We start from the raw sequence: 72,089 nt of genomic DNA on the forward strand, positions 1-72,089 counted from the left end.
TAACGATCGAAAGGAATGTAGAGTGTGTTAAAAGTTCGCCAGCATTCCGTTGGTGCTTATATATTGCTAATATGCCTGTCCTAGCTCACTATATGAAAATGCCCCCGTCGTGCATCTTTACGAGTTGTTAAAAAAACGTTCGAAACGTAAAGAATAAAGTACGTGGGCTACGAAAGGTGTATTTTCTTATTATTTCCTATGTTGGGCAGTTTTTATCGCGCACCTGTTCTCTGACTTCCCCCTATTTGCAAAGATTTGGAGCGTGCGGGTGATGATTTGAACACAGAACAAGCATCTTCGCATGTATTCATGAGCAGAAAGAATAAAGCAGTACTTATTTATTGCAAATCGGACTATATTATGTGACTTTCAATTTATTTTGATCGTCTGCAAGCACATGGAGTTACTTATCCAGTGTTACGGCGTAATTCTTGTCGTCTCTCTTGGTTTTCCACATGTCCTTCGCTCGTTTGGCGCCGGCGCTTTCCATGCTGGAAAGCGCCGGCGCCGTGTTCGCGCTAACAGTGTCCGACAGTGCACATAAATACATGTACGAAGCGGTTTTAGCACCGTTTTTCATGCCACGATTTTCAAATAAAAACGCCGTAGCTGACCAATTCTTTCATCCGCGTGTATGGGAAATGTTCCAATGTGTATAGTAGATACGAATTATTTGTGATATTTGCTCTTATAATCGAGCGCAGGAAGAAAATGCACTCGCTTTTTTCCGTAGAAATGCATTACCGGAAGTCAATTTCGGACTGCTTGCTGTCTGCTTCAATTTGCAACAGCACACTAGCGCCAGCTGAGCGTCTAGCGTTTATTGTAATAACTCTATGCCCCCAAGTCTACATAGCCCGCCACCTATGAATGGATCTTTAAAACAGAAATTCATGCAGACCGGCAAATCGTCGGCTGTGGCAATATGGCCCCTGACAGCACACCTGGCGATTCGCCGCCTTTGGTAGCGAATGGGTTAAGTGAAGTGGCTAGCAAATATTGTGTTTCTCACACTGTGTCGGCCGGAAGCCGGGGCAACGGTGGCAAGGGCCTCTTGCGCCGGGGCCTTGGCAGGGGAGGCAGGGGCACAGCTGGCGGACAAGGGTCCGGCATTTTCCGTCCCAGGTTGTGGAGTGCCGCACACGCCATGATGATGGCGGCAGATCGTGTCGGCTTGTGTTGGAGCTTCATGTCAAGGCACGGAAAGCGGCGCTTCCAGACCCCAAAGGCCCTCTTTATGCTGTTGCGAGTCTTGATATGGGCCTTGTTGTACCTGAATAGCAAAATCCTTGTTATACACAAGAAAGTTCTTCAACTTGAGGTCAAGCTAATATTTATTCCGAGGTCACATTTATAGGGTGCTCGAAGAAACATTTTTGCCAACTGAAGGAGTTTACTTGAAGGTGCATGCACATGACGATGTTACCTCTATACATTTAAAACTTGTCAATGATATATATCTGAGACGGGACAAAAGGAGGCAGATACCTTGGGCGTCATATGTCTATCTTCTTTTGTCCTTTGTCTCTGGTGCGAGTGTGTGTAGCACTCACTTGCCTTATTATTCTTACTTGTCGATATGTAGCCGCTGATTGTAATCTCTGTACTCCCACTCTTATTTTAACTCTATTTGGCTCGTAGAAACCATAATTGTGACCGTCTTTTAAGGCATTGTGTCAAGGTGGGATAAACCATTCTTCAATATTTACACTGTGTCCCACAGTGCTTCTAAAAAGCTTCCAACATTTACAGTACTTTGTATTGAACATTGTTTCTAGGGGTTTTAGCCTGCCTGTATGTGGTTGAGGGAAACATATCAGAATGACACCTGATCCTGATCTGCACACTGAACAGTGCATCAAGTCAACGTCACCATCGGTTTGCTATGCAACGCATCAACATTTGACATGATTGGTTTATAACCATTTTATTTTCACAAATAGGCTGCACTATCCTGATGCCAAGTTTGCAGCTGGGGAGAATGCCAGAAAAAAAATCTTACTTGGCACCAGGCCCGTCGGTTGTTCCCGGATCTGCCAGCGGAGTCATCAAAAAAGGCGTGCAGGCGTAACCCATGTCGCCCAAGAGCACTCCAGGCATAACCGCTCTCTCGTACAGCACACGAGCACGGCAGTTGTCGAATATTCTGCTGTCGTGGACAGAGCCAGGCCAGCTTGCCACAACGTCAAAGAATTGTAGCTGGGGCCCTGTGATGGCCTGAAAATGCACATCCACAATGGTTATGGATGTTAACGCAATAAGGAAATGCAAGGAATACTAAGCTGAGTTTACAGTATTTCCTCTTTCTATGGATACACAGGATAACCCACTCATTGGCTGTACAGAAGCTACCTGTTGGATTGGGGCTCCAAATTGTACCAATACAGGGGCTCAGGATTTTGGGAGTGGTGGGGCTTTGAGTCTCAAGCCTTGGGTAGCAACCTATCCCCCTCTGTAATGATGCTGGAGCAGCAGTGCATCGAACGTTTTTGCTCTAATAACACACCCTCGTTAAACCGAATTCGAAAGAGCGATACATGAGATGAAATTGGAGTGCCGCGGTTGTAACGAGCACATTGAATTTTATGATGAACGGACGTGAGCGCACATAACGTGTTCTCTTAAGTCGCTCTTACCTGCACGTTGAGAGAAAAGTAGCCCTTCCGGTTGCGGAACACTTCTGCTTCGTCCCCGCCGGGGCTCTTTATCCGGACGTGGGTGCAGTCGATGCACCCGGTTACTCCTGGGAACTTCGCGATCTTATAAAAGTCGTGCATGGCGGCGTTACAACCGGCCGACCCCGCCTCACCCGGAAACTTCACAAGTTTAGGAAAAAGTTCCCGCTCGACGAGATCAGTCACTCTGCCGACGACGCGACACACCGTCGGCTGGGAGACGTTCACCAGATCGCCGGTGACTGTCTGGAACGCTCCTGCCCCGTAAAAGCGGAGTGCCACTAGCAACGGCAGCAGAGGTGTCAGCGGTTTCCCACGATCGTCCCAGCTCGGCTGAAGCGACAGTGTGCACAGCAACTCGCGCACCGTTGTCTTGGCGAATCGAAAACGCGCCGAGAACTCCCGGTCGTTATACATTTCCATGGGGTTTCGCCGATCCCTCGGTGGAGGCCGCAGAATTTCTGGGGTAGGGTAGGCGTCCCCATTATACAGTTCAGCGGCCCTACACCAGTACTCCACAACACTCCCAAAATCGTCAAAATCGTGGAAATCGTCCAGCTCTCGTAAAAACGTCGCCATGCCGGTCGAAGAGGCAAGGAAAGGAAAGGAAGGATCTAAGGTAGCTACGTGGCTTCCTCCGATCTTTAAGGAAAGGAGTAAGGAAAACTTACCTCAAGGAGCCAGTCTAAGCTTAGGCTTGTTTATGATTCGCAAGTGCGCCCACTTACGAGAGGAAAGGTGCCCCGGTAAGGAAAGGAACGTTCCTGAATTCGGGCGTTAGTCTTTTTGTGGTGGTAACTTAATCAACGCGTTGAAAACCCAAGCGGAAATGCGTTTTTTTTAACTCGTACTACTATTAGGATCAAATCAAATCAAATCAGTTTATTTTCACCTTGTATAAAAAAGATGGAGCTGTGAAAAAAAAGCTACAGCACTGCAGCTTGACGAGTTCACAGACCTTAAGAATGAATCTGAATGTTAGGGAAGGTTTCCGTGAAGGCAACAGGCAACAGGCTGGATAAGTGCGCGTGCAAAGCCGCGAACGTATGAGTGCTCGGCTCGCACGCCTAGCACTGCCTTCGCTCGCACGTAAGATCAAACGAAGTATACCTTTGACTTCGTTCAACCCTGACGTGAAACGAAGTATACGGCCCATGAATCGCCGAACACACCAAGCACGAGATACCGACCTTTCCGGGCAGTTCGTCGCACAACAACCTCCGACGCAAACGAAAGCGACGACCGAGACCGTTGCGGAAATGCGGACGCAGGCACGCAGGGGCGGCGAAGGGAAAGGGTTGACGTTGAGTTTCTCTTCTCCGCGATTCCGAAAAGAGGGAAAAAAAAGTATGTTTCTGCGTTTGGCCGCTCGCTCTTGCGTGGCGCTAGCAGACAAGCTTCCCTCCGCTCCCCGATTCCCCCCCCCCCCCCCCCCCCCGCCCCTCCTCTACTACTTTCGGCGGCCACTTTTTTTCCCGACGTGCCAGGCTTTCTCCGTATAGAGGAGGCTATGACAAAGCGGAAGCTGGCTTACCTTTAACCACAGGAAAAAACCCTGCGCTGAAGCTTTGAACAAACCGTGACGCCCTCATTTCAGATAAGACAAACTCACGTCTCACTGGGCCTCGCACTACTTATTGCACCTTCACTAAGATTTTATCTTTCTGTGTACTTTTAAAGAAAAATTGCCGCAAGACAATCGAAAGTGCCGGCTTCATGACACCTCCGTTAGGGTACGCGATTCTTATCTCTGAGTTTTGACACCAAAATATACAGCGGCCCGACGCTTTCTTTTTTTCGGTTTTTCTTTGAAACGCATGAAACCGCGTCTCTTGTTTCGTGCTCTCAGCGTCTCAAGCACCGTTCACACTCTTGCGACCGAGTAAGACTGAGAGAGACCAGACCGGTTTGTAAGCCTTTTGCGACTTCTTAGGACCGGATGCGCTGCAGCGGAGCTGGTCCTAAGAGATCGCAAGGGGCTTAAAAATCAGTCTGGTTTCTTTCGGTCTTACTCGGTCGCAAGTGTGTGAACGGGCCTTTAGCTTTCACCCGCGCTTAGACGGCGTTATAATTTGTTTTTGCATTTATTTTGTCATCTCACGGTTCGCACAAGAGCAGGCACGCTGCTCTAGGAACCCTCACTGGGCAGTGCAGGTGGTCATACAAAGCAGCAGAGGGAGATTAGCTGCTTTGCCCAACACCCTTTGACCTCGTCTTCTGATAAGCCTTCAAACCTTCTTTTGGGTCTTCGTGTAGCTTTGAGCGAGTACGAAAACCACTTCTAGCGAATCAGAGGGGTGAAGCGAAACACGTGACCGCTCTATGTAAACAAAAACGCTCGGAAGAAAACATGTCACGCGACCTGCTCTGACGCGCGGGTGGGCTCACTGGGGTCATAGCCTTCGTCGTTTGCCAAGTTATGGTGAGTTGTAGGAATCACGTAGGTCCGGTTTCCAAAAAGCGCGTCAGCGTTCTCCTGTTCTTCGTGCAAGCAGGTCCTGACGAGTCCCATTTCGCGACCGTGGTTTTTCGTGCAGGCGGCCGTGGTTTTTCATCGTGAACGGCCGGAATGCAGCCATGCCAACTTTTTGATAATTACCGTTTATTTCGACGGAGTCTATGGAATTATTGTGCTGTGCTTCTAAGATGCGTTTCGACAAAGAGCTGCTCATCGGCGGCCGCGAAATTTCCATTGAATGTGATCGACCGCCATCATCTCCGGTATTGTGTTTGTGTTGTTTTGTGCTGCCCGAATCGGATTATGCATCTATCGCGGATTACATGAGATCGCTCTCTAACTTGTAAGTACTCTGCAAGCATGATTCTGATAATAGTCCTGCTTCCGCCTCAATAGACAATTTTACTGTTTACAAACATAAACGGCCGCCTGCGTCCCAAGCAACTCCGGGTCGTTCCGTCTTTGAAAGCCTGCCAAATTTTGCTTATGTCACCAGTGCTACAAACCATAAATGCTGCGCGAAAAGTAAAGTTGGAGATTTAACTAAGGTCTTCGGTTGTACGATTTAAAGGGGTCATGAAACAATATCAAGTTGGAATGTTCATGACCTTACAGAGGCGTACTGGTCCTAGTCTGGCCCAAGTATACTCGCACGAACCGCCACTGACTCAGAAGCGTCTTGGTCGTGGTGAAATTGCGAGGACAAAAGGGAAATATTTCTTTCAGTCTTGCATTCGCCAAGCTTGATGACGTGCGCGTGAACGCAGTTTTGCCTTTTGTCAAGTCTGTAAATGCACATGCTTGCCCGCACAAGCAGAGACATGGCAGCGGCCAGATAACTGCTTGCAATCGTCTTTAAAGAATTTAGTAGAACCTAGTAGTATCTTGATCGAAAAATAAAAAGTGAACCAGGCTTGTTTCGACTCATTTGCAGTCTTTTGGGTTATTACACTCTGTCTTATGGGTGTTCGTCATTGCGCCTTCTTTACTTCCCTTTCTGGTGGTGGTACACCCAATTTAGAGGGCTTACTGCGTAAACATAACAACCTAATAAGAAGGTTTACTGTGGTATCACACCTTAATTAAAGGGTGTTCGGAATAACGCCTTCCGTTATCGGTGTTAGGAATAACGCCCTTCTCTTAGGGCGTTTTGCTACACCAGAGAGGGTGTTAGTTATAGGAAAAGCCATTTACACAATAAAGGGTGTAATGATTTTTAATATGTATTTCAGCAATATGAGGTATTTTCTTCGCTCTATATTTTTCTATAAGTTGAGCTGGTTCCACTGAACAAAATTTAAAAAAAGCGAGATGCTTCGGTAGCTCTCTCTTATGCTTTGCGTTCGTGCAGTCCGTACCAGGATTTGATTCGCCCTGATTGACAGGATTTGCCTCGCCGTGAACCGGGTATTGTGCAGATGTTTTAAGTATACAAGAAGTTTATGCATGGTTTGGCCAATCGGGAACTTCAACGACAGCGACGCTTTTGGTCGCGCAGATCGTTAATATTATCCTCGAAACGCGACCCTTTAATTGACTTGAATTGAATATACTATATTCACACAAACTTCTCGGAGGATAAGGAAAAATGCGACTAGAGTCACCTGACAAGTGCCCGTCTTCTGTACAGTCCAGCAGCAAAATGTGCATTCAAAAAACGAATAAAAGACAATTAGACCATTACACAAATATACAGTGACATGTACAAAATATGATATAATAAAACAGAAACGCATCAAAATACAACGTACATTATGTTAGACCTAGAAGAAACCTTTTTAATGTGGTTTTAGATGTTTGTATTTTATATGAGCTACTAATCAAGGACAGTACTTCTTAATGGTTATTTAATAAATAAGACCCATAAGCCTCACACGCCTCTTCGGGCCATTGTCACGGAAATAAGACCCCATAAGCCTGACACGCCACTTCGGGCCGTTGTCACGGAGAGAGGAGCTTGGCAAAAAATGGTCAGCTGTTACCTGCAAAAGCATCTGAGTGCTCTGGAGCTTCATGATCTTTTCCTTGTCAAAAACTCGCAGTTCCTCATTGAGTCCTTTAGTAAGGACGTTCCCGACAACTCAATGGCGTTTTCAGTCGATGTCGAAGAACTCTTTTACTCTGTGCCCCACAAAGACTTGTTCCTGGCGGTGCGTGAGTGCATTGAAGAAAATGGTGTTGTTTCCTTCCAGAATGCCAGTGGAGTGGGGATTGACGGTTTTTTGGAACTCATAATGTTACACTTGCAGTCAACCTTTGTCCTTTTTGACGGAAGCTACTATGTACAGAGAAAGGCATTTGCATCGGCTCGAGCGTTGCTCCGGTGCTATGCGACATTTACCTAGCGAAGTTCGATAGGTCTATGGAAACGGCATTGTGTCAACAGGTGTGCAAGATATACAGATTTATTGACGATTATCTGGTGTTCCTAAGGTGTGTCAGATTGTCTTTGCAAAAGGTTGTAGATGGTGTAAGGACCGTTTTCAAGCGCTGCTCTACAGGCCTAAAGTTCACTTACGAACTGAGAGACGGTCAGTACTTGCAGTTTTTAGATTTACGGCTGCAATTCACTGGGCAACATATGTGTTGGCGCTACAACCCGCGAACCAAGAAGGAAATCCTGCCATACGATTCGGCCACTCTAAACTTGTGAAACGAAACATTGCCACGTCATGCCTCCAAGCTTCATGGTACAGGTCCTGTCACCATGCCATGCTTGACAGCTATGAAGCTCAGGTCAAGCGACTTTTAGGAGCAGGATTTCCTCTGTCCGTTTTGCTTGGTGTCTCTCAGACACTCTTGAAAAAAGTCAAGAGCGGTTCTCAGGAACCAAAATTAAAGCCTAAACAAAGGCCTCAGGTTGTCCCATATATACATAAGGTTTCACATAATTTAAAAAAAAGTGGCTAACCGGTTCAATGTACCAATGATTTTTTCGGCGCCTCAAAAATTAGCACAACTCTGCCCGCGCGTAAACCAGGCAAGCAGTAACAAGATGTCATGTACGGATAAGCATGTCAACAAGTTCGTGGATTGCGTTGTGGGTGTCATCTACAAAATTCCATTGTCATGCGGACGGGTTTATATAGGACAATCGGGACGCTGCGTCAACGAGAGAATGCGTGAGCATGCAAATTCCCTGCGGTCAATGACAGGAGGTCACTTATACGTACACATTGCAGAGACTGCCAGTGTCACCCCGTCTTCCAAGATACCTTAATCATTGGCAGGGGGCGCACAAAAGCGCAAAGAGAGGTGCTGGAGGCGCACGCTATTGAAAAAGCTGGCGCGGGGCACTGCGTCAGCCAGCCTTCGGTTTATCTGCACAAAAAAAAAATCGATTTTATAGATGCATGGTAAGCGACACGCCATTGGTTGTTTCGGTGTTGGTTGGCTGTGTGGTGTTTTCTTGTTTGAGCCGTTTTTAATAAAACTTCAGTTGATAGTCAGTGCTTGTCCTGTGCTCTTCTCTCGTTGTCTTAGTCTTTCTGCACGCTGTTTCCAGTTTCCTAACCCATAATGTATATTTCCAGTTTCCGATTTTTCGCCACCAAGAGTAGTTTATTGAACACGTTCTGATAACTACTCTGAAAGAGTTTTTTTTTTTTAAGAAATAGTTTATGTACGATCGAATCAAAGGCATTTCCGAAATCTAGGAATCCCCCTAATGTATTGAGCTTGGCATAAAAATTAGGTAAAATTTGATTCTTAATATTTTGTAAATCTTCTTTAGTAGATTCCACTCTCTCAAAACCATATTGCTGTTATGCATGGAGATGTTATGCTAAAATTATCCGACAGTCTGGAATTTATTACCGTTTCTCTTTCTTTTGAGAATATCGGTAATACGGAAATGGGTCTGTAGCTATCTAAAGTATTAATTGATCCACCTTTTAATTTGTCCGTCAATGCTGACAACAAGCGGCATACTGGTGTCCTATCATTTAAAATATACAGGTGAACGTCTGTCTACACGCGCAAACACAGCGTCTAATATAAACAGGAAGTCGATTAACCTTCACTTGTAAGAGTGAAACGCGATAGCCAAACGTATAAACTCCCGCTGGTTCCCAAGCCGCGCAAACCTAACGCGTCGGCTGTTTTTTTTTTTTTTTTTTTAAAGGTTACGGTAAAATATTGTCTGGTGGAGATACCGGATCGGCCACAGGCCGAGTATCTTCCATATCTTCTGACAAGACTTCTGATAAGGTAATCCCTCCGTGGATAACCTTATAAAATCGTCTCTAAGGGTACTCAGAAGACACAGACTCACTGGCATATGCTATGACCGGTTTTAGATCACATGTTAGCACACAATACGCTGTGCTTCGTTTTTTTTTTCTCAAATATATGTACCCACACTCCAGCGCTTACATGCACAAAATGTTCGACACCGTAGCACACCACGTCACACTAAAAACCTCTTGGAGACGACACACGGCTACAGAATCTATAATTACATTAAGGCCTTTCTGACATACCGAACAGTATACTATAAATTCAAGTCAACAACTTCATATCCCTTGATTGACTATACCCTAACCACCGGAGTTACTCAGGCGGATATACTTTCCCCTGAGCTTCAATTCAGCATCAAAGGACCTCCGATGTAAACTTTACGCAATTCCGTATCTTCAACACATCTGCGCCGATGACATCACCAGCTGGTGTTGCACAGGGTGCCCAGAAAGACCAAGAAGCAACAGTGCAGGATGGACTAGACACAATCCACACCCAGATCACCCAACTCTCCCTCACATGCTCCCCCACAAAGACAGAATACATTGTTCGTCCTTAATGATACGGGAGGCAGGGCAGAAGGCTACAGAACTCGCATTCACTAATTTATGGAACACACCCCGAACCTCGCTGCCGTACCTTTCGGGTGCTAGCCTTCCGACTCCAACAGGGTGGCAAAGCGGACGAGTAGATAGCACTTATCACAAAACAAATACACCAAATACACCATAATAATATGGACTAGTTGTCTACGCATAACAAATTTTGAAAATCGCGAAGAATGAAAACAAGACGTAGAACAAGACATGACCAGCGCTTACTATCAACTGGAGGTTTAATGCATTACTAGCTAAAGACAAGGAGAAAGTGGTGGATGAGTTAATAAAAAAAGGTAATACTATTTTACAGGAAAATGTGAAAGAGGAAGCTTTTTGGTAATCTCATAAATTAAATATAACTGGAATGTTTCATGAAACATCTAAAGAAATCTTCACAACACTTTCTTCATGAAACTAAGTTGAGGTGGTTCATTTCATTGTCTGACATCCCTACCGACGGTCCACTAGGGCATGTATCGCCGTTACCTTTGATGGTGTGGGCCACATAAATATCGAGGACTTGTGAAGCTGCATCATGGAGCTTTTTTCCTCGGTCTCCCTCCGTCACATACTTTTGACGGAAAATAAAACATATTATTATTATTATCTCTGTTTTTCCAGTTATGATACCGCTGAGGGCCTTTAGTTTGAATAAACACTGAGAAGAATTTGCAGTCTCTCACGTCTATAGCTAGGTGTCCAGTAGGTGTTGACCAGGATTGTAAAAGTTACTGCAAAAATGTAACTAAGATAGAGTTTCAGTTACTCACACGAAAAGGTACCTGGGTTCGAACCTGGGTATTCTCTTAAAAATGTACCTAGGCAGAGGTGAAGTTACTTGAAAGATACTTTATATATTTTCCCCAATTTCGTCAGAATATATTGGAAGCAAAGCTTTTCATACTAAGGATACAAACAAAAACGAATTCGATAAATGTGCTTTATTTGTGTCATTGCAAGAAATCAAGAAAAAACCGCTTTTATATGAGCATTCAAAAACACGTAATTGTTTTCGGTTTCGGTCTGAGATGAAGGAAGCAGGTCTCTTCTTTTCCTGAACGGAGTTCTGAAGCGATTCGATGAATTGGCATCGCTAGAACGGCATCGCAAATCCACCGTTCGCTGAAATGATCACCGCCATTCTCTAAAGTGTCATTTGATGCAACATCATAGATGGGGCTTCGTTCGCTGAAACGTCGATCGATTAAGTCAGTGCCTCCCAAGTAATACGCAGCTCAACGTTAAGCACGGCACGTAGTAGTGTGTTATTACTACAAGATTTATAGTTTCTACCATTTTGACGAAGTGAATAGAAACGTACCTGTAAAAAATAACTTCACTTATTACAAGATACTGAAAAATGTAGCTAAGATAGAGGTACAGTCACCGAGAAATGAAAGTACCTAGGTTTGTACCTCAGGTACAACAAACGCACCTAGATACCGATTTCCAGTTACTTCTACATAGGTACAGTGCTAATCACACTTGTCTATAACGCGCGAGCGTGCGGCTTTCTCCAGGGAGCGCTAGACTGGTGGCATTCGCGGAAACTAAGCTAGTCACGTGGCGCAACATGGAACGGCCCGCTCGAGGGGTGTCCTGCCCACTCTATCAGCTGGCGGCGAACGCGGAAGGCTGCTCGCACGCTTTTTACAAACATCATTGCTCGAACAATGAACAGACTAAAGCATGAAAACGTATCAACAATGTCGTCATCAAAAAAAAAAAAAAAAAAAAAACATATCATAAAGCACTTTACTTTAATCGCTTATCAAGCTGATAGAATGGGCAGGACACCCCTCGAGCGGGCCGTTCCATGTTGCGCCACGTGACTAGCCTAGTTTCCGCGAATGCCACCAGTCTAGCGCTTCCCAAAGAAAGCCGCACGCTCGCGCGTTATAGACAAATGTGATTAGCACTGTACTTTACCACCCTGGTGTTCACTTAAGTAAAAGGGCATGCTCTCACAGCTTGATTTTAACATACCTACCACTTCGGCCCACGTAGACTTTTCCACAGGTAAATGAGATCTCGTCTATAACACCTAGGCGAATTTGTTTGCATGTTGTGCTGTGTTTTGATCAATCGATTTTTTTTAGCGAATTTCTGGGCAAAATCTTTTAAGCTTGTCTGGCGTAGAGAGTACTACTTGTAGTTCAAACTTCTTTGCTGCGCTTTTCAAATTGTGAGATATTTTGTGGATATATGGTATAAGAGTTATATGTATACTATAATTAGTTATATGGTATAATATGGTACGAAATATATAAAAAGTCATACGTGCGGTATAAACCTTATATTATACACCCACAAAATATCTGGCAACTTAAAAAAATGAAAGCCGCTTAACTACCTGTAACACCGAATTAGAGCGCAGCTCTTGAGGAGGAGGAGGGGAAGGTACGTAGAGGGGGCTATGCCCCTCCTTCTCCCCTGCTTGTCCCCATTTAGAGGAAATTTTCCGCTAAATTTAGCGGAAAAAATTCCCCGCTATATTTAGCGGAAAAAATTCCCCGCTAAACCTAGCGGGGGTATTTTTCCGCTATATTTTGCGGAGAAATTTTTCCGCTAAATTCAGCGGGGAAACTTTTCCGCTAAATTTAGCGGGGAAAGTTTTCTGCTAGATTTAGGGGGAAACTTTTCCGCTAGGTTTAGCGGGGAAAATGTTCCGCTAAATTTAGCGGGGAAATTTATCCATCATGTACTGCGCGGTTACGCCGACGCCGACATCGACGCTGACGCCGACGCCGCTCAAGCCGGAAACGGGCGCCTAAGAGCCGCGCTCTGAGAGTGTAACAAAAAGGTTAGGCATACTAACAGTGCTCTCATCGTCAGACAAGCTTAAAAGGTTTGTACCAAAATGAACTCCAAGAAAGAATCAACTGACCAATGCATGGTACAACATGCAAACGAATATGTCAATTGCAGCGTAAGTGTCATATACGAGATACCATTTACATGTGGGAGAGTCTATGTGGTCCAAGCTGGCAGGTCTGTTGACATCGGACTACTAAATTGTGCGCTTCCACTTAAGTCGACACCGACCTGACACCTAGCTGTACGCGTGAGAGGCTGTAAATACCCCGCAGCGTTTAGCCAAACTAAATTCCTCGAAAAGTATCATAACCGGAATAGCAGATATATGTATGAGTCCCGCACCTTTAGAGGTAAAGGGGATACGTGCATTAGTGCAATGTCTATAGGGCTGTCTGACAAAGAAATAAACTACCTCAGCGTTTTTCATAAATAACTTTTGGGAAAATGTTCTGGGTGTTTCATGAAGATTTCATTGTATATTTAAATGATGCGATTTATACAAAAACTCCGTCTTTCAATCATTTCTTTGAAATTAATATTATCCCTGCCTGCTTTTCTTAATGAACATATCCCCCACTTCTTATTGTCTTTCACTACAAATACAATAAAACGTCATTCGATAGTAAGCACTTGTCCTGTCTTGCTCTACGTCCTTTTCGGGTCCTTTGCGTTTTTCGATATTTATAACAAACACGCCACATGCTCATTAGAGTTTCCAAGGGCCCTTGTGATCTCAAGGAACACGAGATGCGCGAAACGGTCGAAGCCCTGGTGTACTTCCCCTTCATGTGCAAGCACCCTTACATCACCCTCACCACCACTTAAACCAGCAAACTCGAAACTGCGGTACGTACGTGCACCCGACTCACATTTGCTATGTTGAGACTTAAATAAGTAAGAAAAATGTTGTGTCTCTAGTTCGCTCCCGCTTTCGCACCGCAGACTTCAAGCCAATTTAAAGTAAAATGAACTGAATCCTTGGATCAAGTGCAAATTTCTTGGAAATGCCAATTGGAAATTAAGTGAAATAAAGGAAACCATCAATCTGCACATCCAGTGGAACGGCCCAGGAAAAGCCAGCCGGTACTAAAAGCACCACTAATGCTCGACTCACTGTCCGCCTCCGCTACTAAGACACGAGTGCGTCTCACAGCGGGTCCGACGGTCACTGTATGGCAACCATGAACCACACAGCCCCGTCGCAGAGATCACTTTTATATCCCTCGGCTCCGCATCCGACTCACAGTGGGGGTTCCACGGATTGCGCCCAACCAACTACTAGCACAAACCGGCCCCTACAGCACTCTGGACGAACGCATTACCATGCATTGCCTTGCGCAACATCAACGCCTGAGCATATTGAGACAAGGCCGACAGATACTAGACCACCAACACTACGATAACGCGCAACTCCTCTCCCTCCGCCCTCCTCCAATCCCCTATTTCTTCAATATGTCCTTCATGAGAATCACTTCCACGCCTGCACGTTCTCCCCCTGCCGTGATACCTGTTACCGGATCCCCACTCCTCCCGAAGGAGAGATAGCCTACAAGGCCTCACCAAGCTAGGGGAATCCCTGAATACAGCCTTATATTACACTGACGCAAGCCGTTACCCTGACAGATGCCGCGCGGCAGTTATTAGCCACCACCACTTTCATACCAGTCTACGGTACCATCTTCCGCGGCGGCCGATACACTAGCCATCGCAGAAGCCATAACCCTCGCCATAGTCTGATCCTCATCCCCACAGATAGTCAAAGAGCCTGTCGCGCGCGCTCTCGCGAGGGCGCGAGAGCGCACGCGCTCTTGCGTGCTGATTGAAATCCGGTGCCTCCCAACCTCTAACCTGAATCCTATGACACACTTGAACACGGCTAGACACAACACACAGCCCGAAACACTATTCTTAAAGAACTGCGCACGACCGCCTCGACTGTCCCCTTACCTACTCCCAAGTTCACGCGTGAAAAGGGCGCCATCTTACGAAGTGCTGAAACTTACACACTCATGGCTGCCCACTCTGCACACTTCATACAAAGGCTCCACGAACGCCCCTCTTGCCCGCAATCGCGGGGACCTCCCTTCCAACACACACACACGCACGATGTGGTATTGTGCTCCCACGAGACCGCTTATACCTGCCACTTACAACCAACTCCCCGCCCACCTCCACCCTACCTCCTGGGAGAGCAGTTTGAACCCACCAAAAGAACACCAACCCGACCTACTCTCACTCTTGATCCGGCACGCTTACAACGTGAATGGGGAACGGTAGTAGATATACTCCTCGAGCGCCGGACGAGGTGTTTATTTTACAATAAACATTTACTATAACTTTCTCTTTCATCCGCTACAAGCCTGATGGCTATCATTTTGATCCGAGGGGTTGTTTTCATGCGTGAACGCGACGCCGAGGCCAAACGACTTCGCCGTGAGTTGTCATAGCTATCGTTGTGACTGTACTGTGCATTATCATAGCAGTGCGTAGTTAATTTTCTTTGTACTCTATTTGTAATTTCATCTCACAAGTTTAAATCACCGTGGGCGAGCGCGGTGAACTATTACTAAAACGCGACTGACAAATATTCGATATTGCTCGCAATGTTTGGGCTTAAAACTTGACAGCCACAGACGTATATGACACGCTTGTTCGTCTGCGCTTTTAACGGGTCCTTGATCGAGGTGATTAAAAGAAATGTCCAGCTGTCCTGAATAAAATGTATGTAATTTTTTTCTATACTAACTTCCCTAGCAGATTCATGATAATCAGATTATAGAAATGACTGTATAGATAAAATATATCATACCCACAGCAGAACAACCGCAGCATACTAAGAAGCATTAATGTTTTCGCCCGTAAGGAGCGAAGCGAGATCTTTAGACACCAAGCACGGAGCGGTAGCGACGCGATTTTACTCGAAATCACTCATGCACGTATAGTCCCACAGGAGTGCGACCGCAAAACTTTCGGATCCCGAGAGCAACAACAACAGTTTCACTGTCAAAGACTCGGTGTGTACGCGTATTCTTTCGGCGCTCGAGCGCGACGTCTGCTTAACTTCACGGCGCTGTCGTCTGCTCGAACGCACCGCCGCTTCGCTTTCTTGTCAGCTTCTTTCGTTTTTTTTCTGCTCTGTTCGGGTTGCCTGCTTTTCGCCTGTTATTTTTTTTTTCCTGTTATTTCGCTTTCTCCTGCTTATGGCCTTCGTTCCAAAATGCTTCCTCGCTTTTCTTTTTTTTTTTTTTTTGCTTTTGCTTTTTTTTTTTTTTTACGAACGCGCAGTTCGTTAGCAGATAGCGTGACAGCTTTAAAACTGCCCGCTTGTCGTCTGACAGCACAGAGTCCATTTTGGCCGTCGGATTAGAGAGCGGTTCCTCGCAAGAAGATCGGATGCGACTTTCCAGGCTTCTGTGACTATTGCTGCCCAAAGTACTTCCCCGTGAGTTACAGCTTTACTTCGCCATACCCTGCCGAGATTCTTTCATCAGAAAAAGAAAGGTTTTCTGCTACTTCTCTATCTTCAGGGTGCGCCCTATGAGCTCGCCCGCTGGTGTTCTGGTCTTAGAGACACATAAAATCCTGGATACGAGAAGCCGGTCGCACCCAGGTGCCAAACTGCACTGTCACGGTGCCTGTCATCAAAGCTCTTCATAGTTCGTTAAATACACTCAACATTCAAGACTTTATATTTGGGTCAGTAAAGTTTCCTAGACTGGAGCAACTGAAACATTAATTTAAAGTGTGATAATCAAAATGTCTCACGTTGTTCCGACGCACGGAGGGAAACCTATTAAAAAATTCCTCTTCTCTCAAAGCATTTAATTAAATTTTATGCAAGCTGGGCCTCAAACTTTACGCGGCCGCTTCTTGTATTATACGTACTGGATCCATACAGCACTCTTACGCTGGGGTGACTAGAACACGTTTTGGGCTAGTGTGTATCAGGTTCTATGACGCCGATGCATTAAAAATGGTCTCGAAGTGGCTACAAATCGCGTCACAGGATAAGGCATGTCATGCTGTCGGACGTCGCCATCCTGATAGTCGGTCGTAGAAATTCTAGCGAAATAGACGAGCGAACGCCATGGTCACTCATGCCGTCACGTCTCATCTCGTTGCTGCGAAAGCCTCCACTGCTGTGGCGCCGCCAGAATCTCGTCATTCAAGAGCATGATGTCTTCAGTCGAACATTGAGGGACCGCTTTTGAGGGCACGGTAAGCACACTGCAGGTGACGCGCTCCATGTCTCTTCTTACGCAGGGCTCTGTCAGTTTCGTGTGGCGTACGTCAAGTGGTTGTCTAAAATCTAAAGGTTCTTGGGTTTATCTTCTACATTTCTGCTATATTTTTCTACGTTTTTGTTTTTCTGCCATTCAGGTATGTGTAGCGGCTATCATGGAAGCCCTTGGTAAGATTGACGTTACCTTCTGAGAAGATGAGCCCGAACCAAGGTGGTTCAAAAGGAGACTTGTTCCATGTTCCAAATAATAATTGTGAGCGTTCTTTAATTGTAAACAATAAAGAAGGCGCCTTTTGATGTCAGCATGTCTAGAGATATATCCTCCGTGAAAACTCACAAAATGTAAAAAAATAACATTTTGTGAGTTTTTTCGCACGCCTTAGGAAAGCAAACTTTTGGTATAGTCCGAAAACTCTGACAGCAGTGGGAAAGGAATTACGCAAGTGGTTTATATTTTCAGGGTGGAATATTCTTCTTGAAACTTTCGCACGTTATAGTCCGGTCTGTTTTTATGACCATTATCGATTGAAATAAAAGTAATAGAATGGCAATGGCGACCAGAGAGGTGTCAATTATTGATACATCGTACCGAATGCCTCAAAGTCTCATTTTTTTCTACGATTGTCCCGTTGTATAAGCAATTTTACCTGAAAGGAAAAGACTTCAGATCGCTCACATTTTTTTCTATTTAACTAATTTTACAAACAAATTGAATTCTAACTCATGTGTCTATACTATCCTTAAAAACAGAGATCCAGTCCTCAAGAAGAAACATGAGTACAATTTTGAGTGTTTATTAAACACAGAAACAGAAACACAAACTAAACAGAATGCTTACACTTGTTTATGCACGATTTAAATCGTCACAACCATGATTAAATCAAGCAATACCAACAAGTTAAAAGGAACACTGAATACATATTTAAGTAAAATGGTGTGTCTAAATGGAACATGAAAATAAGAAAATGTTGGAAGACAAAGCAATTTTTGCAGCAATATTTACAGGTTAATATTATCACGTCGATTTCCTTTCTTGAACAGAAAGAAAAGAAGAGGAAGGCCGGGCGAAAAGCTACTTAAAGGTAGCTTCACGAGGGTCGGCCTCCTTCCCACACTTTGACAAAAAGCACTGAAAAACTCCTTCAACAGAATGTATCCCTCATAATTTATTTGTCAAGATTAGAGCCCTGTACAAACCGCGAAGTTCCAAATATCACAAGTTACGTAACCAATACTGCGGTACATTGATAATCTCGAGGTTTCTATTTTTAGGTTTATTAAAGAAGTGATGTTCATGTATATAGACATGATGAGTGTCGGCGCACCAACTCTCATAATGTCGAGTTCTATAAGACAAATTTTTTTCGACTAATCCTGACACCACTGAACGAAAAAAAATTGTTATTCTGTTTAATCACTTTACTATATGCAAAAATCAAGCGGTAGCTGTTTAGATGATTTATTAACATAATTTTGTATTTCTTAAAAAAACCCGCCAAAGCTTGCAAAAAAGAATACGTTTGCTAACGCACAAACTACATATTTTGTGCTAGAACAGCTGTGTTAGATTTTGCTATGTCGTTAGTCCCCAAAATGAGTTGCATTTAACATAGTGAGTATAGACAAAACATTAATATAAAAGCAATTTCCCTGAATCAGAAAACACATGGCGAGTTTCGCATAAAATTTTAATAGCTTTACAAAATTTTCCGCGATTATACTTCACGTGGTCATTCCAGGAGAGAGTTTCAGTAAAATAAGACCAATAAGTTTAACAAATTTTGAAATATCTCAGGGAAAAAACCCAAGCATAATATTTAAAGGCAAGAAAATGATAATTTCGAGGCCTAAACAGCACGCAGTGAGTTTTTTCTTTCATATTTATTATTAAGCCATCTGCTTTTGTCCAGGAATACAGGTCAGCAAGAACAGCTGCTGCCTTACTTTCAATCTAAAAAGATATACTTCCTTGAATGAAGATAGTTGTCTCGTCAGAATTATGAAACAAACGAATCATCTGTGTATAATGCTCAATATTATTAATAAAAAATGTAAGAGAATAATAGCCCAAGCACGTTCCCTTGTGGAACTAAAGTCACAAGCATGTCCGTTAAAGAGTAAAAATATTTTATGCTGACGAGTTTTGTCCGATTTTGCGACAATTATTAGAAACGTTTAATGGCGGATCCACGAATATTGTAGTGCTGCACTTTTTGTAATATTTGTTTGCGGTTTATTAGATCGAAAGTGTTTTACGAAATCGACAGACATACCGAAAATCAAATTTTAAAACTTGTAATTTTTGCTTCAGCAATGCTGTTTCAGTCGATGTCTGTTTTCGGAAGCCGTGTTGAAACTCAGAAAGTTCCGAGTGCTTTTAGATAACGAGAAATCCTATAGTGCATTATTTTTGTTTCGAGTTCTTTAGGAAAATGAGATTATAAAGAAGCCGGTCTATAATTTTTAAACAAATTTTCGTCCCCATCCTTGTATGCGAGAAAAACTTTTCCGACTTGCATTAATTTTGGAAAGACACCTGAAGAAATGTATCAAATTCAAAGGTTAATTCGCGGGGAAATATATTGAAAACATGCTAGATTGCTTCAGTACTGAAACCATTAACGCCTAGACTTCGACGACCCCTTATATTGTTCAACACAGCAAATATCTCCAAGATGTCTGTAGGAATTTAAAAAAAAAAATTCGGCGAATTGGAGACGGTTGTAAACGCGGGGAACCTTGATCATTTGAGGACACCTCAGCGTCCTATTCAATGCTAACCAGATATCGATTACAAGCATTCGACAATGCGGAACCAGAAACAAATTTTTCATCGCAAGTTATTCTATATAAATTGCAATGCGCACTAAACGAACGAATGAAGGGAAGAATTATTTCCCGAACCATTTTTACGAGTTCTGTATGAGCGTTTTGTTTCTATGCACCGTCATTTCGGCCTCGCCATTATCTTGAGAGAATTGTGGACTGGACGTAACTTAGCAAAACCCAAAAGTTTCACTAAAGTTTTCGAACTCTGACCACTCGAACTGGGGCCTGCTATCTGACATTACTGTCACCGGTGCACCATGACGGACAAAAATGATTTTCAGACATTCAATTATCATCTATGGTCTTGAAGAAAATTTACTTAAGCATATTTGACAGACAAAGCAGCGCCACAAAGATCGACCACTTTTTTCTGGCAAAGAAAATTCCCAGCTTCGGACACTTAAGTCCTCAGTTGGGCTGCGCAACAACGATTCTTCACTCTCACAAGTGAATCTAGCACACATTTCGCAGTAATTATCAGTGACGCAGATTTACCTGCTGATGCCCACCACCAAAAGAACTCTCGGGCCCGCGCCCGGAAATTGTTAATGCCTGGGTAGCCCTCATGCATGCATGACAACTCCTCTGAACGCAATTTTCGAGGCACGATCTCTCTATTGACTTTTAGTAAAAACCCGAGGGTTTCCGCTATTAGGGCTTTGTCTTGCCAGGACGGCTGAAGAAAGCAAGGCAACGACGACTTTCTCGGCCAACCATTTTAACATAGGCTAGTTAGGGGTTTGCTCACGTCATCCAGTGCCCTTTTTTACTTTTGTCAAGCAGGGCAGCCCCTTTTTGTAAGCCCATTAAGCAGCCTTGCGTATAGCTGAACACTTCCGATACTATAGACCTGATAGTTACATCTGTCTCCTTAAGCGACGCTCGGGACAGGATATCTGCTTTGGCCATCAGCTTGCGCGGACATTACACCGCATTGAAGCGTTAAGGCGCTAAACTTTTGTACACGTGGCGGCAACACATCAATCGGAGTCGGCCCTAACGATGGCACTAGATGTTTATGGCCGGTCTTAAAAACTGCGTCCAGACCTTTTGAGAATTCTGCAAACCGTGATCTCTCCAAGAAATATCTAGTAGATTACAATCGCGACAAAAACAATATAAGCAGACGCAACAACCGAAAGTGCATTATACAATCAGATAAGTGGCTAAGCAGTGCTAGGTGGGCCCTTTAAGAGGAACCGACAGCTAAGTACGCACCTCGGGAGAGCGAAATCTTAGATCAGACGATTTTACGAGACACGCCGTTAATATCCACGAGAATGCTATGCAGGGCCTGATGGACAAGCAAAAATACACCGCCACCGTCATTATCTCTATAACAGAGGTATACATTAAAGTTCGGAGGGAAGACCTGTGTGTTAAGAACAGATGGGCCAAGCCATGACTCAGTTCCAATAACAACGTTCGGAGCGGTGACTCAGGTAAGACTAGCTAGGTTATCATATTTATTCCGCACGCTTCAGCAGTTTACAATTAGGAATGTAATGTCATGGACTTGGGACGCCGATATTGCACGCATGAAGTACCTGTCGGGATGCCATGTTTTCAATCGTCTATACTAGTACAGCGCAGTAGGTCACTGTAATACTAGGGGGTACTAGAACTGGGAGTTCTGCCGTCCGCGTCGGCCTCTCCATGATAGCTGGGTGTCAGGTGGCCCAATTCTGCCAAAAGGGCCTGGGGTGGCGCTGCCAGTCCCAGCGGTACAAGAAAACTGGTCGGGCAGCGTATAGCGAGACTTGCTTAAGGCGTGTTTGTGTGACTATTTCTTCTTGGTTTGCGTTGTGTGTGAAGCGATACAATATTTTGTGACTGCCAGCTGTGCCAAAGAGACAAGGGACTCGCAACAATGCGGAATACGGCGAAAACGCAGAAGTTTTATGAGCGCACTTTTAGACATTTTTGAAAATAAAATATTTAGAAGATAAACGGGACGAAACGCTTGGCAGTACGTACAAGGGGTGCCTCTAATCTTAATTTAAGACCACGGCGAGAAAACTTAATATTGTTGTATTTGCGTATTTGTGTAAATAAACTCGCCCTTTTTCTTTTATCGTCAACTTGTTAAACCAGAGGTGACACTTGTACTAAATGCCTCAAGCCAAAGATTTTTTTTTTCTCTCGAGCTTGAATTCGACCGCCATCGCTGATGGCTTGGAATCAATAGCACCTTTTGCGAAAGCTTGCGCTGTAAAGCCCACTGATCGTGGATTCAATTCCTCGCCCCTGCCCGCTTCAATCTTGGTGAGCATAGTACCGGCGTGCTGTTATGTATCACTAGAGAGTTCTAGAATAGCGTGAAAACCCTTGCGTCAGCACTGCGTACAACGCACGCAAGCTGTCGACGAAACGTTACGGAGCGCGTCGAATGAGCACTTCTATTACAGCGGAAACGCAGATGTAAAGACTTGCAGCGCCATCTAGATGTGCTCCTGCAAACTGCTTCAAACAATTCAAGGCGGGTATTCGGACTAGCCAACACAACGCCGCGAAAGTCCTCGCTTTGCGACGAAGTGCGTGTATCTCTTTCCGGGTGCCTGTTGTCACCGTGTTTTTTTTGTTTTTTTTTGGATTGTGCGACCAACAGTTCGATGTGTGGTTCGCTCCAGTGTGTTCTGGGACCCGTACTACCTTATGTTGGCTTCGTCATTTGCTTGGAAGTATGCAAGCAATAGGTCGCACCATTCGCACACCGGCCACACGATAAAGCCCAATTTTGGGTTCGACGGTGTCGCCAACGTTCATGGTTGTCGACACCCATCTTTGTGGGCGCTCAAAAGGGTTCGTCGCGTTGATTTCTTTGAGGAGGTTGCGGGTCGCCTTTTAATACCACCCGATCAGGCCGAATTCCACTTGCTCCGAGGAGGTTACACGGGGAAGCACTACCATTGGGAAAAGGTTTAATCTGTACTTAAGTTCTGAGTCCGATCAAGAAGAGGGCCAAGGCAGTCTAGTGGGCCAAGATTTTTGTTGGCGGTCCTGCTTGACACAGGCTGTTTCGTCTGTCTCGACCTCCGAAATCCGCAAGTCCTCGCCCGCCACGAGCCTCGCCCTTCTTCTCTTCTTCTTTCTCTTTCTTCCACAAGGTTGAGGTCATCTTCAATGGTGAAGCGAACCCGTACAACGCGCGTAGCACTTCCACTAGTTCGCCTCACCGCCGCCATTTTTCAAACTGGAGTAGTCTCACGCTCTCCCGTGCGCGGCAAGATCAACGAGAATGGCACTCAGGGGACCGTTACGTAGGCTCGCAAACATCGATAGCGAGTGTACGTACACATAGCTCGCTGCATTCCGTCCGCATGGCGCATGCGCAGTGTGTAGGACGCAGTGTTAGCGCTAACGTAGGGGGTTTGCGTTTGCCCGTATACGCAATACTAAAACTCTACTATTGCGTGATGCACGTTAAAGACGGGAGACTAGTAGCTGTATACTGCACTGGCTTTCATCACCAACGAAGACACAAGACGCCATCGGGGCTGACTAACTTCCCGCTGTCCAAACATGCACATAACAGAATTACAATTGATGGCTCCGTTGATCTGCACATCTTGAATTTTGCAAATACAAATAATTAAGGTGCTCGTCAGTTATCTACCCGAGGTTCTGCAACTTTGTCGCGAAGCTTCCACACATCTGCGATCGACTAAGACTCATCCTTCGTGATGTGTCAATGGACATTATCACTTCCGCACATTATATCGTACTGCATTATCATTATCACACCCTAAATGGACCTCACAGGCATTCATTGTACGGGCTGCATGCCTTTCTGTGGCGCCTGTGCAACCGAGCAAATATAAATATATATGTGCCTACAAACGAATATTTTGGTTTTATGTTTTCCATTAGTGAGAGCGGTCGGGTTCCGTGATGACACTGGGAAAAGTTCTATGCTAGCACGTGCGGCAAAAACCAGATATTGACGAGCAGTGAGACTAAGTTCCATGCACATTACGCTGTTTAAATACCCACTCACACAGTTGCGTCTTAGTGCGTTGGACTGCGCTGCACAGATACACGGAAGCGAGTCACCGGCACATCGATGATTTGTATGAAGCGTGCAATTCAATTCAAGGGGAGCTTGGCAAGCGACATACGAAGCAGGGATATCCTGGTTTTTTCGGAGTCGAAACGCAGTTAAACACACCCAAAGGCTCTGAAACGATACTGTGCTTATGAGACTTTAGAAATGCGTTACCGCTGGCTACAGCGGCCACGGTGTGCTGTTCCTGTTGCGCGCTGAAGACCATGCTTTGAAGCCACAGCGCAAGCTCCCGGTTGCACTGCTGCTCTGGGTGGTTGCAGGATCGCTATGCTCATGCCCAATCCAACGAGAGTGGCCAATAGAGACAACCAACACCGACAAGCCTCAAGCAAATTAATCACTCACGCGAATGTATGTTTATCGGGCTTGCAATCGCTCCTGCTTGCTGCAAGAGCACCAAGAGACAACAAGTCTGTCAAAGATACATTTGCGTGCGTGCTTCAATTGAGTTTGTTTGTATGTTTATAAAGCTTGGAGTTAGTCTGCCTCAACTGGCCACATGTCTTTGACCAGGAGATCAGCAATATATAAAGTGCAGTACAACCGCTAGCGTGGGTTTTTTAACGCACGCCGCGCAGTAGTGATACACGACCTCACGCCGGTACGATGCTCAGGCAGATCGAAAAGCGGGGGGGGGGGGGGGGGGGGGGGGCAGTTATTGACTGCTGCAGTTGCTTAAAGCTTACCGGTGTCAGTTTTTTATGTTTGTCACTCTAGGGAACTGGTCACTCTAGGGAATGATAAAGATCACCCAGTTGTGTCCCTTTTCCCTCTTCCAGTGGGAGGTATTTTTGTGCTTCTCCTTACTTGATTATGTTATCTTTTATGGTAGCGGAAATGGACATCCGGATGAAATATTCCTTCAGGGTACAGGAGTGCAAAACATAAAACAGGAGTTGAATACAGTCCACAAGCTACGACCAGTGCTTGTGGCAAGCTAGTTAGAGCCTTTCGAAAGTTTGACCTGTGTTGCAAGCTGTGGAATACCAACACAATTATGGATACAAGCGTGAGAGCTTCGTGTTGGATTGCACTTCAACTCCAAGCATGCTTGAGCAACAGAAGCAGAAGCCAATGGTAGTAACTTGCGCCTGCAGCATTTCTGATTCTCACACAAAATGTCAGATTTCCACGTTCTGCAATGTTGGTTGTTCCGCCATTGTGCAATGGATCAGCGGATATCAACCTCAGTCTAATATCGTGAAAACAAGAACTAACGTTGAGGACGCATGTGACATCTATATAAGTGAAATAAACTTGACGACAAGAAAAATGCGTGTTTCTGACTTGCTGACAGGTTTTTGTTTAACCGAAATAAATTCTAAAGGTGTCCACAACATAAGTTCTTGTTTTTACAATATTAGGCTTAGGTGGACATTGTTCAGAAAGAAATTGTCTGTCTCTTTTTTTTTTTTTAATTTCGATCCAGTTGACATCATGCTCTCAAAATTTTGCGCTCTATTCCAACTGCTGGCACCACATTCTCAATGAGTTTCAGCTTCCCGCGATGCGTAATTTAAAAACACGGGCCAAAAAAACACGATTCTCTCAAAGACATTAAGTGCATTCACTGCACGCGCTCCTCTTACCTGTATAAGTAATCAGAAGTCAATAATGAAAATAAGATAAACTGTTTCAGAGCAAAATAAATTTTTGCTATCTAACATTTTTAAGGCTGTGGACGCCAGCGCGTGTTGCACGTGTAACTAGATGCCAGCAGGCTCCTAGAGAATGGAGTGATAAGACTCCGAAGACGGGAGTTTTGTGGATTCTATGTTTTTTTGTTTTTTTTTATGCCATGTTAGTGCGCGTGGCCAGCGCCAACCTCTGCTGCGTCGCGCAATGCCAGCGCAGCAGAGGTTAGTTGCGCTATTTCTCCACGGGGCGCGGTGCCGTCGGGGCCCAGATGCGCTTTGGTAGGAAACCGAAACTTAAAAACCCGTCGAAATTGTGCGGTTTTTTAGAAAGCCGTAAAATGCTTCGCGTGCTTTCTATCGTTCTGCAATTTGTTGATTTGGTGTTTTTTGATGATGCTCAGCAATTTTATAATTTAAACCGTGCCCCTCAACAGAATATTAAAAAGTTAATTACGCAAAACGAATTAAGAACTTAATTATCCGGGACTTTAATAATTTTCCTAAATAGGCCCCTGGCCCAGGACAAAAACGACACAAGCCTTTTTTTGTTGCGACGCGCAGTTTTCGCAATATCAAATTTGTCAACCTTTCGTGAAACACCCTATATGTACAGTACATGCGCTCTGCTGAGGCCGCTTGATCACAAGAGTCGCGGCCCAGCGGACACGACCAAGCTCCGTTGCATTGCTAGGAGGTCCTACAGCTCCCACTTGTTCCCCGACGAACTACTTCTGTCGCGGGACAGTGTATTCTATAGATATGTAGATATCCGGTAACCGAGCAAACGCAGCGCATCGGTTGCCAGAGAAACTGCAACCATATTTTTGTCATCCGCGTCCGAACACAAATAATTTTACGGTAGCCAGTTACTTTCCATGGGTATTTAAACATTTCGGTAGCGAAGCAAAAATCGTGCGTCGGTGTCCATACAATGACTATCGTTCTTCATTCAACGGTAGTCGAACAGACATCTTTCGTAGGGTGCCACAAAAAGTGCCATTGATATTTAGACATAATGTAGCCGAGCATACACAGGTCATCGGTGGCAGACCACAAATTGTTAAATAGGTGCGAGACAATTCGTATAGGTGCTTAGAGATCTGGAAACCAAGCAAGAATTGTTGCATCGGTGTCCAGACAAGCGCCAGATCTCCTTTGGTCACCGGTGGTCGAACACAAAGAGCTCGTCAAGTGCCCTATACTTGACATCAGTATCTAAAAAACCTGTAGCCAAGCAAAAATAGGGCATCAGTTGCCATATAAGCTCCGACTATATATTGTTCATGGCCGGTCGAACACAAATATTTCAATAGGGGCCAGATACTTGCCATATGTATTTAGACATATGGAACCGAAGGAAAAATGGTGCATCGGTGTCCTGGGAAGTGTCAATCATACTTTGGTCATCAGTGACCGAACACCAATAGTGCGTCGGGTCCATATATACGCCATAGCTATTTCTTCCTCTGGCAGCCGAGTCAAAAGTGCACATTGGAGTCCAGAGAAGTACCGGCCATTATCTGAGCGCTGGCGGCTAAAGAAAAACCAAAATGCTTGCGGACGGATGCTTTCCGGTCATCTTTTGGTCTCTTGTAGCCAATGCCATGACAGTGGCAGAGCTCGCCAGAGAGTAGCCAAAGGTTGGCCGATCGCTGCACACATTTTCGGTGCTGCCTCAAACGTCATCCATACAGCAATGAGTACCCTACAACCTTTTTATTGGCACAATTTCACCTGTGTTTGATATAGTTTATGCACGAAGGAAATAACTTCGAGTCTTTTGGTATTTGTTACGTTTTGGCTAGATAAGCATATTCTGCTGATGTTGGTATATCAAAGATAGAAATTGTCACATTTAGAATCAGATTACTTATATTTATGAATAGGACAAAATAAAATCAAAATAATCCCCAGGACGTTTTTTGTAGCTAATGAAAAGTTTGTTTTCTGGGTTGCTATTTTTTTTTAAATTACGCATTGGATATGGCGATCAGAAATCAAACAGTTCCAATATATTTCATAGTTAACATATCGTAACTTATATCTTAGCTTCTAGGCTTTTGTCCTTTCAACAATGCAAGCGGTCCTCTCCTGGCATTGCACGCGTTCACTAGGAAGTCCTCGCTAATAAACACACTAGTCTTGCGGGTGTTTCGGTAGTGAGAGCACTGGCAAATACATGTTGTAATAAAGAGGTGAATCGTGCGGTACATATTTATTACAAAAACAAATTATTAACGGTATGTCGTCACAAGATGTGACTGCTAAAAGAAAGAGGGAAGAGGACGAGCCACGAGTGGTCTCTCCTCGACCGGCAGTCTAAGTCTGAAAAAAAAATCTTTCAGTCGGAAGAGTTTTCTTAACTGTTGGGCCCGCGTGGGTCATTGTTAATGGAAAAATCTGACATGCATAAATGTATTACAGAGATCCTATGAAAATCACATGCCGAAGGGAAAGTATTTGAATTCCTTTATTCTGTATTCGGGTCTTCGAAGTGGATTAGCATACATGGCGCCGTTATTTGCCCATTCTCACTGGCTATAAATCAAAAGAAGTAAAATTATCACGGCTGGGTTGTTTGAATGTTCTGAGTATGGCGGGCGAAACGCGTCTCCGAAGGGTGTGTTTATTGCTCTATACGGCCACTGCGTCGCGGGGTTCGCGAAATGGCAATAAATCGCGCCACGTTGCCTGTTGTGTTCGTTCCTTCGGTCGACCCTTGAAGCGCCGGCTAAAAAGGCGAGCGCACGCAGGTCTTCAAGGTGCCCCAGCCATTGACTGGTTGACAGCTTGGTCGATTTCTCCGGCTGAACTCCCTGGCTTGTAACCCAATCAAAATAAAAACAGTAAATCTTTTACCCTATATCTTAACAAACCGCTAGAAACAAACTGAAACACTCACCCGCCCTCATACTACACTTCCGCACTAACCGATATACAATTATTTACAAAGTGACGAAATCACTGCACAAGTGTGGCAAGCTGGGCGAGTTTGTGCGATGACATAGCGAGCAGAACAGGGCACAAAACATATACGAAAATCATTGTATAATTTAAAGACATATCAATACAAAAGATTGCATCATTTAAAACGGGCTGCCCAAAAGTGCGATGTGCCTGTTGTGTGTTCAGCTCCCAAAAGAATGCCGCAAATTTGTTGCAAAGTTCGCTCGATAGCACATAACCTTAAAAAAAGACAACTACGAAAAACGCCACACCACCTTTATGTGTCGTGTTCAAGTGGCGTTTTGGTAGAAGATATGTAGACCAAAATGCCCTACCACACAAACATATGGTAGGGCTATATCAGCCTGAATGAAATCTTTCTGGAGCATGAACGTTCACTGAAATCTACCGTTGGCGGGGATCTTCCGGTATATTGCGATACCTACCTTTGTTTTTTTTACCCTCAAAGGCATAACAATAATTGGACATTATCGGGACAAGACGACTCCCAAAATTTTGAAAGCGCATTGCATTTCTAGTTTGGTGGATCGCTGCATTAGCCACCCATCAGTGGCACTGATTCAGACAGAAACCTTGTTTTTGGATCGGACTGCAGGGCAAAGACATGCTAGTTAGATAGCGTTGTTTCGTGTGGGACACGCTCTGGCACTGCAACTCAGCGTCCGTGTGCCGTGCATGTTTTGTTTCTCTGTCCTTGTCTTTTTGTGCGCTGTTCTGTTCACTATAAAGAAATCACTTAAGTCCTCGACTCTCCGGACTCACGCCTCACCGCACTAACGCAATGATCGACCGGGAGTTCGTGAGATTTCCGAGGTTTGAGAACTCTTTCACCATCTCATCAAATCTGAAGGTGAGGGTGATTTACGTGAGCAAGGGAACATATCATTGATTTTAGCCGAGGTATGCTGCCTGAGTTTTCATCACCTTACCGGCTGTATGAAGAGTTATGGAAGTACACGAGGCTGTCACTCTTTGCTTTGCCGTCGTTGAGCAATCAAGATCGCGGTCAACCACAGCATTACAAAGGTGGACGGTCAGCCGGTGGAAATCTTGGAACCAAATTAAAGAACGCTGGTTGTTAATACGTTCCAAGCATCATAGCTTTCTGTATACCTCCACAGAAATCTCATGGGTGTGCTTCCTTTCCTCACTTTTTTCCTTGAATGTGACGTTAAGGTTAATTCAGAGGTCTCGGAAACCCATAAGTTGGAATTTGAATTAATGCCGTGTGGTCCTGGAAGAACATGCTTTCGGCAAGTTCGGTGACTTGATGAGTTTGGCGAGGGAATGCGTTTGTCAGTTTGTAGGAGGGTAAGTTCGGTGAGTTCTTGACTGAGGAATTTAAGGTCACTGCTTTCCTAAAGGTATAGGGGTGAGTGCGTCTTGAAATTTTGTGTACTAGTAAATTTAACTTAAAACGAAAGAAACACACGAGCGAACGAAACAGACGACTAGCGAAAGCTTTGTCGTCTGTTTCGTCCTCTTGTGTGTTTCTTTTGTTTTAAGTCAATGTAGATCACCAACACGCTCATGTCTTTAAATAAGTAAATTTAAAGATTATTTATTTTTATTTTTTTGAACTGATGTTGAGTAAGTTCAAACGAAAATGCCGACCTGTGGTCAGTAAATAATTACAACGGATGAATTCCTATTCCCAGAACCCAGGAGAGTCACACTTTCAAGACCGCAGGGATGAAGGTGATCAACCCAAGGTTGTCCAGATTGCTGCCGTTGCTGCTGCTGGTGCTCCTACTGTTGTCACTGTGCGCGCATCAGAGTCAGGCCGGCAAGCTGATTAAGCTTGCAGCCGCTGCCGCCCTCCTCGGAGGTGGACGAGGGTTGCTTCCCATACCACTGCCCATTCCTTATCACAAGACCCAATACTGCCCCTACCACGTGCCGGTTCCCGTGCATTACCCGTGAGTCGCTTTTTGACTGCATACAAGTGTTGCAGGATGATCGGTGAACAAGACGGTTTTTAAGCTGCGTTTTACTGCTCATATATCTTACGAAAGACAGGAATATTGTTGACAGACACACCGGCAAAATTATATATGGACATACTTAGGGCATGTTCGAAGAATGTTGGCTTTATACTTATGTACGCTCCAATGATGTTCATCAACCAAGTAGCCCAAACATACCTTTCAGTATGCTTTGAACATATCTGCAGACTGTATTAATTTAAGATTAATGGGACGGAGCCATTATATGAAAGAATAAGTGCCTCTCCGAGATTGTCTGAAGTATGTCCTTTGTATGATATATTAGCATTCTGACTGCGGCTCAAGGAATTGGTGACCGAGATTTTCACCAAAACACAGCTCGGAGGCCATGGAGCTAAAGCTCGCGCTGCAGACCCTCCGAATCCTGGCTTAGATCCACATTCCGGCCCGTTTCTTTATTTTTTATTCATTATCAGCCTGCAACGCCATTAAACTATATCTCAGGAGACTATAAAACAGAAAAAAAGGTTTCTCGCATTTCAGGACCTAACAATCTCGCAAGGCATGTTATTGCATTCCATAATTGGAAAAAAAAATCACTCTTGTACGGACCTCAAGAATTATGTGTATGTGCCCTTTCCGTTCTGAAATAAAGTGAAAATGTTAAAAGTATTTATTTACTTATTTTGAAGACACTCAATTTAGTAATTTGAATAGGGATTGAGGCTAAGAAACATCGAAATGGTATTAGTGCACACGTACCAGCTTGCCCAATTATCTACCTTTTTACAGGCAAAGAAACCATTAGAAAATGCGCAAATTAGTAACAATATTTTAAGCTTAACAATATCGGTGACGTTAGTATTGAATAGCGAGGGGCTTGAATCTTTCGACGTTTTAGGTATAGAACGCACTGAAGAAACTGCAATTTTAAATTAACAGCAGACACCTTATGGCTATGATTAATGCCAGAAGAGATGTAGAATGATTTAATAATTTATAACACAGTTCAGTCTTTTGATGAAGATTTTATGAAAAAGACAAACTAAGGGTTTTGTATACTTGCAAATGAGAGTGTGCTGGTAGGTGTAAAATGCCAAATGATGACATGGCTAACCCTACCAGCACAGGTTAACTTGAAATGGGAAACCTAAACGGTGGTTCATGGTAGAAACGCTGGCCGTACAGTAGAATAAGCGTACCAAGGAATTTTTGTACGACTTTTATTGAAGTTCTGAGTCACCGCTCAATAAGAAGACGCAAATACAACGCTAGTCAAAGCGACCAGTATACACTACAAAAGGTCTCATGGGCGAGGCATTTCTATCAAGTCAAGGAAGTTGCCTTCAACTTTGGAATTAGTGTGCTTTGCGCATCAGGCACGCGAGCAAAAGCTGATTAGCTTGTAGCCGCGTGCCTTGAGTGCTCGCTCGCCCACGATCTCGATCTGCATCGTACAGGCCTGCGTCTTTGTACCTCATTGCGTGATGGACGTCAAACACCCTAAGCCAAAAGGGGCATTGACGGGTGTGAAGTCAGGTCATTGGGGCTGACTTGCCGTTGTCTACACGCAAACACGACAGTTTCTTTAAGTGTTTTTAGAAAAGCCGGCTTTCGGCTTCCTACGCCGTACTACAGGCTCTGGACCTGACCCGCGTGTGTGCATGCAAAACCGCAGTGTGTGCATCAAGGTCATATTGATGACTTTTCCTCGTCACGTACCAGAGGCCAGGGGGAGTTTGGAAGGGAGTTCCGCGTTCGACTGGGACTCGCGTTCAATCGCACGAGTTTAATCCGACTTCTGAAAGAGTCCAAACTGTGCACCATGTTGGCCTCCGGATGATGACGTAGCTGACCCAGTACTATGCTACTGTGCCATTGCTTTCTATACTCCACCTGAAGAACTGTAGTAAGAAAAGTACGGCTCCTCGCGGAATGTTAGTGGTTGCCCCCTTAATGTGTTGAATTAAAATACACGTAGTTGCATCTTAAATTAGCTTTAGTATGTTTTATCGAGATGTATAGTACACGTTTCAAACGCCAAAAGCATCGTTTCTTTCTTCGACAACCACATCTTCTAATAACTGAATAACTACTTCGCTAGCGCATGAATAATGCGCACATTTTTTTGTTCTTGATGCGACAACGGGTCTGGGATGTGTGCGCCGATTCACGCCTTTGAAGTCACGATAAGGCGGCGGCTCTGTAAGTCAGACGGAGAGTGTGCAGCAGTTTAAAATATTTAAAGACCGGTTATCTGGTGTCATACATTACGCAATTTACACTCTCAGGGAAAAAGATATTCTTACACCACTTTGTCCCAAATAAGATACCCCAGTTGAACGAAGTTTCGGTTGACCCGACAGTACCAAATTTCACAAGCGGCTTGATAGCCGAATGGTAGAGCTTGTTCAAATAGCTAAAGTACGTGTTACTGAATAAAAGAAAAATAATACGTGTTTTCTTGGCTTTACTGCAAAACCTCAGTGTTTTTTTTATGTAGTCTTTGATACTTACTTTAACTGTGTAATAAGTTTTATCGTACCATTAACAAGCCCCTTGTAAATGCTGTGTCCGCCTGTTCGACATCAGTGCGCTCTACGTTGAACTGAAGTTTTGGGGTGTATTCTATGGGACAAAAGGACGTAAGACTACAACCTTTTTTTTGACAGCGCATAATGCCAAAGGAATCCGGTCAGGAGCAAAGCCTCCAGAATGGCACCTGATGTACCGTCAGTGAAAACGACGTAGATGTGCTCTGCATTTATTGAAAAACTGTTCGTTTTGACAACCACGATTCGCCCATCTGTTGTTCCAACGTCTCTTGCTGAATCCGACACAGGGTTCACTACCACAGCAAGAGTTCCAGCCACCACTCTCGCTCGCTACAAGGTTCCTCGAGAGTCGCTCACGGCCACTATGGAGGCGGTATCGGCTACGGACATCAGGGACACGGGCATGGCTCCGGACATCGTGGATACGGGCATGGTCACGGACATCATGGATACGGCCAAGGCTACGAACATCAGGGCTACGGACATCAGGGCTACGGACATCAGGGATACGGTCATTACGGACACGGCTACGACGGTTACGGGAACTACCGCTGACGACCGCCTTGAAAGAAGAAAGGAAAAACAACTTCCGGTGTTACGTACGCAGTGGCTTCACCACAGGTGATGTAGAGCTTCCGGTGGTGTTCTTGGACGTGCTCGTGAACTGCCTTCGTTCTCCGATGTAGCGGAAGTTCTCGCCTCAAATGAGAACAGTTTTCAAGCTACGGTTTGATCACCTCTGAGCACAACAACCAGCCGGCGTCACAGATGTACGTGGTAGGTAGCGCATCTCGGATAAAAACAGAAGTGTTTCCACGTGTTTTTGCTGGTTTGCCACTTTGGCATCGGAAAGGGCATGGTTCTGTTAACTTCTAGTAGATGGTGCCTCAAACGCACAAGTTGCTCAATCACTGCGATGTAACTTTTGACGACGTAGCGCTGTGGTTCCCATGGCCGCCACACCCGGCTGCAAGTAGGGAAATAATGAGGATTTTGGTTCGCCAGGTCCAATGGAATCGCGGTATTTCAGAAGAAATCGAGGTGTCTTGTGTATCTTATGCTGATATAAACGAAATAAAAGTAATACGCTGCAGATTGTTGCAACGTTTAGTTTGTTGCTCCGGCACTTTGAATAACGCGTTGCGTAAAACTCGGTCAAGCATCTCTTCATTAAAGGGCCCCTGAAAAGAAAAAAAAGTTTCATTTTAGACAGTCTGGTTGGGAGACGCGTGTCAAGAAATTAATTTTACTCGAAAAAAAAGAAAAAAAGAGCAATAGCGACGGAGCGAGACACGATTTTGTTGGCAGTCACCTCCTTTCCACTTGTTTTTTCACTCGGCAATTCGGGCGTGTGGAGGAGAGGTGGTTCGACTTCGCCTTCACGACCGAGATGGTCATTCCGTAATTTCCCGTGACGTTATGGACTTCGTGCGCTAAATTTCAAATAAATCTCTTGTCAATATTGATCAAAAATTATTTTTTTCGCGTAAAAATGTTTTTGAAGCACGCGTGTTCCAACCAAACTGTTTACAAAAAAAAAACAGTATTTTTTTTCCTTGTCAGGTTTTTTTAAGCCATGACTTGAGCTACCATCGAAACTACTAGTATTCCTAGTTGGTCCAAAGGATAACTCTCGGATTACAAACGCGGTATAGACAAAATGTAAGTTTATCACCTGCCCGATTTCACTCAAATCAATAATTTCACCTCTTGCGTTGTGATATGTGCAGTGGTTCTTCAAAAAATATTATGGATAATAAATAAAACACCTTTTTTTCACCTCAGAATCATTTTGTAATGTACAGTAGTTTTGGTGAGGCTTCCAAGTATAAATTGAAACCTTGTGTCCGGTCGCGAAACAATTTTAGAAGTTGAATTTATATGCAGTATATTTCTAGATTTCTCTGAGTTGAACAGAGTCTTGTCTTGCTCAAACACTTGCCAGCTACTGATTTGTATATTCTGCTTTACTGTTTGGGATATCTACATATTAAATAAATTAAGGAATGCGAAGGACAAATGGCATATGTTTCGCATCTTATTGACAATTGCAAAACATGTCGAACAAATGACACTCGCAAGAGTGTTGCATGCGGCATTGTCACTATTCCAGCTGCTGCATTATTTCTTCATTCTTTCGTTATCGGCTATACTTGAAAATAGTTTCATTACATACGGGGCAGTTGCTTGTATTCAATACAAATATCTAGTTTTTCACCCCTAAGCATTTTCTCAGGATGTGACAGAATGGAAGTAAAATAAAACCGCATTAGTCACTGTGCACTTTCATAAAGGTTGTTGAAATCGAAAAATATCTCCAGAAACACTTTGCTGCTCGTAGACCAGACAAAGAAAAAACCTGCAACTGTGTGCGGAGCAATACATAATACATTTGGCTGTAAAGGCCATTCATGTATTTTGTTTTCGGTTAACAGGTTTTCCCATTGCAGTTCACACCATACCTCTTGTTGGTGACATACATCGCTGATGCACTTCTGGGCACTTTACCTCCAGGATATCCCTCTTGATGATGTTATCATGAATATCAGGAAGCAAGGGCTATTCCCTCCAAATTACAGTTCTGCAAAGGTAAACGGTCAATCTCGTTTCCACGATGATGGCCTCCAGCGCTAAGTGTTCATAATTCCGGTCACGTCTGGTTGCAGCCTTCCTATCAAATAAATTGCCTTTCGGGGAAAGGACTTGAAATACACGAAACAATAAAGTAGGTAGGGGCTAAGAAAAACAGTACAGTGCTCTCAAGTAGTGGAAAAAACTGCATTCTCATGAGACGTCACCTTCATTGGGACACATTCCACAGCTGATGCTATGGCGCACAATTTCCGCGAATTGTTTCAAAAAGCATTTGTAGCACCCCTGGTTTCCGTTCGAATTGAGCTGAGGTAGCACAATTGAGCGCAACAATTAGAGATCCCCTACAACAGTATTTTTTCGGTGATTTTTTTTTCCCATGTTGCTGTCTGCTTGTTTTCCCCGGTTGCTGTTGTTTGTTACCGTATGCCAATTGTAAGGCTGCAGAGGCCTTGTCAAGTCAAAACTGTTTTGACTTTTTGCCACTGCAGCCCACATCACTATTTGATGATGATGTAAATAAAATTGATTGATTGATTGATTGATTGATTGACCTCGAAAGCGTCAAAACAGAGCGGCAAGATATGTTCCTGGCAACTACAATTTCTCCGTAAGCTCGAGTACCTTAATGAAATCTTTGAAATGTCATAGGTTAGGCTAAAGTATAAAGTTCTTTCATAACATTTACAATAACAGAACAGCCACGAACAGTTCAATATTCCTTCACGCCTCATGTCTCCACTCACGTACGGTAGATCATAAAAAAGATCCGAGAAAGAAGGAGAGCGAGAGAGAGAAAAATAAGTTTAATTGAAGAAGCAGGCTACTCGTTTTCTTCCAAAGCGAGAGGAGCCCTCAGTGCAGGTATTCTGTAGCATTTTCTGCGTTTCAACTAGGTTACACCAGCTCACGCTTATCATTCGGGTCCGAGCTGGACAGTGCAGCTTCTCACTGCTGGGGTGTTGGGTTTCAGATGAGCGGAGCAGCCCGGATCCTAGGGCGTGCCCAAGTGACGTAGTAGAGTATAGCTTTGCGGTGCACAAACGGCATGTGTTGTAGGGTAGACAGCAGCGCATATGACATGTAAATACCTTAGGTGGGGAGGTATTTGTCTGCAACAAGCGCCACCCTACAGCATCTTTTCTTTAGGGTTTCTTGGGGCGGGTGACGGTGCGGCGAATGAAGCGGAAATTCTGAAGTGTAACATAGTAGGTCATGGTGATTTGGGACGAGTCTTCCTGTGGCGGCGGAGCCTCGATTGTTAAAGATCAGGCTGACGCGTCTGCGAGTTCATTCCCACTGAAGGAATCGTGGTCTGGCGTCAAGATCAGGGGTACAGTGAAGGGTTGATCGTGAAGGCTAAGTGGAGAGCAGTCAAAGTTGGAAAGACGGCCTTTGTCAAAACTAGGGCTGGCCGCCTGTGGCTCGATAATTGTTGTTAGGGATATGATTGTTGAGGTGGACTTGATATCGAGCGCTACCACTGCTTTCTCTGCCAGAAATTGGCTAGGAGTTGGAATGGACGCGAAGTTTATTTCCTGCATGTCCTCTCCGATCATGCTAATAGCCAGGCGACCCGGTACCAAGCGGAGCGAGCGTGTCCGACGTTTTCTGGCGTTTTAAAATTTACTTTGGAGGGCATGGGCGCGAGCCTGACGTCTCCCCTGATGAAACTTCGGGTGCATATGTTTAGGTATTGGGGCGACGTATATTTTGGTGTGATATGTGATATTAAAAGGGAACGTTATAGCGTGACCTGAGGTTTGGGTCGGATAGCCCAGGCGAGTTAGAGCATGCTGCCTGCGGGTGTCAGCTTTAGTCTTTCGCGCTGACTTATTAGGTGTGTCTTAACGTGCTCTGCTGGATAGAAGACCTGAGGTTTGTTGTAGGCCCATTGCATGAGGGCTTCGAGTTCAATTAAATTCAAGCTTTATTTTTTCAGGTATACACTGGAGGAACCTCTAGACAAAAAGCTGCTATAAGTAGCTTGACGGGGTCTCGGGTCAAAAAGGATAGCAGCAGCTTCACGAAATAATCATAATACAGTGCGTAAAGTATGATATTACAAATTAGTACAATTTGCACGCTACACAATTTACCACACCGTCAAACCAACTTGTGAATTTGGAAAAAAAATTATGGCTTTAAGCAAAGTGTGTGCAAAGTTTCATTTTAGGAAGAGTGATAACATTGTTACAATGAAGATGCCTGTTATTTAAGAATCTTGGAATATTGTAGTGAAGTGATTAAAGATCACAGTATACGCGATTTCGACGAACCAACCATTTCTCTGGTTGGTCCGTAGATGGTGGTTTCATGTAAAGTTAGCCCGGTAGTGCGATATAAAAAATTCATTCGCAAGATTTGAGTGTAAAATATCGGACAAAGTAGACCACCCGGCTAATGATCAGTTCCTAAACGGGCGGGAAGCTTCTTCCTCATTCAGGCTGTGTTGTCTTTCTGAAGGCTTTAACATCATACGGAGAATTTGATTAGTTGCATGCGTGAGACGCTGATGCGTTTGTGATTACTTGCCGTCTTGTTGAAGAAAGTTGCCGGGGATCCGAACACACAGCACTCGCGGGATGACGTGATTCTCGAAAGTGAGAATGATCTGTGGAGGGTCATAAGGGATGTTCCGGCATTTCCTCTTCACGACGAGGAGTCCTGACTTTTCAGGTGCGCACTGGAGACCGCCGCCGCGCTCACACCGCTGGACAACGTTGATAGCGCGCTGCAAGGCCTCCTGTATTTTGCCGTTAGAGCCAGAGGTGGTCCATATGGTATTGTCGTCGGCGTAGATGGCGTGATGGACACCCTCTATTGTCGCGAGCTGGACAGGGAGCTTCATCACCGCCACGTTAAAAAATTTATAGGCGAGAGATCCGCTCGCTCTTGCGCCCTCTTGTTGCGAGTGGGGAGTGGGAGCATCCGAAGAACGAGATGCCGATCGTGGTGATTCGATTCTGTAGGAAGGCTTGCCCTATTGGAAAACCCCAATATAAACAGCGTATTATGGATATTGGTAAACAATATCTTTTTATTGTATTGCAATACAATATAGACAGTGTATTGGAAAACATTACATTTATTGTATTGTATTACAATAAGGATTTGTTATGGGATTCCAATATCCATAATACGCTGAAAATATTGGAATCCAATACCGTATAAACCCTTATTGGATCCCCATGTGTCGTATGGGGATCCAATAAGGGTTTACGATTCCAATATACTCAGCGTATTATGGATATTGGAATCCAATATATTATATCGGATACCAATAAAACTATATACGAGTTGGAATATCACGTTCAGCGCAACATTTCTCTGCAACGCAGTCTCTTCTTGTGTGTATTTCTGAGTGATAAATTAAAAAAAATGTTGCTGTTGTGAAATTGTGAATAAAGAAGCAAAACACTGGACTTATCCATACCAAATATATTTAACATATTCCTGAACTGGAGGATCTGGCATTTACTGCAAAAGAAAGTTAATTGTTTAGGACTCTCATTCAAAAACTTCATGTTTGAAAACAGAATGTGAAATCCTCACCTTAATGAAAACAGCACCTGCTAGCTGTAGTTATATAGAAACTGCAAAATAAAAATGTGTGATTAGTTCGCGACAAGTAGCAATCCTTCACCAAGCGGGTAGATTCAAAATTATGTCTGCGTTTGATTGTGGAAAAATAAGCTTCAATGCCACTGCCACAGGTCATTCTGAGCTCAGTCAATTAAATATACGTATCCTCTCTTCTGGCTTCACTATTCCTGCTTCGCACCTAACTAGAGTATCTGGAATGCTCACCTTTGAGGAAAAACGAACTGGTGCTTGCTTGCTTGTAGGCCGTGGAAACTGGAAGAGAGATTTGCGGTTAGTTGCGTCCAAGTAGCAGTTACTTTGAGTAGCCACGTAAAGTACACTAAGTCTGAAAGATTCAAAATTACATGCGCGGGACATAGATATCCTCTTGCGACGTAACTGGGCACGTGTCAATGTCGCCCGCTTGTATTACAGAAAAATAAGCTTCAATGCAGGAGCTCCCAGTCGTTCTGAGCTCCGTCAATTAAAAATGCTGTACCGGTCATATGGCTTCAGTATTCCTCCTTCGGGAATCTGGAATTCTCACCTTTGAAGAAAAGCAAACTGGGACCTGCTGGCTCTTAGGCTGTGGAAACTGTCAGAAAGTTTTGCGATTAGCTGCGTCCAAGTATCAATTTCTTTGACCAGCCACCTACAGCACACTAAGCCCGATAAATTCAAAATTACATGTGCGTGACATAATATGCCTCTTGTGACAAAACTGGGCACACGTTTTGTCGCCTACAGCAACACTGAAGCCAGACAGACAACAGGTACGGCACCTTTAATTGACGGAGCTCAGAACGAGTAGGGACGCTTTCACTGAAGCTTGTTTTGCTGCAATACACACGTGTATTGCAGCAAAACAAGCTTCAGTGAAAGCGTCCTCAGTCGTTTTGTCAATTAAATATGCCGTACCGCTTCTCTGGCTTCAGTATTGCTGCTTCAGAGCAATCTAGAAAATCTAGAATCCTCACCTTTGAACGAGAACGAACTGGCGCCGGCTGGCTTGTGGGCCATGGAAACTGCAAGAGAGGTTTGCGATTAGTTACGTCCAAGTAACAATTTTTTTGGGTAGCCACCTACAGCACACTCAAAATTACATGCACGGGACACAGATGCCTCATGCGACGGAACTCCCTTCATCCTTGTTTTCTGTTAACTCTGCTCACCTTCACCACTCGCCTCCAATTTCTGCGCTACTTCTTTAATCTCAATTCCCTGATTCCCAAAGGCCATGCCATGGCTTGCGCCAGTCACGGATCTGTCAGCCCTGCGACTGGCGCTATTGTGGCAAATACGCCACAGCACCTGACGCTTGATGTGCTCTTTCAATATTTTGAGCATGGCTCAAAACAGGTGGATGGGTGTCTGGTATGCCCTTTGCTTATTTGCGGATCGTTCCGAATCAGAGGGTAGGCGCTTCTGCGACCTGGGCGCATGCTCGGTATTTTACAATTGTTGAAACAGAACTCTGCAGGAATCTTGAAACATAACAAACATAATGTGTACGCCAAAAGGCATAGCAAATGAAACATAGACCATCTATCTATTTTCGTTTCTTGCCCGCAAGAAGCTGTCGTATATGCAGCCTCCCTTGCTTAAGCCGTTCCTCCCTAGTGTCCCGGTCGGGTCTCGTCCTGATGAATCGTCGGTGGAGACCTGAGGAGCGGTCAACATCAGATTAGACCTTTTTGAGACAGAACCATATACTTGCTGAGAGGAAGTGCACCCAAACGAATCTCAGGCATGTCGTTTATAGTGCGTTTTAAATTGAGACGAATGATGTAAAATGAGACGTCAATACTGATGCACCCCTTTTGCGAACCCAAAGTTTTGAAGGCCTTGTCCCCCTCGCTAGGGGGACAAGGCACATGAATCCCGGCATGTGGATGAAATTTTTACCTTAACATCCCGACTCAATGCCCATCCCTGAATATTCGACCACCACACTTTTAGAAAAAAAAAAATTTTTTTAGAAAACACCGAATCATCTACCATCCCTACAAACGCCTGAACCAAGCATACTCGTACCGTGGCTTGTTTGCTCAGTGCCGCCCCCGAGTTAATTCGGGCTGACAATTTTGTTTTGTTTTTTTTCAAATGGAACCCCCATTCTTAGTTTTGGTTTGTCTTGTAGAAGCAGGTGGATACTTTTATAAAGCTTCCTCCCTATGCGCTTCCGAGTCAACATTTTTGCAATGGCCAACCCCCGGGCTTTGATTTTGCGCTCCTTGATGAATGCTGAAACTCATATAGGCGGGCAATAGCTCGCCTTGAAAATACTTGCTTTTGGTGGCCGAGAACAAACTCGTGTTCCTGATTGGCAGCCACTTGCTGCCAAGAATTGCTGCACATGTCCTAAAGATTAGTCTAACACAGATGCTTTGGCCGGACAGACACACAAAAGCCTGAAACAAGGCCACTATACAGACAGGAAATAGAGTGTCTGTGAGGAATGAAATGCACAACCCAGATAGGCGTGAATCACTCACCTTGAAAACACTTGCCATGCGCGGCAAAGAGCAAACTTCTGACCTTGATTGACTGGTGCTTGCCACCAAGACCTGCATGTATCAGGAAGAACCTGGTCTTAGTCAAACTTGGGTGTTTTTGCAGAAGAGAGACAACAAAATACTAATGCAAGACCACTACACATAGGTTATGGCATTCAAGAGGAATGAAATACAAAACTCATATAGGCGGGCAATAGCTCACCTTGAAAATACTTGCTCTCGGTGGCCGAGAACAAACTCGTGTTCCTGATTGGAAGCCATTTGCTGCGAAGAATACCTGTAGATATCCTAAAGAACCCAGTCTTAGCGTAACACAGATGCTTTGGCCGGACAGAATACAAAAGTCTGATACAAACCACAAAAAGCAGGAAATAGTGTCTGCGAGAGATGAAAAAAGACCCAAGTGGAGAGGCTCGTTCTGTTTCACGTTAGTCAAATAGTGTAGCTCATTTTGCTAAAACGATGCATATTTGCTAAAAAAAATATCTATATTTTGACCCATTTAGCAGAGTTTACTGCCAAGGGTACCTGCACACCAGAATAAGTCAGAATTAGTCAGTTTTTTTTTCTTCTTTTGATGAGCGACAACAGAGGCCTAAACAGGTGATGAAACAAAATATGAACCCAGCAAGACAGGCTAGTTTGCCTTGATGCAAGCACAGTGCCTCGGCCAACCAAATGAGGTTTTATTCTTTATCACTTGTCATATTTGGTGGGAATAGTAAAGTAAATGAAAATAAGGCAATCTCTCTTGCAGCCGACAGCTCCAAACAAAATTCATATACCTCGATAAACGACCTGGAAATAAAATTGGGTGGTGGCGAAGTGGTTTAAGGTGTCAAATTTCAAACTTACAGACTGTAGTTTTGGTTTAAGTTCTCCGTGTGTATATTTTTATCCTTATAACTATATTTACATTTTTTTTGTATTTTTGAGGCACAAGTACTTAATTTATACGCTAATTCACCTTTAGAAGCGTTTTAATTACACTCCATGCCTTTCTAGTGCTCGTAATTGATTCTTGGTGAAAGCGGTCTTAAATTTTTCTTTTCTTGCTGTCGCTGCTGCTTGCTTTCTCACCTTTAGAATGCTGACAACTCGACACAAAAGTAATGAAAAATATGTTTAAAATGTCATGAAGATCAGCATATCCAAGCTGTACCCCTGCTTCATGCCCCGACCATGCCACCATACCATAGCTGAGTGCAGTGACAAATGGTCCCAGGTTTGTCACCCAACCGTTTTTTGGGCTTACGGTGTGGCGCGACTCATGAAGCACCTATGCTTCGCGATGGAGCCAGTGAGCGAGGTGTGACACACTAGAGCTGTGCAAGCCACAGCTTTACAGCCTGCAAAGCGTGGGAAGATCCCTCTCACTTTGCAGAGCTGGCATTAGCTCACCGAGAAGCTATTGCAAGCACTAGAAAGCCACAGAGTGTGAATAAAAGCGCTTCTGAAAATGAATTAGTGTGTAAATTATGCATCTATATGTTAAAACTTAAAAAAAGTATATATGTATATATATATATCTATTTAAATACTAAAAAAGGCAAAAAAGAAAAAAAAATGTTTCCAGGTGGGCTTGCCCCCAGAGCTCCACGGCCCTTGAATTCAGTTCCCTAAAGCCCGCTTCAGACGGAACAATTTCGCCCACCAACTTCATGTCGCAACACCAGCAACACGGGCCGCCCGCGTTCACATGCAGCAACCGAATTGCTACGACTTGCCATCATCATCATGAAATTTTATTTTTCTTACAGTATTTAGACACACAGTTATATCCTAAAAACATGTTTTTATATCTTTAAATTGTGCTGAGAATACTAACTCGTCTTTTTGAAACAGTTTATTTTCAAAAATGATCCATTTCAAACCAGAACTAAGTCCTCAGTTCTGATCATCACGACCACAGGGGTGTCACGTGAAAATATTGCATTCCTGATTGGCTGCTGCCGCTTCAAACATCTCCGAGTAGTCAGAGTTGCTCGTCCGCTTCGAGCCGGACCCAATCTCAGCAATTCGTGTCGATCTAGGGAAAACTAGGGAACAACCCGCCAGCAGCCCCAAAATTGCTGGAAAGGTTGCCCCGTCTGAAGCGATCCTATACTCTGTTTCATATATAGAGTGCAACGCAGTCAAAGCTAGCGCACCGGTTTGCATTGCTGACCGTGCCTACGTTCGCCCCATAAGATAGTGCGTCCCCTGCGGAAAAATTTTAAAAAGTCGGAAAATGTGCCTCCTCGAGGCTAGTAACTGATAGTGGCGTTATGATTTCAACGGAGCACAAATGTTTTTCAAGAAAAAGGAAAAGATAATGTGAACCACCTTAAATTGTTTTCGTGTTCATCCGTGTGGCAGCCGCTGGTTTTGAGAAGATGGCGTCTTACGCAGCAAGCTCAAGTACCTTTCCTGCTCGGATGTTTCGAAGATTCGTTGTGCGAAAATCTTGAAAGAGTGCAAGCAGATGATCGCCAATGTGTACGGGAGTATAAGAACACATTCCCCGGAGAATTCGGTCGTGAAGTCCTGGAGACGGCCAGTAACGACACTGGAGTGTGCCCAGTACTGTCGCAAAGTGCAAGGCACAGTGCCTATCTGGCAAGGTGGCGTCCCCGAAGCAAAGACCTCGCAACAAGAAAGTTTCGAGCACGGGGACCGTCAAGCATGACGAGTTCACACAGAACGCCATTCGCCTGAAGGTGCATTGCAAGTGCTCCGAGAGGGAGATTCCTACCCTTGACAGCTATTTCAAAATAAACTGTACAGGCCACAACTATTGTCGTTAATGTGTTATTATAAATTATCGGACAAGGCCGCTATCAGGGCGATTCCTCATTCCACGCTGCACGAAAGAAAAATATAACTCGGTGCTGGAGGCAAATAACACTTGCAAAGCGGCAGACCAGATGGTAGAAATCTGGCCTCTCGGCGACTTATAAATAAAAATCAAGAAGGAGGAACTGAAATATGCACTTCGTCAATGCGCACAATCTTGCACAAAAAGTATGTCTAAAAAAGAAAAAAAAAATTAAAAATCTTTGGGCGTAAAATGGGTTCGAACCACGGCCACCGAGACGTCAATATCGCCAGAGCAGCGCCTTCTACCACTCGTCCACGAAACGCGCGGAGTAACACTTTTTCTATTTTTTCATGCGCACCACTTTAGTACCTTTGACAGCGTTGCACGCTAAGTATGAAACAGAGTATAAGACACCCTATTGTCTGGTACAGAGACCATTTATGAACGCTTGGGTGTTTAAACGATGTACTACACATTTTACAAAAAGAAAAAAAAAATTGGGTGTTCAAACGTTGTACTACCCTTTTTTCAATAGAAAAAGCAACAATAAAAAAATAACACATTTCAGAAGAAAAGGTTAAGGAAACGGAATGTACCATTTTGTTCATTGAAGTTTGGTGACAAGACTCGGGACTCGAGCAGGAATGCAGTCATCCTTGGTGTGACCCCATAAGACGGTCTTGCTGCCTTTGCTGGGGTTTATCTAACTGAAGTACCTGTACGAAAAGTAGAACACATGTGCATAACACTCATTATTCACAAGAAAATTTGTCAATGTCCAAAATAAGCCATGAAGAAAATTATGCGAGGAATTTTCAGGCTGCGTTGGCCGAGTCACCTCTCGTGGCCAATGTCTCATAGCAACTTTAATGGTTGTGAACAGTTATAGGGTATATTACGAACAAAGTGCAATTCGGTTTTGTAGGAAACTATAACACACAAAACGACACTTGTATATAGTATGTTGAGGTGCCTCTAAACAAACTCCAGGGTTTCATGGCGCCTCCTTCAGATACCTGATGTTGAACATGAAATATGTGCACCAAGGAGTGAGCCAACAGCGACTTCAGATTTGTCTCTAACACCAGCGACATGTCGACAAGGAGTGAAACGCGTAGAAGGTCGTCTAGAAGTGTGCCAAGATGAAAAAGCAAGATGTAACGATATCAGAATAAGATCACACCAACGAGGCACCAGTGTGGTGAGACAATCTACGATGTAGAGACAGTAATCGGGAGTCAACCGACGTACGGCCGCGATTTAGTTTGCAGCGACTAAAATGAAACATGGCAAAAAAAAAAAAAATTTAAATAAAAAAACGCGTTTTTTGTTTTTTGTTTTTTACTTTATTTGTTGAGCGCAGCCGGTAGCAGAGCAGTTGGGCGGCGTCACGAAAATCTGACAGACTCGCTAGCTTTTCTCAACTTCGTACGGCGCCAGTCGGCACCACAGATGAATGGTCGGCACTCTTAGTCTACCAGGGAAGAAAAAAGTACCAGCTCAGAGCCCAGCGTCGATCGCGACTTTCGGAAAGAGAAGCTCCGGTAACACTTCAGCGACTCGTGAGCGTTAAACAACGCCTCTTCGAACGAGCCCACGAATCCAACACGTCGAACGGTTTGCGCCGGTAAGCACGCTGGGAGCCAGGGGGCTGGAGGTTGAATATCCGAAAGAGACGAGGCGCTGGTTTCTACGTCTGTTTCGCACATGAGATAAAAAGCCGAGTGATAGCTAGCCGAGTGTAAACACTGACTGACGTTACATCAGAGTACACGCAGTCGAAATGACGTCTGCAACAGAGCACAGCCAGACGCCTTCAGCAGGGGACGCATGCGTTCAAATAAGCTGCGATTTCAAAACATCATGTCCCGCTTCTGTCCTTCGGTGTTCACTTTGATCTCTGTATACCAAAGCACTCAATGCTGCAAGTAATAAAGTCGTCTATACGCACCAGGGGGTAAAGGTGGGTGAGGAGGAGTGGCAAATCCCGTGCGCCGACATCCTGGGTCCCGAGTGAACGATCGCGAAAGAGAGCGACAGAACACGAGAGAAAGAAAGCAACGTCGCCATGGTAAACGCGGTAAACGCGAAGAGTGTAAACTCTCAGCAATATAAACAGTGATAATTTAACGTTGTAAACTATATTCTGAGCTATTCTAACGCTTATAAAAAGCAATAAAGTCATTACGCTGCATTAACTTCCCTTCTGTAGAAATCTCGGAAATCTGGTGGTTGCGCAGTTTCGTATTCCTCAACCGCGCCCAGCCGCGCCCCACCAGCGAAGCCGGGTATATGGTTTAGTTTAGCGTTAACGCGAGGCCGCACATCTGCGCGCTATGCAAAAAGAAACCTTCGAAAGGAACGCGAGTATCTTTCCACCGGTAAGTTCGTGGATTGTTGAAGTTCACGAAACTGCTCTGATGATGTTCACTTGGAACCCACAAGGAAAGTGCTCGACGAACTTGACGAGCTGTTATCAGTCGGTTCCGCCGAGTTGGCGCGGCGCGGTCGTTGCGCAATGGCGGCGCAATCTCGGCGGTTCGCTCAGCCAGCCGCTTGTCTGGCAGCGCATGCGCGCAGTCGCGCCGGCTCGCTGGGCTCGCCTCCCTTCGGAGTTCGAACTGCCTCCGAAGCTCGAGCGCTCGAGCTTTCGCGCGCGCGGGTTGACGAGGGAAACTTTTCTCATAAAACGAGTCTGTAATGTATCGTTTGATGGCGCAAATGCACGTATTTTTCCCGTCGTTTTTTACAGTGTGTGAATCTTGCGAAACAGGCGACGAAGAGTGGTGGGTGAAATGTGCTCGCGTGTGGTTGTGGATTTTGTGTACGACGTAGGATTACCAAGAAAGGTGGGTCAATATCGATAAATGTGCGGGTAAGAAGCACGTGACCTGTCAAGCCCATTAATCCTCATTATTTTATCGTGCGAACTGACATTGTCACGTATCGCGTTCGATTTGGGTTCCAACATCGGTAACCTAACTTTTGTTGTATTAAAACTGCAATAAACATTTGTTTGAAAACGATCACTCCAATGAGCACGTCGTTATTGGGCTTTCTCATTGAAAGGTAGGTCGCGGGTGTCCCAGCTAGTTATTCTGAATGGTTTGGTGGTTGTCTAGCATTTCAAGCGCTCGAGGCTGTGTGTACTGTGTGCCGTACGTACACTTGCGCTTTCGATCAATGTGAATGTGTTTGCAACGCGGAACGTTTGTGTTCTGTGTGCATCCACCTCCAATATCGTTCTCTCTCGTATTGCCGTATGGTAACTCCTGCTGTTCTACAATATCATTCACGCGATGTCGTATTGTGGGCGTACCGATATCCACATGTTGCTTCACGGGCGATCAATACTGTGTTACGTATCCTCTTAGTCCGCGGTATATGCCGAGGTAATTCATGTTGGTAACTTGGAATTCGTTCTGAGATTTATCCACGCGATATTGTATTCTCCTTTGGGCCCGTGATCGACGACCGATATTTATATATCGTGTGGCCGCACAGTATGTCCATGTCGGTCACCAATATGCACGCGGTGTCGTATTCTATTCCAATAACCGTAAGTTCTGTCGGGATATTGTGCTTCGATATCGTGTTGTATACCAATAACCGCAAGTTATATCGGGATATTGTGCTCCAATATCCTGTTGTATACCAATAACCGCATACAATATCGGGATATTGTGCTCCGATATGAATTCTCATCGTGCGTATTGGGTTAATAGGATAACAATAAGTTTTTATTGGTTTCCATCAACTTCATTGGAATACAATATTTCCAATAAGCCGAGTTCATATTGGCCTTTTTCAATAGGGCTTGAATATATGAGAAGGTGCCTTGACCACAGTTAAGATCACTGAGCTTGGTGAGTGTGATGTCGTGGCTCACGTTGCCAAACGCCCCTGTCAGATCCAGTGCACATGGTTGAAAAAACCCCGAGACTGCGGGTAAACGACACAACACTAAAAAGTCTCCAGTGCCAAGATGACTTTGTTGTTGCATGGGCTTTCTGACGGAAGCCCTCGAGGAGTTGGAGGAGGACTACTTGGGTGCTGAGGTGCAGTCAGAAGCCAAACATCGTCGGCGGTAGGAGGTTGTTTTCGATCTAGGGCTGGAGCCAGTTGAGTACCACGTGCTGGAATAGCTTTCTTATACACGAGGTCAGGAAAATGTGTCGCAAGTTCTCTAATTGAGAAGGTCAGCTGGGCTGGTCTAGTACGTCAATATCTGCGTATTCCCACTTTTTCGGGAGGTTGTCTTCACACCAGTACCGGTTGAAGAAAGTGGTGAAGGCAGAGAGGGAAGTGTCGTCCAGGGTTTAAAGGACATGATTTGTAACTCTTCTCACTCCTGGATGGTATTACGGTTGATGGCCAGGATGGCTTGCTGCACATAGGCCAGAGTGATTGACGTATCCAGGTGCAAAAGTAAAAGGTCAGCTAGAACGATAGGGACAAAACAGAGGCAGAGAGGAACAGAGACATTCACACCGGGTTGTGTATGTCTCTGTTTTCCCTTGTATTTGTTTTGTCCTTATCGTTCTAGCTGACCTTTTACTTTTGCATTACGTACCAACTAGCTCAAATTCCCCCTGTTGTTTTGGTATCCGGGTCCTTCTTGAGGACGCCACGGTACCCTGCGGGCTTAGCTGGCGTGTGTTGTTTCTCCATATATTTATCCTGCAGAGGGCTGGGAATTTTCTCGTTTGTTCCCGGCTATCGATGAGGGAGTTTTGTTAGGGTATGAGAGGTTTCTGACTTGCTTTCGGTGGGTTCGAGCAGGAGGTGTGGCGGGAACCAGATTTTAGCGGTGCCCAGGGTGCCCTGAATGGTTGTTTCAGACTTTGTGCCAGGTCTTCTGCGTGACTTCGTGAGCGAATTGGGCGGCTTCCTCTATGAGCCATACAGCGCGAGTCTTGGCGGTTCTGTTATGTTTGTGACGACGCCATCGCTCGACCAACCTTCGCAGAGATTCCCACATGTTGAGTAAGCGTGGGTTGACGGCTTGTCGTTCTTCGATTTCCAGGATCTATTTAGCATAAGGGGCGAAGTCGTGGTGGAGGTTCCGCACCTATTCGTTGATGGATGTGATGTCCGAAGGAGAAGTGGTTTCCTTTTGCTTACGAAACGCTTCCCAATTAAGGACCCGCGGGGGAGCTCTTGCGAGTGTGGGGGATTGTAGTGATGAAAATGCGTTGATCGCATCCGGGGGTCTCTTCGGCTGTTGTATCATTCGACGCTTGCAAGGCGCTTCGTCACTGTCATATCGGGGCATGTGTCACGTGACACACTGTAGCCAGTTCTGGTGAGGCAAGCAGCTTTTGTGAGGACTTTGAGGTCAAGTTGATGGATGAGCTCCCACAGTTCATTGCCCTTCACAGTCACTCTTCCATGCTTCCAGGCCGAGTGTGCCGCGTTAAGATGGCCCAGGATGACACTTTGTTTTGCTTGGCAAGCTTCAACGTCTCCGCGAAGAGGTAGCCGAAATCCTCCTTCCAACGACTTGCTGGGCAGTGCATGTTCAGCACGAAAAGACAAATTCACCCCTTTTTGTAAGCAGGATCTCTATGAAGCATTGATCGATGCCACTGCCATGGATTTGATGCCGAACTATGGTGTGTGATTTGGCAATGAGTGTGGCTACTCTACTAGCGGAGGAGAGTGTATGAGAGATGAAACCGCATTGTAATGGGACCGATCAGATTTCATGAATAGCTCAAACACGCAAGGCGAGGGGGGGGGGGGGGGGGGCAGCGTTGCGGATGCAATAGCGAGAGGTGCCGTGTTTTTGTTTGCAGAGGCTCAAGTTTCAATGCAAAAGGTTAGGGTTTTGGAATTACGCGTGGCCAGATTATTCATTATGAGCAGATCATCACTTGTATCATTGGGAAGGGGGTTGGGTCGCAGGTTAGGGTATGGTGTTGCTCTTTTCGCGGTTAGTGTGTTCGACATCAATATCTCAATGATGATTTCAAGATGCACGATGGTCAGCAAGATTTGGAGTAGTTGCCGTTGGGATCGTTACATTTCAAGCTGTCGTAGACGTAACTGCTGTTGGTACTGTTGCATTTGAGGCTAGGGTTGAGTGATTTCTTGCTGCGCTTGCTGTTGTGAGTGCGAAGGTAGCTCTATTTGTGTTGTGCCCAATCTGGAACGCGTGGGAGAGGAGGCTTCGAGAATTATAGCCATTTCAACGAAAGTGGACGTTGGCGAGTTTTCTTTTTTTATTAAGTTATTTTTACATACCGCATACTACCAAGTGGCTCCGAAGGAACGGGTAAGAAAACGTAACGCACAAAAAGCAATACATGGAAAATCGTCGGCACTTACAGTCTGCACAGTTAAATTGTGACAAAAAAAATATAGCAACAGTGATTCATTTATAAAACTCATCAGTCGAGCAAAGAGTACCAACGAAAACCGACAAAACAAGGAATACATAATAAAACAAGCCAAGCAGCACATTACGACTGGCTCAAGCTTGAGCCAGACTGCGTAGCCGGGGAAGTTACAATAGGCCTAGATTGTTTTGCCCCCTGGCGCTAGGCAGCCCCATTCTGGTGTGCCACTCTGGCGCCCACCGGCAGTTTCCTGTGTAGCCATGGACTGGCTTACCGCTGTAATTATGGCATGAGCCAGGCGGGAGGCTGAGTGGTACCCCAAGCTTTGTGCTTTATTGTATATACCGCATGGGCCAGGTTAGTGGCCGTGGGGTCAGCCAAGCTTGGCTAGACAATAGAAATTCAACCAGGACCAGCAGGGCAGTTATCGGCCCTATTGAAAAATTTTGCAAAGTGGGGCAGTTCAAACAGGATTATTGCCACTAGTTAAATTGGTTGAACTAGACAAACTGAAACTGTGCATACTGGTCTTAATATGAAACTGTGCATACCGGGCTTACGTACAACTCTGTAAACTAGTCCACTTCATGCAGTTAAACCAGTTTAACTGCTCATATTGACAACACATGTCGTAAATTAATAACATCAAATTTCTTTAAAAAACAAAATACATACTGCAGGCCGCGAAAATGAACATAAAAATATATTTACAATGGAACAAAATTGTCATGATATTATGCATGTGTCCCAGGCGGTTCGCGAGACTCTCCACATCTTCGGGAGTGTCGGTGTTCCGGTGGTCGCTAACATAGTACCCGAAGGCATCTTAAATAAGAATAAACATCAGTAATTGAAACCATGGGAGATTTATTTGCACCCGTCTGTTCTAAAACTGTATGTAACTAATGCCACGAATAAAAAATATCCACTATCATAAACAGTATGGGAGGGAATATGGAAGCGTGTGCCAATCGTACATGTGGTGTCAGTCTCGCGGCAAATATGTAGAAACCGCGTGTGAGCGATTTGGCGAGCGACGACGATCCGCTTCACTGCCGTTCGGTCACTCGGGAGCAAGTGACCAACGCAATGAGCGACGATTTCAAGAAATCCAAAAACCGAGCGACGTGATCAAGCGACTGTGGGAAATCTTCGCCGCTCGTCGCTGACTCTCCGTCGCTCGTTTAATTACTTACATGCGGTTCAGCCTTTACGCAAAGCAACTCCTGAGAATGAAAAGATCCTGCTGTTGTTACCCCCTTCCTGCCTCCCCACTCTGACGTCCGCTATGCAACTCGCAACCACTGTGGTAGAGGATCTCTGAAGGTGCGTGTACACAGCGCGACACAGCGCGAGCAAGCGACCGCCGTTTTTTCCAGTTTTTCTCTTTGAAACCAAGGAATGTGATCCATGTTATTATTGTTACGGAAAGAGCTCATTTAGTTCTATAATGTCAGTGATAAAATTTCCTGCTCGCTAATATTATTTAGAAGTAAAATGCGAAAAGGCGCCGATGTCGTGTTCGCGCTAAGTGTTGCGATATGTACACTGGCGGTTGGATTACTAGCATAGCTGTTCCAAATTGGGTTGCAGAAAGGTTCAGTTTCACATGCACCTGATTATTAAAATGAATCCAAATGGTCGAGCCTGCTCGGCTGGCTTGCTGGCACGGAGACAGAGACAGCCATTGTCCGCGCTGCAGTGAGGAAAGAGCGAATCCCAAACACGCCGTTCTGGGATGCAGGCATTTCGCCCGCGAGCGAGTGGAATTCAGGCGGAGGACGTCACCAGCCACAGGAACCATCGGCAGAGGCAGCAATCAAGGCACCGGCAAACTATCTTAAACAAAGACAGCAACTTGCAACCTCCCCAAGCAGAACAGTACCGCGAACAAAGACCCAAGTTCACGCCACTAACGCCAGATTCGTTTTTTTTTTTTTTTTTGGTTTTTGAAACTGCCGTTACCGCCGACTCAAAACTGGTGCTTCGAGCGGACGCGAGGCCCGCGCTGATTGGCCCGCGCGCTCCCTGTACTGGCACGTGAGCAGCTCTCCCCTTTTAAGGCATCCGCGCTGCGCGCGGGGACACTGCATCATCTCCGGTCCCTGAGGACTGGCGCATTCCAGGCGCCTGATTCTTCTGTGGGTGTGGGATTTTCCCCGCGCTTTTCCAACATCACGTGGGAGGCTCCCCGCCTCGGGCACTTCAAAGGGCAACTTCGCTTCATTTGTGATATTTAGAAAATTATGTAGCCCTCTTCAGTATCATATAGGAATACCCCCATGTCAAGTATTACGATCTAATTCCGTCTGTATCGTTAACAAACTGACCAGCAAACCTTCAAGTGAGCCAAGTAGCCGAAATCTGCCAACTCTAGCGTGCGACGTGAGGCGCAATTGTCAGCGCAGTCAATGCGACGGAGTTGGAGCGGCCAAAGTTGAGCCACTACGCCAGATGCATGACCACGTCATTCTCATGTTTTGTTTGTTTTTACTTTTGAGAGCGAAATTGAACGATGACGTCGTGAGTTTCTCCTCCCGGTGTTGGCTGAACGGCGTCCACGTGATCACCGTAACGCGGATGCGCTAGTTTGCGACGCCCTGCGCGCTTATCGGCCTGTTTCTCAGCTCCCCTTCTCTTTCGTCTTCTCCCCCTCCCCCTCTTCCCCGGGCCATCACCGTCCACGCCATGCGAAGCGACCTGCCCGCGTCGCGTGTCCTGTCCCTCGCCCCTTTCCGAGCGTCACAAGACCACGTGGTTCGACGTGACGTGCCATGACTCTGACGACGCGAGACCAATCTTGCCTGACGCAACCGAAGTTTCGATTTCGGTATCATCTAATGTTTAAATTAGGATTACACAAATATTATTCTACATGTCGCGAATCTGAAGACGAAGAGCTGTTTAGTAGTGCTTTGTGAAATGGAATCATATGTAAGCCTACATTTTTCGGAATTGAGCGGAGTAGCCCTTTAAAGCCCTTCTATCCTGGGAAAAGTGGCGCCATTCTTTGAACTAGCCGCCGCGCACACTATTGGCCAGTCGTCACGTGACATCTGGCTTTTGGTTTTGGACTTCCGGTCGTCATGGATTTCCCAAGATGTTGCTACGGCACAGCTGACGGGCTGCTGCGCCCGTAGAAAAGTTGACCGAAAAGCTTTACAGTGTTCCTTCTGAAACGGAAAATGAACCTCGGAAGAAGATATTGCTTTACCGAATCGGTCCAAAAGATTTCAACCCGACGGGAGCCGTAAAGTTATGCGAGGTAGGTGCTATGTATACTCATTGGCATGCAAAAAGACAGCTGTTAGAGTGAGTTGTGAGTTCCATTCCACCGTAAACGCGAGCGATGTAAAAGCGAGCAGAACATTGCCAACCTGGTATGCACGGGCGCTCGTCCGTGGAAGTAGAGACCCCTACGCACAGTTGCGTTTCAGAGCGTTTGACTGCGTTGCGTCGAGAAACGAAAGCGAGTCACCGGCACATCAGTGCTTCGTATGAAGCGTGGAATCCAATTCAAGGAATTGTTTGGCACGCGATAAAATAAGTACGGATGTCCTGCGTTCTCGCAGTCGCAACGCAGTGAAACGCTCTCAAGCACAACTGTGCGTCGGGGCCTTAAGTCGTTCAAACGGCCTGCTCCTGCTCGTGCTTGTGGCATCGGCGTCGCTCCCATTTAGGGGTGCGTGCGGAGTACGCGCTCTCGTCATGTGTTCCGTTCGTGCTCGCGTACCATACTTTATCTGACACAGATGGCTTGCAACGCTGCCGGAGCTGCGAAAACGAGCATTGGGCTGTATCTATATACTCTGTTTCAATATAAGTGCGAGCGTAGCCAGTGCGACAAGCAGGAGTACGTTTTCTCTGACGACGCTCTTACTGGAAGAGTGTGTGTGCTTTGTTGAAACCATAAAGTGCAAAAGGGACAATATTACCAAGCACCCATATAGGGAGAAGAAAAAAAAGTATGCACGCCGAGATCAGGAGAAAAGAGGAAGAAGGGCTCGGCTGAAACGTGCACGAAGAGACAGAACGATGGCGTCGTCACCTTGTGAGCGCATTCCTTTTCTTTGAGTGTAATTTACCTTTACTTTAGCGATTAAATGTTTAACTATCCGTTGTACGGTGTCGGCTCCCCTCTGTGAACGCAACATTTTATTGGTGCCGAAACCCGGGTGAAAACCCCTGAACGAGTCTCCCAAGAACGCGACATCTGCAGCGAGACAGTCAAACGATGGATCGGTACACCAAGAAACGTAAGGTACTTCGCCCTCAAGTGACACGCCTCATGAATGAGTGCAACGAACGACTCAATCAACAGCTGACGCCAGAAGATGCGAACGTTTTACACGACCGACTGACGGGACTTAAGGTAGAGCTAAATGACGTGAACAACGAGATCGAACCTTTAGTCCCTGATCAAGACAGCGAGACTGAGTTTACTCAAGCCTTCGAATACAACGATAGAATCACAGCCTGTCTTTCAAGACTAGCACATCGAGGTAGGACTGGCTTTCCGAATCAGCAAAGCCCACCGATAACCGATAGAAACGACAACCCCACTGGTGCGACAACGAGAATTCGAGTGAGGCTACCAAAGCTCGAGCTGATGAAGTTCAACGGCTCCGTCAGCCAGTGGCAAGAATTTTGGGAACAATTCAACCAAGTTGTACATTATAACAACGAACTAACAGAGGTTGACAAGTTCAACTATCTGAAGACAGCAGTGACTGGAGATGCTGCAGCAGCGATTGCCGGACTTCCGTCGACCGCACGATGCTACGAAGACGCGGTCACATTGTTGAAGAGTCGCTTCGGAAACAAAGACCTGCTCGTCCAGACCCACCTAAAAAGACTGATCGATGTCAAGCCAGTGCGTTCTGCCTTAGACATTCGTGGCCTTCGTTGTCTTTACGACACAGTGATCTCAAACATCAGAGGTCTGGAAACGTTGGGAAGACAGCAGGAAACCTTCAGTTCTATGTTATTTCCCATCGTTCAACGTGCCCTCCCCAAAGAACTACTCCTAGACTTCAACAGGAAATTAGTGATGGAGCAGCCAGAGGACTTAATAGTTCCACGAAACACACTAACGGCGACGACAACGCAACCAAGAGAGTCTTCGCATCCCAGCGATCAAGAAAGAACATCTCCACAACGGAGGACGGAAGATTCGTTTTCCAAGTTGGTTCACTTTTTAAGACTTGAAGTACTAAGTCGAGAAAACCTCGCTGCTTTGCAAGCTATGGATACTTATGGCGAGCCGCGGAAAAAAGAAGCAGATCACAAGAAAAATGAAGACAACGAGAAAGCACGGAAGAGTCAAACTTCGGCGGCTCTACTGAATCCGTCCTCAAGGGGCGATCGATGTTTTATTTGTAAGTCGACTCGACATACCGCTGACAACTGCAACGCCGGTACATCTTTACGAGAGAAAAAAGACCTGCTCCGAAAAGAGAGGCGATGCTTCAGATGTACCAAGAAGAACCATCAAGCAAAGGAGTGTCGGAGCAACATAAGATGCCAGAAGTGCGGAGGAAGACACGCAACATCAATGTGTGATCCAAATTACTCTCCAGGAAAACGGACAAATAATGATACCGTCACAACAAGTGTCCCCGTCAACTTGGAAGCGACGACGAACAACCAGGAAAAACCGATAGTCTTCATGCAAACCGCCACAATTTGGTGTACTGGCGACAAAGAAAAGTTTCAACTCCGAGCACTTTTTGACGGGGGAAGCCAACGCACTTTCATTACAGAAAAAGCATCCAGAAAACTTGGTTGTAAGCTATTAGGTCATGAGCGTTTGACAGTCGGTGTCTTCGGTGGCAGCGTCACAGAGAAGGAATTCCAGCGTGTATTGGTGTCTTTGACAACACAGACCGGAAAGATACATCAACTCGAGGTGTTGGAGACCGAACTGATATGCAACCAACGAATTCCAGTTCCGTCGAAACACCTTAACGACAAACTCAAAGAGCTAAACTGCTCCATCGGGGACCTCTCCAACGATGAGGGTCCGACAACCATCGATCTTCTGATCGGATCTGAACATTTCTGGGAGCTGACCACTGGACGGTCGCGTAAGCTGGAAGGAAGGCTCAGGGCAGTTGAATCTGTCTTTGGATGGAGCGTTCAAGGACCAGTCGAGGGAGCCACAGAAGAGCTTCCTTGTTATCAGATCACAGCTCTCAATGCTGAAGTGACCGAGTCTACGACAGACATTCTGAAGAAATTCTGGACACTGGAGACCATCGGTGTCAATGATTTCGAAAAGAACGATATGGGGAACGATCCCGTGATGAACAATTTTGAAGAAACTGTGACACAAGTAAATGGACGGTACAAAGTTGCCCTTCCCTGGAAGAACATGGTGGACCTTGGGGACAACAAGGGGGTCGCTATAAAACGCCTGCACCAGCTAATCGGTAAGCTACGAAAGACACCTGGGAACCTACAGGCGTACGATAACGTCATAAGAGAGTACATGGTGAAGGACATGGCAGAACGCGTAGTTCCGAGTGACAACGAGAACGAACTACTGACCTATTACATGCCACACCAAGCTGTGGTTCGGGAATCAAGCAACACTACAAAGCTCCGGGTGGTTTTTGATGCTTCGTCACATGCATACGAAGCAAAATCACTGAATCAAAACCTCGAGAGTGGACCTAATTTAACCGCGGACCTCGTGAGCTTGCTGCTTAACTTCAGAACACACAAAATAGCCCTAGTGGCGGATATAGAGAAAGCGTTTTTACAAATTGAAATTGTCGAAACAGACAGAGATGCGCTTCGTTTCTTATGGTTTGAAACGACTCCGCCGGTTTCTGGATCTTTGCCACCCATGGAATGCTGGCGCATGAAACGAGTTCCATTTGGAACCACGTCAAGCCCTTTCCTGCTTTCTGCAACTATTCAACATCATTTGAAAAGTGTGGAACATAAGTATCCCGAGACTGTGAAAACTCTTAAGGAATCGTTTTATGTTGGTGACTTGCTAACTGGAGTAGATGAAGAAGCAGCAGCCGTGAAGATTTACACGGAAGCCAAGACCATATTTAGCTCTGCTTCCATGACGCTGCACAAGTGGGTCTCAAACAACAAGCGTTTGAAGGAGCTTTTTGAGCAAGACTATCCAAACCACACGACACACCTCGGTTACCTTCCAGGGGTACTGAAGGTACTGGGACTCACCTGGGATCCAGACTCCGATAGGTTGACGTTTACGACGAGCTTCAGATTAGAAAAACAAGAGAAAGAAACTAAACGAAGCGTCGTGAGAACGACTGCAAGGCTCTACGACCCCCTGGGATGGATATCCCCCTTCACTGTCAGAGCGAAATCGCTGTTTCAGCAACTGTGGAAAAGGAAGGTCGATTGGGATGATAGCATTCCCGATGATATGAAAGAAGAATGGTTCCAGTGGTGTGCCGAACTAGACGAACTTAACAAGATTCAAGTGCCACGTTTTTACGGGTTTCTATCGAAGGACCGTTCAGAGAACGTTGCGTTGCATATCTTTGCTGATGCAAGCACCGTAGCCTACGGTGCGGTTGCGTACGTCTGCAGTGCCGACGTTGAAGGTAACAGCGTATCGACTATTGTGATGAGTAAATCAAGAATAGCACCGGTGAAACCACTAACTTTGGCAAGACTGGAACTGATGGCTTGCCTTCTCGCTGCCAGATTATACAAATACCTGACGGAAAGCTTACATGACGTACCAACGAAAACATACTTGTGGACTGACTCCACTATTGCGTGTCACTGGATAAACAGTGACGCCACCCGCTGGAAACCGTTTGTCCAGAACCGCGTCACAGAAATACAGAGTCATACCAACAGAATACGTTGGAGACATTGTCCTGGGAAGGAGAATCCAGCAGACCTAATGACACGCGGCATAAAAGCCAGTCGACTAGTAAATGAGCAACTCTGGTGGTCCGGACCCGAGTGGATCAATAGCCCTGAAGACTACTGGCCTAAGTTGGCTACATCTGCGGACTTAACAGAACAAGACGCGAAGGAAAGACGGACAACTGAAGTTACACAAACAACTACACTTCCAGCAACAGCACTTCCAGTAGTAGACATAAACCGCTTCAGTTCTGCCGACAGAGCATTCAGAGTGACAGCTTGGATTCTTCGCTACGTAAATAACTTGCGACGGACGGAAAAGACAAGTGGCCCACTCAGAACACAAGAAATTAATGAGGCGGAACTTTACTGGCTTCGTCAAGAACAACGAGAACACCTCTCAAGAGAGATTAGATCTACCCAGGAGAACACGAGACTTCCACGAGATTCTCCTCTTCGAGAACTATCGCTCTTTATCGATAGTGACGGCCTTCTACGAGTGAAGGGACGGCTACAACACAGCTTGAAACCCTACGGGGAACGTCATCCGATAGTCCTCCCAAAAGCACAACTTTTCAGTTTGTTAGCAATACAATCACACCTTCGTGTGCTTCATGGTGGAGTGAGAGACACGTTAGTCCAACTAAAGGAAAGGTACTGGGTGATCGGGGGACGGCAGTTGGTAAAACAAACGATCCGAAAGTGTTTAACTTGCCAGCGCTTCAACACACGCCCAGCCCAACAAGTGACAGCGCCCCTTCCACCTGATCGGGTGACACGAGCTCCACCCTTTGCCATCACCGGAGTGGACTTCGCCGGCCCCCTCTTCGTGAAGAGTTTAGGACCAGACAAGAAATCCTACATTGCACTATTTACTTGTGCTGTCACAAGAGGTGTACATCTAGAGATGGTTAGCGACATGTCCACGAAAACCTTCTTACTAGCCTTTCGTCGATTCATATCGCGAAGAGGCATACCACAAGTTATCTATAGTGACAACGCACTTTCATTTAAGAAAGCTAATCGAGATCTGACATGCATCTGGGCTGTCATTAGAACGGAAGAAGTGCGGAACTTTTTTGCAAATGCAAGAATCGAATGGAAGTTTATTGTAGAACGAGCTCCTTGGTGGGGAGGATTTTACGAAAGGTTAGTTGGTTCGACAAAACGAGCATTGAAAAAGACCCTTGGCTCCAGCCGTCTCAATGCCGAAGAATTGACAACAACGCTAACTGAAATCGAAGCAGTCTTGAACTCTCGACCCTTGACCCACGTCTACGTCGAGTCTGGAGAGCCGGAAGCACTTTGTCCTGCTTTCTTCTTGACCGGAAAGCGAATGACTTCTCTGCCAAGCTTGCGACAGCAAGAAATAAGAGACATCTCTTGTGAAAATCTAAGAATTCTTTGGAAGGACAGGCAACGGGCACTGGACATGTTCTGGCGTAGATGGACAAAGGAATATCTCAACGATCTTCGCTCGACGTCGAGCACCAGAGCGTCTGAGTGCAAAACGATTAAAGAAGGAGACATCGTGCTCTTACGCGAAACCATGATTCCACGCCAACTATGGAAGATGGGAAGAGTTACGCAAGTGTTCCCAGGACGTGACGGCAATGTAAGATCCTGCAAGTTAAAGCTTCCTGGAGGAAACATTGTCAAACGACCAATTCAACTTCTATACCCCTTGGAAATAACGCAATGAAATGACACTGTCATTTAGGGGGGCAGTGTGTTGAAACCATAAAGTGCAAAAGGGACAATATTACCAAGCACCCATATAGGGAGAAGAAAAAAAAGTATGCACGCCGAGATCAGGAGAAAAGAGGAAGAAGGGCTCGGCTGAAACGTGCACGAAGAGACAGAACGATGGCGTCGTCACCTTGTGAGCGCATTCTTTTTCTTTGAGTGTAATTTACCTTTACTTTAGCGATTAAATGTTTAACTATCCGTTGTACGGTGTCGGCTCCCCTCTGTGAACGCAACATGCTTAGGCCCGCTCAAAGTGCGGTCGCTCTCGTAGCGTCAATAGGGTCTCTTTCGCTCGTAGTCTTATTGAAAGAAAAGACGCAAGCAAATGAAACATTTGAGATCAAACCCACGCTCGCGCCAGCAGCTTTGACAGCGCGCAAACTTCACGTTCAGGTCTTTGGCAGGCGAACTAGTATCTGCAGAAACGGCCGTTTGAGGTGGCGTTGCACGATGTGCTCTCGTCTAAAGTCCGATCTCTTCAATCTATTGCAGGACCACGTCAGTATCGACCAATTCAAAACACTAATCATGCAAAAGAAAGGAGCACAAAAAAATGAAGAAAGATGCTCTCCCAAACATTTCTTTTTTCGTTACCTTCAACAATAAGAGTAAACCACCTCTGCAAGGGAACTGGAAATGCAAATGGTATGTACAACATATCACAATATATATATTTTTTTTGCTTCAGTGAGGCACGTTGCATCAGTTTTATGATACAAAGTTGATGCACAAACTGATGATTTTGGATGCCTCTTTTACAACGTGCAGTTCCATTTGTTTGTTTTTGTTGCCTCCCTAAAGTCCCCGAGGCACCCCCAGCAAAACCTCAATAGTACACCACAAGGTAGTACCCACAGTACTGAAACATCCTCAGGACAGACTGCTGCAGCTACCGTAGCGGCTCTTGAATTTGGCTGTTCGATACTGTTTCGTGGTCGACCGAGGACTACCTACCACTAGTGCAATCTCTGTCCATGCTAGGAGTGTGTGCCCTCCCGAGGGCCCCCAGCAAGGTCCAAGCAGAGCTTTTCCCTCGGAGCAATCTGCTGCAGTGACCACAGCTGTTGGTGAGTTTGGCAGTCCGGTACTCTTTCCAGGCCAACTGAGGCTCAACTACCACTAGTGCCGTCTTTGTTGATTTTAGGCGAGTGTGTGATTTTAGGCGACCCCAGCAAGTTCCAAGCGGTGCTGTACCAAACCTAACTTTCCCAGCTTCCACAGAGCAGCCTAGCTGGTTTGGCAACCCCCTCCCCCCCCCCCCCCCCCAAGCTGCTGGTGAGTTTAGCACAAAGATACTGTTTCCAGGTCGACCAAGGCACACCTACAGCGACTGTTGTCTCTGTTCATTTATTCATTTTAGAAGTGTGTTGTGTCCCATGGCTGCCCGAGCAATGTCTGAGCAGCGCCCTACAGGCCCTTGCTTTTCCAGCTTGTCCTGGACAGATTGCCGCAGCAACAGCTGATGAGTTTTCATTTTCGATGGCTGTTTATTTCCCGGTAGAGTGCAGACAGTTACACACTGTTACTTACATCCGATATTATTGTCTCCATTGTTAGCCACTTGACAAAACTAAAGTAATAATCTTTTTTTTTCTGTTTCGGATACACTGTTTACACTTGGTGTCAGGCAGTATCATCAGAATGCCAGTTTTTCTGGTGTACTATTGAATTACAAAGAGCTACAAAAAACTATATTCAATGCAGATAAAACTGATATTGGCGCAATGACAGGAGTATCAGTTGCAACGTGCAGAGAACAATTTAAAATGTGGACTTGAGCGCTTTCTTGTTGCAGTTCAACTTAAGTGTCTCGAAAAGTCCACTATGAAGGGGACTGGATGGAGTAAAGGGATCCTCGAGAAAGTTTTTAAGATTCATCTTTCTTGTGTTTTTCATGGTTTCAATGTGGTACTGGGGAATCGGGGTAGCTTTTTCCTGGAGAATGCACATTTCATTGGCATCTACCGGACTTCAAGTATGTGTCAGACATAATGCACAAGCTGATGGATTCATTAGCATACAAGGTGAGCCAAATTTGCAGCATATAACACACTCGTGCATCCTTATCTTAAGTATGCATGTACAAACCACATGGAAATGTTCATTTCCATGTGGTTTGTACAATTTATTGTCTACAGGTGTACTGTACGAGTAACATCATTAGAAGGTGTAAGGGCTTCAGAAGTATATTATGATATTGTCACGGGTGGTGACCAATAAACAAGAAATAAACAGGAAGAAATAAAGGTTTAATGTGGCGAACTTGTGCCAAAAATAAAAGGGCACAAACGATAAAAACAGAGCGTCGCGGGCGTCGAAGTCGGCGTAGCAGCACTGTCGAACGCTGGGACGAAACTGACTCCGCTCGCCTGGCGGAATCCCTTATGTACCCTTATGTACCCTCGTGGGTTTCTAGATCGTTCGGCGTAGACGGTTCGGCGCGTAGAACAAATCTAACCTGGAATCAGCAAGACGGTTCTCGAATTCACCAGAACATCACATTACAGTGTCAACAAAAATGTGTAGCCGCGGCCAGGATTCGAACCCTGGCTTTCTGCGTGGAAGGCAAGCGCGATAACCGTTAAATATAGAACAAATCCTGAAAAATTTGGAAACAGCTCGAAATAAACGAAGGACAAGAACGAAAGAACGAGAAGTGGACGAACACAAAATTACCGCGTTGTGTTCGTTCGCTTCTCGTTCATGCCTTCGTTTATTTCGCGCTGTTACCAAATTGTTCGTGATGCAGCAACTAGCCCAACTTGATACCTTGTAAAAATTCCTGGATCTTAAATTATCGCTTTTTTTATTAATGACACTAGACAAAATCAAGCACCTTTCTTTTTATATCTACGATCAAACCTCGGCAAATCACAGACCCAGAAGCGCACAATATAGGATACCTTGGATTCTAACTAATAACGGTACACAGCACCTTACATATCTCGCACCAGATCTACAGAACACACACCTTGCCATAGCAGAAATAGCCCAAGCGCACATTTCGTTTTTTTTATTATAAAATAAATTAGATCATATAATAGCCTCTCATGATCTGCAGTTAATACATAGTTGATTATTTTGTGTTATTGTGTCTGCTGCGTATCGGAAAATCCCAGTATTTTGTATATTTATTCTTTTTATAGTCCTGTTTCTCCTTCGAGTGCTGCAAAAGGGGCTGACGTCTCGTCAGAAGACAACTCGTCTTCTCTTTCCCCAACCCCCCAAACTATTTCGTGTCTGAAATAAAGGATACATAGAAATCTGTTGCCGCCGAAACGCAGGGTGAAAATATTTCTGATATGTCGGGCCAGGTCTGCACTGGGAGTGCTGGCGACATTGTGTATTTTGTCCCCTACGGAATTGGAATGGTGCCGTGCCATGGTCGTTCGCAGGGTTGTTGTGGAAGCCTCTCGAGGTCAACAAAATTCAAGGCTCCAGATAGACGAGTACTGATTTTAAAATCTTCTAGGGAGATTGAAAGTAGTCTTGATTCACGAGCTCGGGTCGTCTTCGGCGCCGAAGCTTGAGATTGCCGCTTCTGTGGTCTGTGCCGCTCATGATCTTCGTCGGTCTTGTTCTCCCCAGTCGGCTTGTCTTCTCGGAGAATGCTGTTCGTAACTTCGTTTTCATCCATGGCCGTTTCCATAGTTGCTTCATAAGCGAGAGGCGGCGAGACCCTAAGCCCACGCGGATTGGCCCCCCACAAAAGTAGGAGAGAAAAAGCCATACTACTGCTTAGGCTTAGCGTGGCGGCCTTCGCCACGAGACTTCGAGGGATAATATTTCCGGTGGAAAGTTACTCACGAGCTTGATGAAGGTGTGTATTTTTTTCTCGTGAGGAATTGAATTGAATTCCACTAAATGTGTCGTTCGATTGGGATTTTAGCAAGTGATTGAGGTTTTTTCTTAAGCGGGAGCCCGTGTGAGGCATGTCCACGTCAGTGGGATTCCTAAGATCCGTTTTTGCAGGACCAACAACATTAAATACACCTTTTTTCTCTCTTACTTTGGAACTGCTTACCCATGTCATATGCCATGATTCAATCGAACTCTTCGGGTATATCCACAATCGTTAAAGAGTGGCTTGGTTAAAAATATTGAATGTGTGTCTTTTTGTGACATTGTATAACGATTTTTATTGTTCCTTTCACTTGTTTTATTTAGGCTTACATTTTATTTTATGGTAAACATCTTCGACAGACGTCTGTCTGGTTGGGAAGTGATAATGAAAAAATATTTGGCTCCAACGAAAAATTAAACTCGGACCCAACGTTTCAAAACCAGTTCGGTTTCTTCCACTGATCTCTACTATAGGGGGCTGGATGGCGCTTAGCTACTCTCCGAGCCTGGCGCAAGTGAAGCCACCGGAAGTTGGATGCTTGTCCCGGAAGTCGGGCGTGCGCTGGGCTTCCTAGTGCATTCAGTCGATATTTGAGACCATATTTTTTGTGTCTTTGATTGGATTTTAATACTCTCGGTCTGGATTAAATCCCGAGAATGAGTCATTTGAACGTGGGACATATTCACGCTTGATCAACTAGAATCTCAAAATATTTACATTCAACGGCTTCCCATGATACTTCTCGGGTCTGCATGCGCTCTTACTGCGCAACAAGCAAGCTCCCTTGAGGGAACAAGCGAAAATCCAACGCCCTCGACGCTTTTCCAACCAGCACTCGGAAGGGTTACAAAGCCTGCCAAGCGCTCACTTCCGGGACAAGCCACTTACTTCCGGTGGCTTCATACCTGTTTGCTCAATGCGCCATCCAGCCCCCTCTAGTGGAGATCAGTGGTTTCTTCTTCAGGGGCGATTGATCTCGTGCGTGGGAGCAGCCTCGTCTTCTTTGGTGATACGAATATTTTCTAATCGCGCTTCCGTCTTGCCATCCAGTCTTTTTCTAATCACGTGTCGTATTCCGCTCACATAAACAGATGGTAAGGTCCCCATAGATCTGTTGATGTTTCCTGGTGTATTTTGGATGTGCCATGATTCAAGGAATCCTTTAATCATGGCACATCCAAAATACACCAGGAAACATCAACAGATCTATGGGTACCTTACCATCTGTTTATGTGAGCGGACTACGACACGTGATTAGAAAAAGACTGGATGGCAAGGCGGAAGCGCGATTAGAAAATATTCGTATCACCAAAGAAGACGAGGCTGCTCCCACGCACGAGATCAATCGACCCTGAAGAAGAAACCGAACTAGTTTTGAAACGTTGGGTCCGAGTTTAATTTTTGGTTGGAGTCAAATATTTTTTCATTTTATTTTATGTCTGTGTATATTTCTGTAATTATGTATCCCCCCCCCCTGTTTTGCAGCCCTTCGGGCACTGAAGAGTACCACGAGTGCATACATCAATAAAAAAAAAATATTAAAGTCCGCATAAAACAGATTGCATGTTGTGCAGCATTTCGGCAAAGTTTCTGCATTTTCGGGACTTTGGTCGTCTGCTGCTGGACCAGGCGCCTTGGCAGCAGGGTAAGCCTGCGGCTGATCTGACACTTAAAGCATCCTCGATGTGCACACCCGGGCACCTAGGTGCGCCCCATCGTCTTCTTTGAGGTGCACTGATGCTCACCGGACGTCCTCGATCAACGGAGAGCATCCTCCCGGTGCGGCTTTTAGCTGCCCCATCGTGTACCAAAACAATCGACGGTGCGCCAGGGTGCATTTCCATCAGGCATTGCGGCCAGGAGCGGGAATAGAGCAGATGGCGACCTTGCGAAAACAAGCACGCCTCGCTGCGGCACTCGGTGAATTCCTCCGCTCTTCTGACGGCGAATTGGCGAGCTTCTTGCCGTCGCCGCGAATACCAGTGATTGCTACTTTGGCAAGGAGTGCCCGAAAGTTACGAATTTCAGGGAAAGCATTGTGAGGCGTTTCGATGACACGCAAGGTACGGTTGTTATCTGGTGGTACTCTTTCCTGAACCAAAAATGATGGACAAATATACCTGTGAAATTGTCATCCGCATCGGGACGACATCGACAATCAGCTCCACGATGTTTATTTGTGTGGTTCCGCTAAATCTGCGAGTAAACAAACAGAAATGGACAGCAGACGGTCGCCGCGCATTGTTGTACGCAAAAAAAAAAAAAAAAAAGAACAAAATGCGAGGTGACGCATGGTGGCGGTCAACGTGTTGCACAGGCGTGGCGCAGTTTGTCCTCGATGTTGCATGAACTTTGCGCTGCACGACCGACAAGTGCTGTGCACTTTCCTGGTTTAAGGGAAGTTCCAGTGCGAGTCGATCGAAGATGCTATTACTCTCGTGCGAAAGGGCCCCTTCAAGATAAATAGGTTGAATTAAAAAGAACACATGTATAGTACTCTATATAAAAATTATGCTAAGAACATAATTACAAAAAAAGGACAAGGGGTACCGTCAGCCTATCCCAGGTATTTTAAAGGTCATCTCTGCGTTTAAAAGTAGCCATTAATTCGTATAAAAAACACACACACACAGAATAAACCGGAAACGAAGTTGTAGCCGTAGGATATGTTTATACTGTTTTCGGGGGTAGGCGGAGATAAAAACGGTATCAGGGGTATGTAATAAATAAAAAAAAAAAAGAAGAGTTGTCGCTCTTTATACTGGTACAACAATGTGTAAGGCACAAAAAGATAATTGGTCAGTGTCACCTGTGCCAGCTATAGCGAGTACCGTGTTTTTAAAAGGGGACTGTCGAAGCTCAAAGTCAAACAAGAATCGGGGTCAAAGTTCTAATTTTGTTACAACCACAGGAAAAAAAGATGTTTTTCAAAGATTAATAAATCACAGTTTTATTCTTTAATCAAAATTATTTCATTTACATATAATTTTTAATTTATATTTGTTTGTCCTGATTCAGATCAATGTAGATGTAAGATTTTCTTTGTATTTTTAGACAGGGCAGTATGATTTATCAATTCGCTCGATCAGTGAAAACAATGCCGAAGAGAGAATTCGATCATAATTCAACTTTCAAAGTACTTTAATTAACAACTTTTGTTTGAACTAAGTCTCACAGAGAGAGAGTTTTATCAGCTTTCTTTACGTATTGATTCACCTACGATAAGTTATTAAGCAACATGATGAAAAAAGTGGAAGGAAGAAAGCTCAGCTTTCTGATTTGCTCCGAGGAGCACTGCTTTTTGTTTGTGTTCAGCTTGCACTAAATCTTTTTTGCCTGAGGAATGGTTCGTTTAAATACAAAACGACTGCATATAGAAAGCACGAATTGGCAAACAAACGGAGTAAAACTATTTTGTTAATTATTTTTATGCGGAAAAGAGTTTATTTAAATCATCATAATAAAACTGGCGTTTTCCAGATTGCGATATTTATGGTTTAAATCATCTTGGTTTTTATTCTCCATCTAGATACATGTGCAGTTCGTAATTTTATTATATTTTTTGATGAACTCCTATCATAGCACTGAGAACAACTGAAGCACATAATGTGACGCTGTTAGCACCTACAAGGCATTGAAAGTTGTTTTGGAATATTCAACCTAAATTCAACGACGTCGGAAAACTATCTGCATGGAGGAATGCGAGAAAGTGTTGACGTCATTTGAAGAAAGAGTACGTGAACAGTCGAGCTGGTTGATGTTACACGTATCTGAAAAAAAAAAAAAGCCGGAGATTATGGACGAAGAAAGCGGCCAAACGCTAGACATTTCTCTTTTTAGACCTTTTGTGTTTTTCCCCATCTTCGTCCGTCGTCTCCATTTCTTTTTTTAAATATGTTGAAGTTGTTTTTGTACTTTACCATACTCTAAATACATTATGCAAATGCGGATGGTTTGGATTCCTAACTTTATCGTTTCCCATGAACAATATTTTCGTTAATTTGTTAGCTCTACTTCTTTAAATCTTATTTTTGTTTAATTTAGCACTTTATTATGTGCCTCATATATTCAACAACCTTCCAGAATCCCTAATTGCTGCCACATGAAGACAAAAAATTAAAAAAAGACACTACGGAATTTAGACCAGTGAACTTAGATTGCTAGATGGTGGTTACTCTTTTCCCTCTTTTTTTTTTCGCGTATTGTTCTGCAATGTGATACCGTCTTTCGTTCTCCTTTTCTTGATCCTTGCTCAAGATCGTTTTCTTTGCCTTGAATAAGTTATTTCGATGGTGAATGGGAGCATTTCATACTCATGTTACACATAGCGAATTTCTCACCCACTGTGCCGAGCCAGGTACACAAGCCCTTGAGGCTTACACCGGCTCATCATTGCACTTTTTGAAAATGTAGGCATTGGAAGCAAAACTATTCTATTCTATTCCATTCTGTTATTGTTTTCTAAAAGATGGTACAAATTCTTTTTAATTTTTGTGGTTTGTATAGTCTCCCCAAACTCAAACTTGCCAAGTGGGCCATCATATTAAACTTTGCTTAAATTAGAAGTTAAAAATGACATCAAACACTGTTGCATTGAAATGGCTGATTGCAGGGGTCTGGAAAAACTACTTTTTAATCGAGGTTGCACAGAGCTCTGGCCAAAATTTGGTAATTGTTTGGAAGTTACGTGCCTTGAAGAGCCCGAATTATCCAAAGTAGAGCCAAATCAGGCCTTCCTTGGCAAGAGTCAAGGTATTTTGGCCCTAATTCGCCAAAGAAGTGACAAAGTTAGGCTTCACTCCCTGATAGTTCGGCGGTTATCTGTCTTCTTTGGGCCCAAATTGCCAAACATTTGCCAAAGTTAGTCTTCGCTTCCTGATAGTTCGGCTGTCATCTGCAACTACAGGCCAAAGTCGCCAAGCAAGTGTCGGAGCTACACTGTTAGCAAAAGTAACACGCCCAGACGTGTAAACCGTTGTCCCATAGCGGACACGTCGAAACGTGTTCGTTTTACACGAGGCCATCTGTGTTTTTTGTCTACACATGAGGTGCTGTGTAAACTTAACACGCTACACCGTGTCTGCCTTCCGCAAAACCGTTTCGAGCGTGTTCCTTATGAAACATGGCGGCCAGCGGCCGAGAACAGGCCAGAGACGAGCCCAGCGAGCCGCGCGCCTTTCAGCCGAATTGAAAGCACACAGGGCGCGTTAAAAAATTGGCTTGCTCTTTATGTTTATACAGCCTTGATGGAGATGCGCCTCAACGGGTAATCGGTCTCTTAGCTGTAGATGAGAAATTTAGCCAGTGCGGTACAACCGCTAACCTGGGATTCTTAACGTGCATCACGCAGTAGTGATCACACGAACGCGTGCCGGTACGAAACTCATCCAGATCGAAACGGGCGGGGGCGGCGGGGATCGAACCCAGGAGGTTCCCAGCGCAAGCTTTCACTCCACGCTCCGAGCTGAGACGCGTTAGCCCACTCGGCCACTTCCTCCCTTAGGGCGCGTTAGTTCTCGTTCGATGTCTTTTATACACAGTAAAGTCTCCAAGCGGCGGACGTAGCTACTTGCCAAGGTACGTACGTGCGTTGTCGGCGGTCGGCGGCGTCAGTAGCTTCAACAAGCCGCTAGACAAAAAAAAAAAAAAAAAAAATCGAATGCCGAACTTACATAGATAAATAACTTCAGCAAACTATTTAGAATCGGGCGGTAACTTGCGCCACCTATCGAGATTTCTAGCAGCCTGTTTTAAAAAAAAGAAAGACGAGTCTGTTAACACTGCGAACGACCACGGCTACACAGCAACCCTACATACAACGCAGGCAACACAGCACACAGCTACATAGCACCGACATGTACACAAACACAACAACCGACACTACGCCGCCACTTCCTACTCGATATCCATTTCTCCCCGCGGCGCATATAAGCTTGACATGTGCGGGTGAGCTCTTTGGTCGCTTACCATTACAGATTTATAGAAGAATACACAAAACACGGCGCAATGGACAGCCGTGCGTTAGAACTGTTTGCATTTAAAAAGTATGGAGGCAAAATCTATAATGTTAGTCCGTTGCAATAAATAAATATATGTTAACAATAAATCTTAAACCGGTCATGAAAAAGTTCAAATTTTTGTTATTTTCTTGCTTGACCAGTGTTATGAGCAGTCCGACTAGCTTGAATCAGATAGGAAAACAAATTATTGGGATTTTGTCATTACGTATACAAAAATAAATGAAAATGATCCTTGCGCAAAGCATTTTTCATATATTTTTGTGAAGGACATCCGGACTTCCGCCCAACACTTCACTTCCGCTAGTTGCAGCAGTTGCAGTATGGGAGCAGACGCCTTCACTTTTGGGGCATTTTGATGCAGTTTGTTGTCGTATGTTGTGTCGGTGTCGAGAAGAGCGGTGGGGCTTGGGAGTTTGTGACCGGTGTTATTCGTGAACACTGATGTGGGGCGCTGATGCGTCTTTTTTTTTTTTTTATACTGCCACCACCCCGAACTTTGAAGATACACGGGCCCGTAGCAGTGCATTATGCTGAATCGCGAGCTCCTTCTCTGTTGACGTCGCTTTCCTGGTACCACTCGTGGATACTGCAAGCGTTTAAACAGTGTGCACCGTCTCGCCTACATCCCCGGTGACTTACTCGACCTGTTGAAACTTATTGCTTCCGTCATTTTAGAGTACGCAAGGCAGTTATCTCGTTGGTCTGGTTTCGGTTATAAAAGCAAGGCAAAACGCTCGTAGTTCCCGCCCTCAGTACACGTTGGACATCTTCCACACTTTGACACCGGATAACTGAATGAACGAGGATTTACATTCACTTCCGAGGTTACTTTCGCCGCTTCCTCACCGTTGAGCAGCAGGATGAGCTGGCGACAAGCCGCGGATGAAAGGCTTGAGCATCAACAACCCAAGCGCACTCGGTGCCGATGCGGGCGACGCGGGTTTCTGTCAACCGGGAGGCCAGCACAAACCGTGACCATTCCAGCTCTTCGTCATGACACGGTGTTGCAGAGAGCAGGGTAAAATACAGCTACACGGATCACCGAAGCAAACGACTGCTATCTTAAATCTTGGCTTGTGATTGCGCCTTTGTAGTAGATCATCTTATTCGTTTTGCTGGAGAGACGCAAACGACGGGCATAACAAAATCGCTTGCACATTCCGCATATCTCACAAAAGCATTTACCCTGTCACCTTGCGAAAAGCGCGAAATACGGAGTCCGCACCCTCCTAAGCTTCCCGTTTTTTACCTGCTTTAGAGCAGTTGGTACCTGCTAGTAGATATGCCTACTGAAACTGAAACAGGGCAGTGCCAGAGAGAAAGAGAAAAAGGTGAGAAAGCTTGCTCGCGCTCCAATTTCTCAACTCTCAAGTGATTGTACCATAATAAATGCACCAACGCGTCTTCCAAAATAAAGAAAGAGCACTACGTTCACAACATAAAAAATGGTCTCAGTACATACATCTGTGGGCAGGTAGGAAACCTTGCCCTAATTTATTCACGCCGCATGATTGGCGCAACAAACTCGTTGCAGGACCGAATCATCTACTCGAGCGGTGTGCGTCGCTATGCAAACGCAGTCCAACACGAAGCATAAAAAGGCAGATTTAAGACAACAATCCGGAGTCCATTATTCAATTAAAACAACGTAATTTTGTTGAAAACGCCCGCTGCTTCTTACTCACGGTATGTGTCGGGATACTTCCACAGTTTGAAACGGAACGAAGGAAGATTTACTTTTAAAAACG

The 72,089-nt window shown here is 45.1% G+C and overlaps 1 protein-coding gene across 1 annotated transcript; it reads left to right on the forward strand.

Moving 5' to 3' along the window:
- The first annotated feature begins 30,222 nt into the window (after positions 1-30,222).
- Positions 30,223-33,586, forward strand: LOC115321887 (annexin B11). Its single transcript, XM_029982167.4, has 2 exons — positions 30,223-30,449; positions 33,319-33,586. The coding sequence occupies exons 1-2, from the start codon at positions 30,223-30,225 to the stop codon at positions 33,584-33,586; spliced, it is 495 nt and encodes a 164-aa protein (XP_029838027.2).
- The last annotated feature ends 38,503 nt before the right edge of the window (positions 33,587-72,089 follow it).

Source organism: Ixodes scapularis, unplaced genomic scaffold (assembly GCF_016920785.2).
Source record: "Ixodes scapularis isolate PalLabHiFi unplaced genomic scaffold, ASM1692078v2 PGA_scaffold12__126_contigs__length_90152505, whole genome shotgun sequence".
Lineage (NCBI taxonomy): Eukaryota > Metazoa > Arthropoda > Arachnida > Ixodida > Ixodidae > Ixodes > Ixodes scapularis.

Coding starts and splice junctions, on each gene's coding strand:
- LOC115321887 (XM_029982167.4), top strand. CDS start 30,223: ATGAAGGTGATCAACCCAAGGTTGTCCAGATTGCTGCCGTTGCTGCTG. Junction 30,450..33,318: donor CCGGTTCCCGTGCATTACCC/GTGAGTCGCTTT, acceptor AATCCGACACAG/GGTTCACTACCACAGCAAGA.